At 34.4% G+C, this 72,089-nt stretch overlaps 7 protein-coding genes and 1 pseudogene across 8 annotated transcripts; 6 read left to right on the forward strand and 2 right to left on the reverse strand.

The window, feature by feature from the left end:
• Positions 1–3,084: 3,084 nt before the first annotated feature.
• Positions 3,085–4,154, forward strand: LOC125838635 (uncharacterized mitochondrial protein AtMg00810-like). Its single transcript, XM_049517682.1, has 2 exons — positions 3,085–3,850; positions 4,057–4,154. The coding sequence occupies exons 1-2, from the start codon at positions 3,085–3,087 to the stop codon at positions 4,152–4,154; spliced, it is 864 nt and encodes a 287-aa protein (XP_049373639.1).
• Positions 4,155–10,927: 6,773 nt separating this feature from the next.
• LOC125838581 (uncharacterized) lies at positions 10,928–29,974 on the reverse strand. 2 transcript variants are annotated; one of them, XM_049517637.1, is made up of 3 exons: positions 12,383–12,449; positions 12,190–12,294; positions 10,928–11,524 (listed from the first exon to the last, which is right to left on the reverse strand). In XM_049517637.1, exon 3 carries the CDS (start codon positions 11,420–11,422, stop codon positions 11,012–11,014), a length of 411 nt encoding a protein of 136 aa, XP_049373594.1. In that variant the 5' UTR covers positions 11,423–11,524; positions 12,190–12,294; positions 12,383–12,449; the 3' UTR covers positions 10,928–11,011. The 2 variants fall into 2 exon arrangements, with proteins under 2 accessions (XP_049373594.1, XP_049373595.1); XM_049517638.1 differs by lacking the exons at positions 12,190–12,294; positions 12,383–12,449 and adding an exon at positions 29,740–29,974.
• LOC125838590 (uncharacterized) lies at positions 12,494–14,054 on the reverse strand. Its single transcript, XM_049517648.1, has 3 exons — positions 13,946–14,054; positions 13,733–13,859; positions 12,494–12,665 (listed from the first exon to the last, which is right to left on the reverse strand). The coding sequence occupies exons 1-3, from the start codon at positions 14,041–14,043 to the stop codon at positions 12,501–12,503; spliced, it is 390 nt and encodes a 129-aa protein (XP_049373605.1). The 5' UTR covers positions 14,044–14,054; the 3' UTR covers positions 12,494–12,500.
• Positions 29,868–33,819, forward strand: LOC125838636 (uncharacterized). The gene is made up of 6 exons (XM_049517683.1): positions 29,868–29,940; positions 30,380–31,168; positions 31,281–32,400; positions 32,472–32,777; positions 32,875–32,962; positions 33,049–33,819. Exons 1-6 carry the CDS (start codon positions 29,868–29,870, stop codon positions 33,817–33,819), a joined length of 3,147 nt encoding a protein of 1,048 aa, XP_049373640.1.
• A 342-nt stretch (positions 33,820–34,161) lies between these two features.
• Positions 34,162–39,511, forward strand: LOC125838637 (uncharacterized; annotated as a pseudogene).
• A 5,330-nt stretch (positions 39,512–44,841) lies between these two features.
• Positions 44,842–45,207, forward strand: LOC125838595 (non-specific lipid-transfer protein 1-like). Its single transcript, XM_049517652.1, has one exon. It carries the CDS (start codon positions 44,842–44,844, stop codon positions 45,205–45,207), a length of 366 nt encoding a protein of 121 aa, XP_049373609.1.
• A 5,520-nt stretch (positions 45,208–50,727) lies between these two features.
• LOC125838638 (uncharacterized) lies at positions 50,728–55,509 on the forward strand. The gene is made up of 5 exons (XM_049517684.1): positions 50,728–50,774; positions 52,221–52,347; positions 53,327–53,620; positions 54,567–54,704; positions 55,282–55,509. The coding sequence occupies exons 1-5, from the start codon at positions 50,728–50,730 to the stop codon at positions 55,507–55,509; spliced, it is 834 nt and encodes a 277-aa protein (XP_049373641.1).
• Positions 55,510–70,467: 14,958 nt separating this feature from the next.
• On the forward strand, positions 70,468–71,009 carry LOC125838596 (non-specific lipid-transfer protein 1-like). The gene has a single exon (XM_049517654.1). It carries the CDS (start codon positions 70,483–70,485, stop codon positions 70,831–70,833), a length of 351 nt encoding a protein of 116 aa, XP_049373611.1. The 5' UTR covers positions 70,468–70,482; the 3' UTR covers positions 70,834–71,009.
• Positions 71,010–72,089: the final 1,080 nt, after the last annotated feature.

Consider the following 72,089-nt stretch of genomic DNA (forward strand, 5'->3'; position numbering starts at 1 on the left):
GTTGAACAGGATAGGAGAATTGTACATTTTCTGATGGGTTTGAATGAGATGTACACTATTGTGAGAGGAAGAATTCTCATGATGCCTGCACCTAGCATGGCACAAGCTTTTGCTATATTGTTACAAGAGGAAAGACAAAGGGAAGTTAGGCCTCACAATCACACTACTTTGGAATCCACTTCACTAAATGCCTCTGTTTCACCTAATGTTGCTACAGGATCCAGAGTTTTCAGGACCAACTATGCCTCCTCAAGAGGAGGTACTAATAGTTCAAATCCCAACACCAACACTGTCTTCAGAGGCAATTCCAGCACTGGTAATAGATCATATTTGTTTTGTGACTTCTGCAAACGTACTGGTCATACCAAGGATAGGTGCTACAAACTTCATGGTTATCCATCCAATTCTAGACCTCCTAAGGGAAGAGGCTCAGGTTCTGAAGCAAATGCATACAGTTCTGAACAAGACAAAAATCACAATGAGAAGTCTGATAAGTCAAAGAGACAAATGCCATTGAATCTGTCCAAAGGTCAATATGAGCAATTGCTTAACCTCTTGGGATCTCTGCAAGCTGGAAATAAGACTGATGGCTCAGGAAATATGCTTAGTGGAGTTGTGAACCTAGCATGTATTTTAGCTTGCTATTCTTTAATTACTGAGATAGGTAATCTATCATGTAAATGTACTAGATTAGGTGCTGATTCTTGGATCATAGACTCAAGAGCATCACATCACATGACTTACACCAAAAATGCCTTAACTAACCTTAGAACACTACCTTATCCTTCCTTGATCACCTTACCAAATGGATACAAAGTCAAGGTAACTGAAATTGGTGATGTTTGTTTGAGTTCAACATTGACGATCTGTACAAAGTTTTATTCATACCTAGTTTCAAATTTAATTTGATTTCAGTTCATTGTTTGGCACTCCAACTCAAAGGAACAGTCAGTTTTGACAACTCTTCTTGTCTATTACAGGGCCCTTCTCTGAAGAACTCTCTGGCACTTTGTAGAGCTAGGAATGGACTGTACTTTTTCTGTCCAAAATGCCACAACTGTGGTCCAACTTCTAGTGGTTTATCTCATGTCATTTGTTGTTCTACTGATAGTTTTTCCAATTACCAACATGTTCCTTCCTTAGTTCAAAGTAAACAAGTCTTAACTGGGATGACTGTCAAGCTTCACCATTATCTACTGTAAAATGTTCACATGTTTCTAATAAAAAAGCTTACACCGTGGATTTTTCTTCAAGTTCTGTCAATAATTTTCCCTTTTTTGCTGTAAATTTTGTCCACACCCATGCTCAGGATAGTAAATTTTTGTGACATACTAGACTAGGACATGTGCCTTTTGTAAAGATGAGAGGTATTTCTACCATTCCAATACATTTTTCAAACAAACAACCTTTTACTTGCACCATATGCCCTATGTCTAAACAAACCAGAATGCCCTTCCGTGACAGCCTTACCACAACCACCAAAGTGTTTGAACTACTTCACATATAGGGACCATATCATGTGCCTACTCATGATGGTTATCATTATTTCCTAATCATGGTAGATGATCATAGTAGGTCTGCTTGGACCCAATTACTCAGATGCAAAAGTAATGCATTACAAACTGTAAAAGCCTTCATAACTCTCATAGAAACCCAATTCCAAACTAAAGACTATCAGATCTGATAATGGTTTAGAGTTCACAAGTGCTGAAGCAACTTGTTTTTTCCAAGAAAAAGTCATTATACACCAAAGATCCTACCATTATACACCTCAACAGAATGGTGTAGTAGAAAGGAAATACAAATCCCTCCTTGAAACAACAATAGCACTCTTGTTCCAATCAAAACTACCTATAAGATATTGGGGAGAATGTGTCCTCACTGCCACTTATCTCATAAATAGACTACCCACAAAACTGTTACAAAACAAATCTCCATATGAACTACTGTATCAAAAAAGGCCAACCTATTCCCACCTTAGAAGTTTTGGATGCCTTTGTTTTCCAACCATTTTGAAAAATCACAAAAATAAAGTTGAACCAAGAGCCACACCACACATTTTTATTGGATACCCTTACAATACTAAAGGTTACAAGGTCCTAGACTTGGCTACCAAAAGGATTCATGTATCCAGGGATGTTCTTTTTCATGAAACTATTTTTCCCTTTGTTATTGCTCCTCCTAATTCCAGTTTTAATTCCGTCATAAATTCGCTTGTCCATCATCCTGATAAATTGTCTAGCATACCTGGTACAAATAATATTTTTGTTCATGATGAACTGTTGAACTCTCATACATCACTAGAAGTTGACATTGATCATATGCCCATTAATACTATTGAAACTACACTGAATACATATACACAACCTGAAACTGCACCTACGCCCTCATTTAGTGATGCTCCACTAGAACCTAGAAGGACAACCAGGTCCATCCACACTCCCAATTACCTAAAAGAATACAATTACACTTTGCCTAAGCTACATCTTTCCACCTCTAACACTATTACCTCTGCTCCACCACATTTCCTCACCTCATTTATATCCAATCATGACTATGTCTGTTTCACCTCCCTATGTCCCAATAGTCAGCAGCTAGTTCATACTCTTCCACATGACAATGAACCTTCCTTTTATGAAGAAGCAATTTTAAATCCTGCCTGGCAACTGGCAATGACACAAGAATTTGAGGCTTTATATGCAAATGACACATGGGAGTTGGTCCTTTTACCCAAAGGCAAGCATGCTATTGGGTGCAAATGGTTGTATAAAATTAAGTACAAAGTAGATGGAAGTATAGAGAGGTTCAAGGCAAGATTGATAGTAAAGGGGTATACACAACAGACTGATATAGATTACAATGAGACTTTCTCACTTGTAGTAAAGATGACTACTGTTAGGACCCTCATTTCTTTGCCAGTTAAAAAGGGTTGGGACTTGTATCAACTAGATGTTAATAATGCTTTTCTCCATGGTGATTTGAATGAGGAGGTCTTCATGAAAATTACCACAAGCACTTGCAATGGATGGTAAGGGCATGGTCTGCAGATTAAAAAAGTCATTATATGGCTTAAAGCAAGCCAACATGCAGTGGTATGATAAGCTAGCTAGCAGCCTCTGTTCAAAAGGGTACACTCATTCAAACAGTGACTACTCATTGTTTTACATGAAGCAGAGATACTCACTAATGTTTGTTGTTGTATATGTTGATGATATCATCTTGACTGGGACTGACTTGGAGGAAATTGCATCTTTGAAGGCCTTCTTGCATGATCAGTTTAGAATAAAGGATCTAGGGAAACTGCACTATTTTCTGGGATTGGAAATACTATATAGACCTGATGGTGTCCTCATTTCACAAAGAAAGTTCACTCTTGACCTCCTAAAGGAGTTTGATTCTATTGACTGCAAGACCACTACTTCACCACTTGATCTTGTTGAAAAACTGAAGGCCACAGAGGGCAAGTTATTATCAGATCCTATTCACTATCGAAAGTTGATTGGCAAGCTCAATTTTCTCTCCAACACAAGAATAGATATAGCATATAGTGTCCAACACCTCAGTCAGTTCTTGCAATCGCCCAGAGAACCTCATTTGAAGGCTTCTTACCATGTCGTAAGATACCTCAAACAAGACCCTACATTGGGAATATTTGTCTCTAATAAACCCCACCTCAATATCAGTGCTTTTTGTGATTCAAATTGGGCTACTTGTCCTGATTCAAGAAAGTCAATCAGTGGTTACCTGGTCATCATGGGTAATAGTCCCATTAGTTGGAAGTCTAAGAAGCAAGCCATAGTCTCCTTATCTTCTGTAGAAGCTGAGTACAGGGCTGTGAGACAAGTAGTTGGTGAGTTGATATGACTGGAAAGATTACTTGATGAGATGACAGTGCAGTGCTCTTTGCCTATATCTGTTTTCTGTGATAGCCAGGCAGCAGTTCACATAGCTAAGAATCCAGTTTTTCATGAGAGAACTAAGCACATAGAGGTGGACTGTCACTTTGTTAGAACCAAGCTCCAACAAGCATGATCACACTTCAACACATTTCCACAGGTTCTCAATTGGCAGATGTTTTCACCAAAGCCTTAACTAGTGTCAAGCATGCTACTCTTTTGGGCAAGTTGTCTGTGTTCAGCTCACCTCCAACTTGAGGGAGAGGGGGGGGGGGGGTGATGAGATTACAATTTAGTTAATCACACAGTTAGCATTAGAATTCACAAAGTTAGTTAAAGTTCACAAAGGTAGTTGGTTAAGTTGATATTCTGTCATATCAAGTTAGTTAGCTGAAATAGTGTATATATACACAATACTATATTGATTATATTTTTTAGTTTATTCTCAATAGAAATTCTTTCACTTCTCTCTCTCTGAATGCTCCTCTTGTGAAGCTTAAACCTCTATTAATGGAGGAAGCTTAATATTTTCCAGTTTATGCTGCTGTTTTTGTCAAGTTTGTTCTTATTTTTTATAGTTCTATGTGTATATTGGGCTATCTGTTAGAATAAATAAATATATATATATATATATATATATATATATTACTATATATAATAAGTGGGCATAACTATTACTTAGCACATGACAAGTGTTGGATGATATGTGCTTGATAGTGTTGTACATTTTTCTTTTATGGTTGTACTTTTAAAATTTATATTATTGGACAATTTAACACCATTAATTACCTACTACTTTATTAGCCAAAAAGTTTGACCTCATTTGGGCCCATTTATTATGAATATTTTTCAATTTTCAATATATGTTGTCTATCTAATTCTTTTTTTCAACCTTTTATTTTAAACTTCTTGAAATTTAATTACCTATTTATTACTCTCTCTATGCACTTTTAATTGTTATGATTTCCTTTTTAGAGTCAAACTAAAAGAATTTTAACTAATATTTTACAATGTGTTTTTTCATCATATTCATAGGCAAAAAATTACAATTTATAGTACTTTTTGTATAGATTTTGCATATTAATTTTTTTAAAAAAATATCGAATTAATACTATCTGATTTAACTTTAAAAATTAGTGAAATGGACTTTCAAAAAGTGCAACATGACAAATACAAGTGGACGGAGAGAGTATATTTTACCTACAAAATATATTAGAGGTACAACTTTTTAAAAAATTTAAATTTTTATTGCGTTGACTCTTGAAATCTTATCATTGTCATATGAATTTGAACAAATTATATATTATTAAAAGTTACATAAAAAATGCTATAAATCACAATAATTAACAATTAAAAATATTTTTAAATCATATAAGAAATTTGGTTGACTAATTGGAATAGAATGAGTAACATGTACTATTTGAAAATAACGTCAAAATTCTAGAATTCACAATAAATTAACAACTTAAAATATTTATGATTATTCACGTGAATTGAAACATGAGTAACCTATATTATTCAAAACTAATGCAAAAATACTATAAATCACAACAATTTAATAACTTCAAATATATTTTTAAGAAAACATATAAAAAATTGACTGATGTTCAAATTCCATTTATATCACATAAATTAAAACAAAAAAAATTAATATTTATTGGGCCCGTGCTGGCACGGGCACCAAATATCTATATATATGTGTCACAAATGGAAAAATTCCAATCAAGGAAGCAACATATATCATTTACAAATGACTTAAAAAGCATTAAAAATTACAATAATTACCAATTTAAAATATTTAAAAGCTATATAATAAAATACGTTGACTCTCAGAATTCTATCAGACTCACATATATTGGAACAGAAAAAATAACACATATCATTTTAAAATTACCAAAAAAGTATTATAAATAATAATAATTAACAACTTAAAATATCTTAAAGACATTTTAAAAGGGTTAATTTTGTAATTTTATCCATATCACATAAATTAGGACAAAGTGACCAGTAATGTACGTTATTTAAAAGTTACATAAAAATATTATAAATCACAATAATTAATAACTTAAAACATTTTTTAAAAAAATGAAAATTTGGATGACTCTCCAAATTTCATTTGTGTTATATAAATTGAGACAACAAAAATAACATATATTGGGTCCATTTTAATTTATTTGTCTTATTTTTTATTTTATATTTATATTTAAAAATTGCGTAAAAATATTATAAATCATGATAATTGACAATATAAAATATGTTTTGAAAAAAATACAAAAAATTCCACTGATTCTTGAAGTGAATCTATCGTAAAAATACTATCAATCATGATAATTGACAACATAAAATATTTCAAAAATATTGTATGTGGGTAGTCTTATTATACCTTAAATAGCGTCAAAGAAAGTACATATTTGTGATAAAAAACTTATTCCTTTATCCACGCAAACAATCGATTTAAAAACTCGGTTATTAGCCCCAAAACATATCATTTATATTATTGGGCCCGTGCATAGCACGAGCATCATTATCTAGTATATATATATATATATATATTTTAAAAACAGATGAGCCCACATTTTGTAAATCTCAAGTATTAAAATATCTGCATGCAAGAAGTATGATAAATACTTACCCACATTTTGTATTACACTCAATCAATCATCTTAACTTTAGTTAACTAAAAATTAGAGTACAAAATGCGTTGTAGTCATATAAATATTGTTGAAATTTAAACGAGAGAAGTATTAAAAACATTCTTAAATTTGGCGCGAATTATTGATTTCATTGTCAAATTATTGACAGACCTAAAAACACTCCTATACTTGACGAACTAGGCTTAAATACACCCCTCCCATTCCACACACAAAAATCGTTATTCACACGCTACACGTGGATTTTTTTTATCTGATGTGACTTATATATATAATTTTAAAAATAAAATAGAGGGATTTTGTTATTTCTTTAATTAAAAATAAATAAATTAACATAAAAGAATTTTTAAAATAAGGGGTTTTATCTCCAATCTTTTCCCGACCAAAAATTTTCAGCGTGTCTCACCTCTCTTCCGGCCAAAAGTTTTCTCCAATCTCACTACATAACCCAAATGGTTTTAAGCTTGAAAACGTTGATTAAAGTAGTGATAAGGATCTGCTTTTCTTTATTTTGTTAGCGTTTTTCTTAAGGGTTGAATTTCTTAACGCGGCCGTAAATCCACATCGACAAAAAAAAAGTAATGAACATAATAGGAGGAGAAAGAATATTATAGCATATGAAACTAAGCAATTTAAAAAGAGTGGAAATTTTTTTGAATCTTGTTTTGAGGTCAGTTTAATGGAGGAGAAGTTTAATAGGAAGAAGAAAGTATTGTGGCCGTAGGAAATTAAAAATTGAAGGAATTAATTTTTTTTAAAAAAGAAGAAGTCTGATGTGGCGCGTTTGTTACTTTTCACGCGCTTAAAAAGAGTGTAATCACTTGTTGTGCCATGTGGTATGGGATGGGTGCATTTTAGCTTAGTTTGTCAAGTATAGGGGTGTTTCTAAGTCTATCAATAGTTCGAGAATGAAACTTGTAGACATTGAAATTTTGCGAACTCTACAAGACGTGTTCAATTCGAATTGGGATTCTAGAAGATGTTCAGTTTCAATTAGAATTCTTGGAGGCTACTCAACCATAAACCTTAGTTTATGCCTATATAAAAGATACTAAATTCCCTTAAAAAACATCTCAAAATATCTCATAAACTATTGAGTATTTTTAAAGATTAGGATCTCGAATATTTCACAAAAGTCATGGAATACTCATATAGAGGTCAAATCTAAATCATCATAGTTCGAGAAATACGCCACTAACGACTCTCGAATCATGGATAAATTTTAGGAGAGTAGAATCAAGAAGGAACAAAATTGTACCTGCATATTTATGAATAAAGTTATGTTTCTTCATATATTTTTTATGATTGCAATTTATTTTCTGTCACTTAATTCAAAATTTGTTGCAAATAAAACCAATAATCCGCGCCAAGTTCAGGGGTGTTTTTAATACTTTTCTCAATTTAAATGAATAAAATAATTTGAGAAAATGCATAAGTACCCCCAGCCTATGCCCAAAATCTCTGAGACACACCTAACCTTTCCTAAGGTTCTATTACCCCCCGAACTTATTTTATATATAATTTTCTACCCCTTTTCGACCTACGTGGCACTATCTTGTGGGCCTAGTGCGTGTTGACAATTTTTTCAAGGATAGTGCCACGTAGGCCCAAAAGGGATAGAAAATTAATTAAAAAATAAGTTCGGGGGTAATAAGACCTTAGTAAAGGTTAAGTGTGTCTCAAGGATTTTGGACATAGGCTGGGGGTACTTATGCATTTTCCCAAATAATTTAGATATATTTGTCTAAATAAATAAGTGAATTATTCTAATTGGAGTGCTTATTAAAGTTCGGTCCAATTTTATTGGAGTACTCCATTGATTTATGTTACGAATAATGCGTCTATATATGTTGTTAAACCCAAGATTTGTCTTCCTAGAGGCCCAAATATAGAACACATGTCAAATGACGTGACATGTTCAGTCAAATAAAAGATTCAATAGAATCATGCTTCATGTCAAATTAAAATAACACATCATGCCTAGTCAAAATCAAAAGCCAAATAAAAATGTCACGTGTACAAGTGACATATTTCGATCAATCAAATGTCATCATGTCAACTCTAATCTGATTGGCCAAAAGAAGTTTATCCTCACCACAATTCTTCCATTCCACAACTATAAACATGAGTCTTCATAATTGAAAAAGGAATCGAAAATTGATAAAAAGAAGCAACAGAGAGCTCGTGGATCAAAAGCCGCTAATTTTCTATGTATAAGTCAAGATTGGAAGAACGTTCAAGCTGAAGATTATAGTTCGTAACATGGAATCTAAATTCATTATTTATGAAAAACATCCAAGCAGTCATAGCGAATAAGTCTAATCAAATTCAAGACAAAGCTATTTCAGCCCTTCAATCAAAATCAAATTCAAGTTTATCATAGGTTATATATATTATTATTGGAAAAATGATCAGAGAAATATCATAGAAATTGTAACACTCATTATATTTGAAATAAAATACTATGACTATTGCAGTATTTTTCTATCTTGATTGTTGTTTTCCGGACGTAAATTTTATGGTCTATAAATTCTTATACTTTCTAGTGGGACCAAAGTTACTCTTCATCTCTTCTCCACAAATCATATATGCAAATATGAAGTTAAAAAATCGTAAAGATGGAAGCTCCAGTAATTTTTATGGGTACTTTCAAGTCTTTGCCTGAGAGTTTCATCAAGATTCAAGTCTACACTCCGATAAGCATTAAAGTAGGAATATTTGTAGACAACGAAATTTTGGGAGATTCTATGAAACGAGTCAATTACATAATTAGACGTCTTCTATCTCATCGTGCTCCCTTACTCCTATAAAGATCGATGGAATAACCTATTGAATACTGTATCCGGTAAGGTATACAATTTACCTCAATAATATTAATTTTTATTTTATTTTGCATTTTTTCAACTTCATTTATATGATAAATGATCAAAATGGTCCTTGATATATAGGGGTTGAATTATTTTGGTCCTTAATTCATATATAATCACCTTATCAAAACAGTCTTTGATTTATATAAAAAAATTATTCATTTTATTCTTTAGCCCTAAAACTAGCCATAAAAGCAAAAAGTGTGGTTAGATTTAACGGTGGATCCCCCATTATTAATACATGGCAAACCTTTCTCCCCAAATCTTATCTCTTCACCCAATTCTACTTCGTTGATAAAAGAAGAAGAAGAAGAAACCAATCTTTTTACCATTATCAAAATTCCCTTTGACTCACTAATTAAAATCTTTTTAAATTTCCAAAGAACATCCTTAAAATTTCATTTTCTACGTCTGTCCCGTTCAATTTTTACCTTGTATCTGAAAAGTAGAATTAAAAAAAATCATGAAAAAATTATTAATTTCAAAAAAAGAAAAACAACAAAGCTATATCCTTTACGTATAGAGCTTCAACAAGAGAATATATATAATTAAAGCTTGAAATGATTTATGGCAATCTTCTAAGAGGAATTAATGAAGTGTTTTAGTTAGTTTATTTAGTTTGTATTTATGTCAGTGGTCTCATATTTTATTTTTATTTTTTGTATGTATGAAAGTGTGCAAGCTACTGGAATTGTTTTGTAGAGGTAGAAGGAGATAAGAAATAGGTGTAATGTATATAATTTTTCTTGTAAGAATATTGCAGGTGGGTGGATTGAAGTTGGAGAATGATCTCTAATGGTGAAAGAGAGAAGATTAAAGTTGGAGAATGATCTCAAATGGTGAAGGAGAGAAAATTGAAGAAGAAGAGGTCTGCTAGGTGTCAATATTGAGGGATCCACCATTAAATTTAACTACACTTTTTACTTTATGGTTAGTTTTAGGGTTAAAGACTAAAATGATTATTATTTTTATGACTATTTTGATAAGGTGATATATATGACTCACTATAAGAAAAATGTTGATTACCTGGGGATTTTCCTAGAGATATTACAGTAAATCCGCATGTAATTTGATTACCTGCGAATTTTCTTGCAAAATGAAATCCGATGGAAAAACCTTCGTAGGTAACTCTTACCTGCGGATTTATACAATCCCTAGGTAATTTACCTGGGGAATTTAAATCCGCAGTTGTGTTACTTGCGGATTTATTTGCATAACTAACGAAAATTCTTGCGAATTTTTTGCTAAAATTTCTTATAAAAACGAAATTTCTTGTAGATTTTCGTAGAAATTTTTCGCAAGTGATTCCCATGAAGATCCCCAAGTAAATCCATAGGAGTTTGGAGATGAAATTTTTTGAAACAAAAGGAAATTTCTTGCGGATATATATGAAAGTATTGCTCAAAATAATTCCAATGAATAGAAACCTGCAAAAAAACACAATTCACGTTATATCACTTCATTCAACAAAAAAACAGAATTCATAATTCATAATTCCTATGAAAATAAACCTGCAAGATCAATAGTATATGATTCTTAAACATACAAAAACAAAATACAACTCAAATTTGAATCCTAAAGAGTACCGTCAACTATCTCAATCCCCATTTGAAGATGAAGCGTTATAATGGGCAGAACCACTGTCATTCACGTTATCATGGGCAGAACCACTATCATTCACACTATCAGAGTCATCACCACTTTCATTCTCATAAGCTTGATTGTCTTCTTGAGATGATTGTTCATTTGAAGATGATGCGTTGTATACATGCTTCTTCAATAAATCCAATTCCCTCCTCATGCTCTTATTTTTGTGACGCTCTTTCTGCAGTTGAGCATATAAGTCAGCATTGGAAGCATTTACCTGAGCTTTAATCATCTCATCAATTTCTCGCGATAAAGTTGATGTTGATTGTTTAGACGATGACTTTACAGATCGACCCAGGGATCCAAGACCTTTAACTCTTCCTTTTTTCTTTCCTCTAACAGATTGCACCAAGATATCCATTTTTGTTAATTGAGAAGGTTGACCAGCTAAATTAGTTTCTCCTTCCGCAACTGATGCACTTTGAGAAGCTAATAATTCTTGTTTCTTTCTTTCAAAAGTATTCTGCATCAAAACAAGTTATTTGAGACAATATTTAAAGGCAAATCTCTAGCTCTCACTATTAACTGGCAACCATCAAAATCAATATACTTGTCAACATTGATATTAACAAATAAAATATGATTACATAATGCATATACTAGCATGGCATTTTTTGTAGAGTACTGCCAACTTTTTATTCTTTGTACTTGGAAGTAAAAGTGTCGAGATGTTCTTCACGTATGATTGCTTTCACTTGGAAGACAACTACATCTACCACTTGTATCAAATAATTATAGTAGAACGAGGTCACAGGGAAGATAATTCTAGTTTTCCAAACAGTTGGAAAATAAGACAATTTTTCTCATATTTATTGGTTCAAAGAACTTTAAGATTATCAGCAAGATCGTTTCATTTCTAAAATGCCTCAGTGTCTGGGCCACCTGCCGTGCACACCTTCCTAATTTCATCGGGTACTTGCTATCTCCCACCAGTTTAAGTACCAAAGAAATCACCTAGCACTTTGTCTCTGCTGGAATTTTCACCATGGTTTTCCATGGTTTTCATTCACCGCTAGGCCACAATACTAATTGGCTACAACAAGATCATTCCATCTTCTTACCAAGATATTTAACACAACTTAAGTAAAATATTTAATCTACAAAAGAATAGAGCGAACGAATACTTACATAAGCAGTTTCAGCTTTCTCATTTACCCAACTTTTATCACTTTTCTTGCGATGAGTTCAAAAATAAAATTCTGAAATTGATGGATCCTTTCCAGTAGATTCTTTCTATAATGAAGGAAGATATTTGTGTTATCAATGTTGAGTATGATGTTATTTTCTTAAAAGAAATACATCTAAAAAGATTTATGATTACCATTCTCTTATAGATCACTCGATGAGGTATACAACTACCTGTATGAAGTGATGCACCAGCATTTGAATCACAGTTTTTTTTTGTTTTGTTCGGACTTCATCTTGAATGCAGGAGACTCCTAGTGCCCCTTCATCTCCTTGAATACCGCATCCCCCATCCAATGTGGCTTCAGAGGCAAGTTTTTCTTATCATTTTGAAAAAGTTGTGTCATCCTTGCTGATGCCCTTTTCTCAAAATTACGTCTTATAACATTAGTATAGTGAGGGAGCCATTTGAATTTCTTCTGTATATAGCAAATAAAAACAACATTAATTATACAAGCTCACACCACCTGTATTAGACACTTGAGAATTGTTAAAGTGTTGCAAATGGTAGCGTTATTCCGGGAGATTCTTTAACGGATGAAATAAGCTCGCTATTTCATTTGAGTTTGGAATAATATATATGATCTCTCACTGTCGTGAATGTACCTCATCTAGTACAGTTGAGTCAAATCGAGTAGTTCGATACATCGATGCATATCACTTCACAGTTCCAGAAAGAAAGAGAGCAATAAAATTGCTTTCAGGAAAAGAAGACATTATATCCCAAATGGTTGAAACCAAGCCTAACCAGCCATATTAAATTTTTTCTAGAAAGTGTTGCTATGTCACTCTGATATACACTACTCAGAACCAAATCAATATTAAAAATAATGTAAAGTTGAGTTAGCATTTCTAGAAAACAACATTATTCACATAAAATTAAGATAAGAATCGAAGAATATATTCACATTTACTTTTGTTCAGACCTTTCAGCATTGAACTATTAACATGAATAGAGACCAGACTAACCACATTCAAAGGTCATTGCTTAAAGATAAATGCAGAGAAGACAGTAAAGAAAAAACAAAAGCAGACGTGTATGCACCCAAGTAGACTGATAGAAACATGTTTTACATAAATCTGATGCAATATTTACCATTAACCGAACTAAGACTTAACGCGGAGGACTGAAGACAGGGAAATTTTGAAATAGGAGTAGGCAGCAAGAAAAAGACCAAGAGATCGAGCAATATCGAGACTAGCATTACTATTTAGAGTCTTAAACAGGTAGCCCCAAAAACATATAAAAAATGAAAACTGAACCTAGCTGGACATGTCAAGAAGTTACAATCTAAACGACCATGAAAGGGAAACTCAACAACGCAATGAGCAAGATGAAGAATTATATAAAATAAGCAAGAGCTAAAATGACCCAAACAAAATATCATAACGAGATTGACAGAATATCAATGAAGGTAGTAAGCAGTAACTCATGTTAATATCAAAATCACATGACTTGATATAATCATGTGTATAGTGTCCTTACCTTGAATTCCTCAAACCACATATCATGAGTAGATTGTCGAAACTTCTTCCATGAGGGTCTAGCCAATTCAAATTTACTACGAATGCAACTAGCAATGCCTTCAATTACTATCTTGTGAGGATCAAACCTATATAAAATACATTAGTTATCGAAAATATAAACAGCTAAACAATTCAGCTAAGCAAATGTATTATTAAAAGTTAGTTTTATTACCCATCCTCTTCAGGTACAATCCAGATTTGATGATCATTGTCTCCATTGCCAACTGTACTAGATGAGGTGATTGGAGTCCTATTGGCTGGTGGTGACATCAATTGTTCAAATTCTTGATTTATAGGTTGGGACTGATTAGATTGAGCTTAAGATTCAGTGTTACAAGGTTGAGATCGGTTGACCTCAAGACTAGGTTGAGGCAAAGGAGGCCCATTTACATGGAGTGAACCAGTTTGAGAATAGAGGGACCGTGATGGGATTATGGGAGGTCGAGATTTAAAGTTACAAGGTAAAGATTGATTCACTTCAAGATTAGGTTGATGCATTGAAGATTCATTGACATGAAGTGAACCGATATGAGATTGGAGGGCTCCTGATGGTATTATGGTAGGCAGTTGAACTGTTTGTTGCTCTACTGTACGTATCTTTCTTTTACTTAATTTTTCTCGTTTACTGTTAGGCTGTCTTACTCTCTTAGATCTTGTACCTGACATCTGCAACAAACAAAGAACAATAAAACAATGTATTAGTAATGTAACCAATAAATAACACATGAATAAACATAGTGATAATGAAAATCAATGAAGACAAAGTAATGCAAGAAGTATTTTTGTTCAACTTAACAGCTAATAGATTATAAATGTTAACAAGATCAAGGGAGATACATGTACTTGGTAAATGGTCATAGTAATATAAAAATCACAATTCTATAAACCAGAATATAGTACTGTACTGTAAGTAAACAAAACAAATAGACAAACTAATATTCTAAATCATCATATGCATCATGTTCTTGGGTTTGAAAGTGGTCTTGTGAATCATCACTATCAAAAAATTCTTCCTCTTCACTTGTTTACCCTTCCTTATCTTCCTCTTCTTCACTTGTTGTCTCCTCATCTTCAACTTCATTTTCATTGACAACTGGTTGAAAATTACTTTCATGTATCTCTTCACCTTCAACTTGGTCATCTCGTAAGCAATCAATTAGATCATCCTCAATACTTGCACTAATATTTGATTGCTCCTCTTGGTAAGCACCTTCCAAATTATATTTGATAAGAGCTTATGCCCTTTGGTGTTTTGATGATCTCCTCACAAGTGTAGGGACCCAGTTCTCTGCAGAGTATGAATCTCGTCCAGTGTCAATATGTTGTACAACTATAAAAGTTGTCTGCATCAGAAAGTCGGTGAAGCTGCAGAGTACTTCACAAATCAGAAGAAATGAGTTTCCTTGTTCAATTAAGGGGGAAACACCAGTTATTGAATGAATGATTGTTCACTTACGTAAGGAGTTATGCAGGTTGTTTGTCATCATCAAAAAATGGGGAAATTGATAAGTGCTTATGTTCCTAGATGTTTTGATGATCTCCTCACAAGTGCAGGGACCTGGTCCTCTGCAGAGTATGAATACTTGTCCAGTGGTCAAAGTGTTGTACAGCTGGAAAGCTGTTTGCGTCAGAAAGTTGGTGAAGCTGCAGAGTACTCCACCAATCAGAAGCGACGAGGTTGTTTGTTCATTGGATAATAACTTTTCATGTCTAAATATATCCAAGGAAAAACAACAAACTAATTCATTCATTCATTCAAAAGGAGAGAGCCAACACGTATTCTCAAGAACTTACTAAGAGAAGTTTGCAAGGGGCCTGGTCCCTAGAAGACTGCGATGTGAAAGGACGATGTGGTAGGTGCACGTCTTTCCAGAGAGGCAGGCTCTCAGCCAATGGGCGGTCCCAAGGAGTTTGTGTTCATTTTGATATAACCTCTCAACACAAAACACAAACTCAAGATTTTGGCAAACAAAAACTCACAAGCTTAAAAGGAAAAAGCCATATTCAAGGTAGAACAATACTCACACTCAAAAAAAGGATCTGATAAAGGGCTGAGAGTTTGAGTTTTATGTCTATCATTATATAGGTTTTTGCATCTTGAAACTTCTCAAGTATACAAGCAAAGACCATTTTGGTGAAGTATTCTCCAGCAAGCACAACAAGAACCGGATCAAACTGTAAGCATCCGAATGTGTCTTAGGAGTTATACTTTCGTGCGTATATTGTAAATTTGTTCCTAGTTTATAAAGGATTCAGATCTTGTTTCGGTTTCTAAAAGTCTAAATCGTCTAGACTTAGGTGGTTTAGTGGGCGGTGTTGTATATGCTTAGAAAAATCTATATTGATCAATGAGGGTTAGTATAGTGGGCAGTGTTGTATCTGCTCTGGCTCAGCTAAGTGATATGAGATATTGCTTAGTGTGGAGATTAGTAGGCTAATCTCATTTTGTAAATTGGCTTTTACTTTTGCTTGGAGAAGATTAGTGAAAGCAGTTTGAAAAGTTTTGGCAGGCCAGGTCGTGGTTCTACTCCCTTGAGCAAGGAGGTTTCCACGTAAAACACTTGTGCAGATCTTACTTTCAACTGTTTATTTTCTGCACATTTTTAGTTATTATTCTTGCTGAGACAAGGGACCTGGTCCCTGACTGACAGTGGACGCATACATTCCATCAATTAGTATCAGAGCGGGTGCTCTCTAGCTTGTTAACACCAAGAGAGATTCCTATGGAAAGAATGGTTGCTCCACTGAGATGGCAAAAAGGTCGGTCTTCAACAAGGCCACCCTTGTTTGATGGTCAGTATTATTGTTGGTGGAAACATTGCATGTTTGACTTCATAATGGCTGAAAACTATGAGCTATGGGATGTTATTTGTGAGGGTCCCTATGTGTCATCTATAGAAGTAAAATATGGGGATGTCACAAGGGTTGTTGTCAAAACTCGACAGCAATACAATTAATTTGACAAACGGAAAGTTGAGAAAAATCACAAGGCTAAGAAGTTCTTAATGTGTGGAATCAGACCTAATGTATATAATCTGATTTCTTCGTTCGAATCAGCTAAAGAAATTTAGGATCTGCTGAGAACTACCTATGTGAAGCTGAGGAAACAAAGGCAGATCTGACTGGGGATGCTGATCAGAAGGGAGATGCAGAAAGGTATGAATCACTACCCTCCAAGGTGTCACAATGTGAGAAAGAAGCTCATGATAGCGCTATAAGCTCTAGTGGCATGCGTTACAAGCGCGATCAACCAGGTCACACCATGAGAGACTGTCATGTGCTTGAAATTGATCACAAGAAAGTAAAAGAACAAGAGGGGGAACCAGGTTCGTGCCTGCAGTAGTAGAAGAGAAACCTTTTTCCATATGGTAAAAAGGGAGATGACTGCATGGGAAGACTCCTCGAGTGTTTCAGATGACCTTGAGCACTCTGATGAAGCCTTTATAGCAATATCTGATGATAAGGAAGATGAAGAAGAGGTAACCCTTTCTGATCTTAAACAAAACTTACATGTTTACTGTGTTAAGAAGTTGAGAAGTCTAGCCGTTATTTTGATTGACACTTTCATTGAGTTAACAACTGAAAATGATCTGATGAACAACAACCTAGATATCCTTCGAGAAGAAAAAGTAGCCTTGGTCAACCAAATGTCTGTTGTGGAAGAACAATTGATGGTTCTAGATACTGAAAATCTAGAACTTAGGGAAAAATTAAAGATGCTGAGTGAGAAATGTGGTAGCTGTAAAGGGGAGGCCAGCAGCTTGCAAATCGAGCTAGAAACCAGTTTGAATACAGCTGAAACAAAACTTGTTATGGCCTTGGAGAGAAATAATCAGTTAGAGAGGGACCTGGTCCGTGTCAAAGAAGAACTGAACAAATCTCCCAAGTGGACCAACTCCTTAAAATTCATTGCAAATCTTACCAGAAAAGGTCAAAATGATAGGAAGGGGTTAGGAAATTCAAGCAAAAGTCCTTCTTACAATCTCCATGGCAAAGATGTGTCCATGACTGATAGTTTGCCGTGTCTCCATTGTGGTTGCGATGGTCACTTGAAGAAGGATTGTCCAACTTGGAAAATGACCTAAGATAAACTCTCAAAATATTCTAAGCAGAGGAGTAGGAAGAAGAAGGGACCTGGTCAATAGAGCAACAAGCAGAAGAAGAGACCTGGTCAACAGAAGAACTGGCAGAAGAAGGGACATGGTCGTGCTCCTGCTCCTACGTTGAAAAAAATCAATCTGCCTCACTGGACAAAGAATTCTCTTATCACTCATTTATCTGCTTACTAGGAACTCCAACTAAAGTGGGTTCCTAAGGCTAACAAGTGATATGGTATTCTTGTGAGAAGAAGTAGTAATAGTCAGCGTTGATTCATGAATTGCGGATGCTCAAGGCACGTGACTGGGAAACTGAAAACTTCTTCTTTCTCAAGGCACTTCAACGTGGAGGTGTCTCATTTGGCAATGGCAGAAAAGTCTCACTTGCCTTAGTGCTCAAAGTGAGAATGCTGAGATGACAAAGGTTGTGACGATGAGGTTGTGATGATGGTGTTGAAGAGAAGCAGATCAGACCATTCTTCAGCAATTTCAAGAAAGCTGATGCAGATGATGAACCTAATGAGGGACCTGGTCCGTGGATTACCAAAGCTGAAATTTTCAAATGATAAAGTCTGTGATGCCTGTGCAAGAGGGAAACTAACACGATCATCATTCAAGGCTAAGATGGGAGTGAGCTCAACCAGACCTTTGGAGCTTCTCCACATGGATCTATGTGGACCTGTCGGAATTCAAAGCAGAGGAGGTAAGAAGTATGTTCTTGTAGTTGTTGATGATTTCTCCAGGTACACTTGGAATATATTTCTGAAAAAAAGACGAGACTTCTGGAATTCTGATCAACTTTGCCAAAGCTATTCAACTGAAGTTCAACTCCAAAATTGCTAGTATCCGGTCTAATTATGGCACAGAGTTTGAAAACTATTATCTTGAAAGTTTTTGTGCTGAAAACAGAATCAATCACAACTTCTCTGCACCAAGAACTCTTCAGAAAAATGAAGTGGTTGATATTGCAAGAACTATGCTAATTGACTCGGGGCTTGCTATGAACTTCTGGGCAGAAGCTTTCAACACAGCATGCTATGTCACAAATTGGTGCCTTATCAAGTCTATGTTGAAGAAGACTCCTTATGAATTGTTAAACAACATAAAGCCTTCAATTGCCCACCTTAAGCCATTTGGGTGCAAATGTTTTGTACTAAATAATGGAAAGGATGATCGGGGTAAGTTTGATGTCATGAGTGATGAAGGTGTGCTTGTGGGATACTCCTTCACTTGCAAAGCATACAAAGTGTTCAACAAAAGAACTATTTGTGTTGAAGAGAGCATTCATGTGACATTTGATGAATCTAAGAAAAATAATGATCACATAGGAGAAAATTAGATTGAGGACCTGATCAAGGAAAGATAAGACAAGGACAGCCTAAACCCTGGAAACAAACATGTCACAAAAGAAATTGTTGCAGATCTCACAGGAGTACATGGTCCCTCTGATACTACCCAAAAGGTTCCATTTTAAAATCATGAAGTTGATGATGCTGAAATCGAAGAAGAGTCGATCAGAAAGTCTGAATGAAAACATCAATTCTCACATCCATTGGACAATCTCATCTCTCCAATTGACTCTGGAATTCAAACTAGATCTAGGACAAGAAATCTAGTTGCATATTCAGCCTTTATGTCATCCATAGAAGATCAAGGAAGCTTTGAAGGATGTAGAATGGGTACTTTCAATACAGGAGGAGCTTCATCAGTTTGAGAGAAGCAAAGTGTGGCACCTGGTCCCCAGACCACTCGACAGAACCATTATTGGGACCAAACAGGTCTTTAGAAACAAACTTGATGAGCATGGGATCATTACTAGAATAAGTCAAGATTGGTAGTACAGGGCTACAAACAAGAAAAAGAGATTGATTATGATGAGACCTTTGCTCCTGTAGCTAGAATGAAAGCCATCAGAATCTTGATTGCGTTTGTTGCTCACATGGAGTTCAAGCTTTTTCAAATGGATGTCAAGACTGCCTTCTTGAATGGGAATCTGAAAGAAGAAGTGTATGTCAAGCAGCCCCCACGCTTTGAAGATGCAGAACTGCCAAATCATGTGTTGAAGTTAGACAAGGCTCTGTATGGGTTGAAATAAGCTCCCAGAGTTTGGTATGAACGCTTGTCAAAATTCCCTCTTGCAAATGGGTTCAAAAGAGGTAAAATTGATAATACACTATTTTTGAAATCCAGAGGAAAGGAGTTGTTGATTGTGCAGGTTTATGTAGATGATATCATCTTTGGAGCCACTATAGATTTACTTTGCAAGGAATTCGCTGATCTGATGAGCAGTGAGTTTGAAATGAGTATGATGGGAGAACTCACTTTCTTCCTAGGCTTGCAGATCAAACAAACCTCTCAAGGCATTTAAATATGCCAAGAGAAGTATATCAAAGAGCTGCTCAAGAAATTTAATCTTTTTGAGGCAAAGGTGTTGGATACTCCTATGAGCACAAGTGTGAAACTTGATATAGATGAAGATGGTGTGGAGGTAAATCAAACCATGTATAGGGGAATCATATGATCACTTCTATACCTCACTACAAGCAGGCCAAACATAGTGTTCAGCGTAAGGATGTGTGCAAGGTTTCAAACAGCAGCAAATGAGTCTCACTTGAAGGCAGCCAAACGTTTCTTGAGATACTTGAAGGGAACTAAGGACCTGGTCCTCTTCTACCCTACTGGTGACTCTTTTGATCTTATAGGTTATGTTGATGCTGATTATGCAGGTTTTCTGGTTGATAAAAAAAGCACATCAGGCATGGCACATTTCCTGGGATCAACTTTGATTTCACAGGGAACCAAGAAGCAGAATTTCGTGGCAATTGTCTACTGCAGAGGCAGGGTATGTGGCTGCTGCATCATGTTGTGCACAACTACTATGGATTAAGCAGCAGCTGGTCGATTTTGGTGTACTCACAGACACTATTCCTATCATTTGTGATAACACTAGTGCCATGAACATGGCCAAAAATCCTATCTAGCACAAGAGGACAAAGCACATAGACGTGAGGCATCATTTTCTGAGGGACAATATTGAAAAGCAAAACGTGGTGATGAAGTACTGCAAAACTGAAGATCAGATGGCTGATATCTTTACAAATCCCTTAAGTAAAGAATGTTTCATTAAAAATAGGATGAGATTGAGGATGCACAAGATTACCTGATTCCTTAACAAGTTTGCACAAAAATCTTCTTTTTGGTTATGTTACGGAGGACAGGTATCTATACTTGTTTTAATGCTTGTCACTTAAGAATTCACTTCTGGTACCTTAAATGCAGATATACACTCATGGTGTGTTTAGCTGAAGGGAAGATCTAACCATACAGGCAGGGTCGCAAACTGAAAAGGGGACCTGGTCCTCATGAGGTTAGTATCACTTATGCTACATTGTCTGTATGTAAACATCACTGCCACGTGTCTATCGCCTATTCATCGCATCAGTTTCAGATGTCTTTTCATTTTTAAACCAAAGGTTGCTACTATTGGGGACCCGATGTCTTTTTGGTTTTATATACTACTTCTCTTAGTGAATCAAATTGCAAAATCTCTTTAAACAATTCTTGTTGAAATTCACTAATCCCCTATCCAAAGATTTTCTCTCTTTCTCTCAAAATGCCTAACTCTAATTCTTCTTCTAAGATCCCTATATCCCAAGAAGTTGAAAACCCTAGTTCATTCAACTTCTCATTTCCTACTCTAGAAGGCTGCAAAGAAATCTCATGTGAGAAAGGGCAAAATTAGAAAACAGGTGGCTCAAAAATGAAAACCCGTAAAGGGACCAGGTCCTAGGGTTCAAAAACAAAGTGAAGAAAAGGAAATGTTAAGGGAAGATTGCATAGCGGAGATGAAAAAGCAAGAGGTGCTGAATGGAAGAGTCCTTGATCCAGAAATACTCGCTGCTTCTGGTATGTCAAACCTTTCTGATGTTGTTTCCTTGCAAGAGTGGAGTCATTTGTTCGAACCACCTGCTCCGTATCTTCAGGAACCTGAAGTGCTTGAATTTAATTATAAGATGGAATTGTTAGAGGATAGGGGGGGTCAAGACTACTGTTCAGGATATTGAAATTCTTCTAGTTGTGGAGACACTTGGTATCATTCTGGGTGTGCCAGTAAAGGGGGTGAGGTCCATTGAAAGGTGTAAACCCTCTAGTGAGTTCTCTACAAGGGCCACCATGCGTGGAGATATCAAACGTGTTGGGCTTCCATACGGGTATTTGCTGAACTACGTGTTTAACCACTTTGAGGTACCGGTGGGACGAGGAGTACCTAATACCATCAAACAGATGTTCACTGCAATCACCCTGCTGGAGTGTGAGTGTGTGGAAGGTAAGACTAAGGGAAGGTCAATGGTGGCAGATGTCCTGGAACAGCAAGCATCTCTCAAACGTGAAGTGACTGATCTTACTACAATTCTGAATGATAAAGAGGTGGAAATTATAACGCTAAAGGCAAAATTGTAGAAATATGTCTCAGGAGGACCTGGTACCAGTGATGGAAATGAGAAGGTGTTACAAAAGTTGAAGAATGAAAATAAGGTTGCTGAAGGCTCATGAGGATGCAAATGAGCGTCTGTCTCTGTTTATGAGCACCCTCAATCCCTTTCCCCCTCCGTCCTAAAAGTGTCTTGTTTCCCTAGTTTCCCTCTTTGTTCTTCAATCTTGATTAAAACTCTTGTGGCTTTATGCTTTGTTGACTGACTATAGTGGTCAGTATCTGTGATCTAATGCTATTTATGTTTATGCCCTGTTCATGTGTGGCTTAATATTCTCTTTATGCTTACATACACATGTTTTGTGTGGCCCAAGGCTCTGAATTCTTTTTTATTAACATTTTAACTTGTATATGTTTACTGCTTCGCCTTTTCAATGATGTCAAAAGAGGGAAGTTTGGTGCAATTGGCCAAGGATTAAGGGGGAACTGATATTAAGTTTGGTGCAATTGGGGGAACTGGATGCTGTGAACTGACTGAACTAATATGATGGACTGACTGTTGTGTTGTTGTCTTAAGGGGGAACTGATATTGAGGGGGAACTGATATCAGTAAGGAGGAACTAATAGGATGGCCACTCTAATTAGTTGCTGATGTATGCTTCTATAACTGGCCAATTGAGCAATTGATTTTTGAATGAATGTCTACTCACTCGAGTGAGGAGTTGTTTATGCAGGTTGTCTGTTATCATCAAAAGGGGGGAAATTGATAAGAGCTTATGCCCTTTGGTGTTTTAATGATCTCCTCACAAGTGCAGAGACCTGGTCCTCTGCAGAGTATGAATCTCGTCCAGTGTCAATATGTTGTACAACTATAAAAGATATCTGCATCAGAGAGTCGGTGAAGCTGCAGAGTACTTCACAAATCAGAAGTGACGAGGTTGCTTGTTCAATTAAGGGGGAAACACCAGTTATTGAATGAATGTTTGTTCACTCATGTGAGAAGTTATACAGGTTGTTTGTCATCATCAAAAAGGGGGAAATTGATAAGTGCTTATGTTCCTAGATGTTTTGATGATCTCCTCACAAGTGTAGGGACCTCGTCCTCTGCAGAGTATGAATACTCGTCCAGTGGTCAAAGTGTTGTACAATTGGAAAGTTGTCTGCGTCAAAAAGTTGGTGAAGCTGCAGAGTACTCCACCAATCAGAAGCGACGAGGTTGTTTGTTCATTGGATAATAACTTTTCATGTCTAAATATATCCAAGGAAAAACGACAAACTAATTCATTCATTCAAAAGGAGAGACCCAACACGTATTTTCAAGAAGTTACTAAGAGAAGTTTGCAAGGGACCTGGTCCCTAGAAGACTGCGATGTGAAAGGACAACACGACAGTTGTCAGAAAAGCTGCCACTTCTGATGTGGTAGGTGCACGTCTTTCCAGAGAGACATACTCTTAGCCAATGGGCGGTCCCAAGGAGTTTGTGTTCATTTTGATATAATCTCTCAACACAAAACACAAACTCAAGATTTTGGCAAACAAAAACTCACAAGCTTAAAAGGAAAAAGCCATCTTTAAGGTAGAACAATACTCACACTCAACAAAAGGATCTGATAAAGGGCTGAAGCATCTTTGTTGAGTTTGAGTTTTGTGTCTATCATTTTATAGGTTTTTGCATCTTGAAACTTCTCAAGTATACAAGCAAAGACAATTTTGGTGAAGTATTCTCCAGCAAGCACAACAACAACTTGATCAAGCTGCAAACATCCGAGTGTGTCTTAGGAGTTATACTTTCATGTGTATATTGTAAATCTGTTCCTAGTCTATAAAGGATTCAGATCTTGTTTCGGTTTCTAAAAGTCTAAATCGTTTAGAGTTAGGTGGTTTAGTGGGCGGTGTTGTATCCACTTAGAAAAATCTATATTGATCGGTGAGGGTTAGTATAGTGGGCAGTGTTGTATCTGTTCTGGCTCAGCTAAGTGATAAGAGATATTGCTTAGTGTGGAGATTAGCAGGCTAATCTCATTTTGTAAATTGGCTTTTACTTTTGCTTGGAGAAGATTAGTGAAAGCAGTTTGAAAAATCCTGGCAGGCCAGGTCGTGGTTTTACTCCCTTGAGCAAGGAGGTTTCCACGTAAAACACTTGTGCAGATCTTACTTTCATATGTTTATTTTCTGCATAGATGAAAGGGTCAAATTTAGAATATATTCCCCTTTTTCGAACATCGACAATACAAAAATGGATATCAACTTTCATGCCGTGTTTAGAGGTATCAAACCAATCAAAGTAAAATAAAACTAACTTCATAAATGGTGCCATTGGCCATTCTAATTCGATAATTTCCTTAAGAACACCATAATATTCATTTATGGTACCATCTTGTCCAGTGCCACTGACACACACCCCACTGTTATATGTACTTTTTCCTTCACCCCAAGAAGCAGTGTAAAATTTGTTTCCATTCGTGAAATAAACAGACCAAGACCGTGCCTGTCTTAATGGTCCCATTGCTAAAATTCGCAAATAAGAATCTTGTGAGATCTCTTGTGGATTACTATTCACCTATCAAACAGAGAAATTTTATTAGATATACATTTCAAATGATATATTCTTTATTCACAACTGATTATATTAATTCATACATATTCCTTGAACCATCGTGGAAAGTCAGCTTCAATTTGCTTATCAATGATATCATAAGTAAGATCATTGTAAGTATCTCTCCAGGCTTTTTCATACAAACTGCACTCAGTTAAATTAATAAATTAATTTCAGCCTAAATATAATAATCATATGTACACTATGGTGGGTACTTACTTGAGAAAAGGCTTAACCTTATCGCAATTAATAAGAACATGCAACTGTGCTGCAACAACTTCTTTATCATCTAGCCACCGAATATTGCCTTTTTTCTTGCCATAACTTCGTCCAGAAAGATTAAAGACTGATAGAGTTGGTTGAGTAGCATTTTTTGTGATTAAATCATCATTGCGATCAACTCTATTATTGCTAGTTAGGACATGCGATTCAAAATAATGGGAAGCAAAGTATGATGCTTGCTTGGCAAATAGATCCTTCAACTCTAGATTTGTTTTTGATAGTCTTCTTTATTTTGTTTAGGAATCTGCAATCAAATTATGAAATAAATAAATTATGTAATAAAATGATGAGAAAAATAATAAATTCTTAAAATAAATTGGTATACCTTTCAAATGGATACATCCATCGGTATTGAACAGGACACAAACCCTTGCTTCATAAGGCAAATGAATCATTAAGTGCTCCATTGAATCAAAAAGACCGGGTGGAAATATACGTTGCAATTTACACAAGATTAATGGAATGTTTTCTTCCATTTGCCTTAAATGATCCTCCTACAATACTGTTGAGCACAAGTCTTTAAAGTATAGACTGAGTTCGGTTAGTGGCTTCCAAATTGGTTTTGGAAGTGCACTAAAAGCTACTGGAATAAGACATTGCATAAAAATGTGGCAGTCTTGACTTTTCATTCCAAATAACTTTAAATGTTTCTTATCAACACATTTACCCAAATTAGAAGCATATCCATCAGGCATTTTTAGCTCATGAACCCACTCACATACATCTTTCTTTTGGTCGTCATTTAAGGTAAACTTTTCTTTCGGTTTAATCCATCTCCCATCAGCATTCTGTTGCAAGTGTAAATCACTTTGACGACAATATTCTTTCAAGTCCATTCTTGCCTTCTCATTATCCTTTGTTCTCTCACTGTAATCCATGACTGTATGGAAAATATTGTCAAAGACATTCTTTTCTATATGCATTACATCAAGATTGTGGCGAACTAGATTGGTCTTCCAATATGCCAGATCCCAAAAAATACTTCTTTTGGTCCAATTATGTGATTTTCCATAACCATAAAAGTTGCAAGGACCAGTTTCTGTACTCTTAGGAAATCCTTTAATTTTTTTTCCACACTTGTTCTCTAGTTAACCTGGGAGGAGATCTAGACTTTTCCTCTCTTCCTTTATAAATATCAGTCTTGTTTCTTCTAAATTCATGATTAAGAGGCAAGAATTGCCGGTTACAATCAAACCAAGAAACTTTTCTTCCATTTTTCAAACTGAAAGTTTTTGTTTCATCCATACAAATTGGGCAAACTAATTTACCTGTTGTACTCCATCCCGACAGCGTGCCATAAGCAGGAAAATCATTAATTGTCCACATCAATACTGCTCGCATAAGAAAATTCTATTTATTGGACATGTCATAAGTGATTGCACCATCCTTCCATAACTATTGTAATTCAACTATTAACGGTTGAAGATACACATCAATTTTCTTATTGGGATTATGAGGACCTGGAATAATCAATGTTAAGAACATATATGGGGCAGTCATACAAATATCAGGAGGAAGATTGTACGGTGTAACAATCACTGGCCAACAAGAGTATGATGATCCTGATTGGCCAAAAGGAGTAAAACCATTAGAACAAAGACCAAGCCTAACATTTCTAGGCTCTACAGCAAAGTCTGGATAAGTTCGATCAAAAAATTTCCATGATTCTCCATCTTAAGGGTGGCATAACAAACCTTCTTCCCTGCGATTTTCATAGTGCCACCTCAGGTGTTCAGCAGATCTTTTTGAAGCATATAACCGTTGAAGTCTAGGAATAAGTGGTAGGTAATTGTCTTGTGTGGAATCTTTTTCTTACCCTTCTTGCCCACACGTTTTTTATAACGAGGTTCCTTACAAAACTTACATTCTGTCATCTCTTTATCAGCCTTGTAATATAGCATACATCCATTAACACAACAATCAATTTTTTGGCTAGTTACACCAAGCCCCGACGCTAACTTCTTCGCTCGGTAGTAATCAAGAGGTATCTTATTATCTGGAGAGCTTGTCTCCTTCATTAATTGAGCCATTACATTAAAACAACTATGAGACATATTGTATTCAGATTTAATACTAATCATTCTAACAACGACAGACAACTCTGAATATTCGCATCCATGCCATAAGGGATTCTGAGCTTAATTCAACATTTTGAAAAATCAGCTAGCACTTATATTCGGAGACTCTTCTACATTGGGTTCAACTTGATGACTAACTTCTACAACAGCAGCAACATCAATCATACCTACGTGTTCACAGTTTTTTTCTAGAATGTTACATTGACTGCTTGAGGGCATGTCAAAGTCACATTCTTGATGATTACTTGAATCACCAGAATAGATATGTTCATTCAAATTAATTGAATGGGTTTCCTCTCCATGTGACGTCCAATATCAATATCTTGATGTGAATCCTTTTTGAAAAACATGCACATTAACTTCATCGGGTGTCAGGTGCTTCATATTTTTACAACGCTTACAAGGACACCTTATAACTTTTTCAGATAAATACTTCTGTTGACTACAAGCAAATTTAATAAATTCATCCATTCCACTTATAAATTCATCAGTATATCCCGCTCAACCAGGGATTAGTCTATTTACCATCCATTTTCGATGCTCGGAAATTTTCATTTTCTAAACAAAAAAATAAATATGTTTGTAAACACATAAATAATGAAATTTAGATACTGTATGGTTCAACAATGGTTCAAAAAATTTAAGAATAGAGTATATGTGATCAGTGGGTCAAAACTAAACATATAGAATGACATATAAGGGCAAAGAGAAGAGTGGTATTGGCGTGTCTAGCATCACTATGATGTAGTCAGAACAAATTTTCTGTAAAATGGGATTTTACTAAAACAAAGAGGAAAGCACACATAGTAGAATATAGACTGAAACAAAATGTGATGGAAATCACTACTTAAAAGAACCAGTCGTGAATACATTACATGCCCATAAGAAAGGAAAAGAAAAAAATGAAGCATTTCATACACTTTTTAATCATCTGCAGAGAGTATATACAGCTAGCCCAAATATATTAATATCCTACCTACTGGAATAATCTCCAAAGCATTCTAATATGAGAACACAGACAACATACATATGATGTATTAACTGAAGCAGAGGTCTAAAAAGAATGAAATCATAAGCTAATTCTTATAGATGTGTCAACCGAATACTTTTGACCTTTCGCATTCTACTCATGGTCCAACAGACAATTTGGTTAGAAAATGAAATATAATCACAAAATGGTTAGGTTGAATTAACTGAATTTTGGGTTGTTCCATCAAGTAAAGGAAACAGAATGAGGAACACGATCCAACATCAAGCAATCACATCACTAACCGTTGGAATATAATCACAAAATGGCTCAACAAAACTTGATTTAAACAGAAAGAACGAAGCATCTTCGTCACGCTAAGCAAAAGCACCCACATTGAAGGTATCCTGCAGACGCTTGGATACCTCAACCATCCCAGAAAACAGAAGCCCAAACTGCTCCACTGGTTGTTTTAAGCCAGAATAAAACCAAGACTTACCAGATTTTAGTGAATCAGTTCCACATGATCTCTGCGGGGACCTTTTTCAGAAATCAAACTACAAGAACAGAAACTGAAAGGTGCAAAGCAAACATGCTCTTCCACTCTCTTTCGTACAGTTCAGAATAACTGATGAATTGAGCAAGGGGAAAAACTGATGAACATGTAAAGAAAAGATGACAACAAGTTGTACTAAGTTTCAAGATTATGAATATATTCATACTTCTAATTTTAGCTCTCTTTCAGATTGTACTTGACTCAACTACTCATTTGACGTTATCCTTAAGTGGTTAACATATAATTCATGTGTTGATTCCTCTCTAATAAAGTATGAACTATGAACAATAATAGACCAAATAAAGTATGAACTATGAATATATTTGTACTTATATGTTAAAGTATATAAGGCAAAAGTTAAAGGAGCTGAAGCCACACTTAAAATTGCTAAACAATAATAATTACAGAGGAGCCACAGAGAAGACCCAACTCATCAGACATTATTTAAACGTAGTATAGTCCAGCAACTACAAGTGACCAAATTAAAGGAGCAGCCACAAGTGACCTAATTAAAGGAGCAGTTGAGTTAAAGTAATAGTCGAGATGCTAGAACAAACATCATTTGTAGGATATTAAAATTCAATAATCTATAGAGAAGAAACATAATAAGGACATACACTCATCTTCTCCAATATTGGTGGCAAGTTTACCCACCAACCAACATCTATATGTATGGGTGTGGGTTGTAGCAATCTGTTGATGATTACCTGAAATGTGCACAGTTGATCCAAACACCGCCATCATAAACAAAAAACTAACAACATAACAAGCACCTAAGAAGAAATACAACTAATGAAAAATAAAAATGAGCTAAACTTAACACCGCAACAATCATTGGCCAAGTAATTAAGCGACATATTTGATTTGCAAGTAAATTTCACTCGATTTTCATCCAAACTAAATCAGTAAACAAAAATTTACAGATTAACTTCACAGAGATTGAAATTTATAGATTAACCTCGATTTTTGGATAGATTGACAAGCAAATCTTCCGATCTGTAGTCCTTTACTTTGGAAAAATCTGCTTGAAGAGAAGCATGAGGTCTGCTTGGAGAGTTTTGAGATGAGCTTGGAGATGAACTTTGGATGAGCTTGGAACTTGGAGCTACACCGATTGGAGCTTTGGAAAATCAGATCGTTTCCACCATTGCTTCATCATGTAAGTTTTGGAGAGAAGCTTTAGTGGGTTTTGGAGAGAAGCTTCAGTGTAAAGTGAGTTAGAGAGAAGGAAAATGAGTATAGTGGGTCTAACAATCACTTTCCAATTCCTAAAATTTTAATTGTGTTTTTAATTGGTTATTATCCAAAAATAAATAAAAATATAAGTGTAAAAAAATCTAATCATCTAAAAGATATATAACTTACTAATTATTTTTGGAATTAGTAATTTAGGAATGTCTAGGTAAATTATTTCTCATTCCTAAATTCCCAATTATTTCTCAAGGTAATAAAATGTCTAGGTAAATCCCCATAAATAATTTTTTAGACAATCTGGAATTTTCCTACAAATTAAAAGGATTTTTTAAAAAAAAAAAAAATTGGTCCATGTACCTAGGGATTTAGCTAGAGATATTGTTCCTGCGGATATATTTCCCTAGGTAATTTTGCAGGAACTAATTTAGAAAAAGATGATGCTCCTGTTTTTGAAATGTTGCATGATATATATCATGGTGTTCCCAATAATAGTTATGACTTTGATAAGACAACTGAGTCACCACACGAAGAGCCTAATGCAGAAGCTAAGAGATTCTATAAGTTAATGAAGGATGCAGAAACTCGATTGTATCCAAGTTGTGAAAAGTTCTCCAAACTCTCTTTTATAGTGCGTCTTTTTCAAATGAAGTGTATGCATGGATGGAGTAATACTTCATTTGACTCTTTGTTGAAATTACTTAGTGATGATTTACCTAAAGAAAATGTGCTCCCAAATTCTATTTATGAAGTTCAAAAGATAATTAAAGATTTGGGTTTAGATTATGTGAAGATAGATGCATGCGTTAATAATTGTATCTTATATAGAAAGGAATATGCAGATCTTGAACAATGCCCTAAATGTGGTGAAAAAAGATGGACAATGAGAAAAGGAACAGATGCCAATAGTGAGGTTGCTTCAGGTAATTTGAATAACAAAAAGAAAGGAATTTCTAGAAAGATTCTTAGATACTTTCCTATTATACCTAGATTACAACGATTGTTTATGACAAAAGGAACCGCAAAAGAAATGAGGTGGCATAAGGATGAACGAGTTGATGATGGAGTGTTACGACATCCTGCTGACTCATTGGCATGGAAAAGTTTTGATGAAAAATATCCAAATTTTGCTTCGGATCCTCGTAGTGTAAGACTTGGACTTGCTTCAGATGGTTTTAATCCTTTTGGTTCAATGAGTAATTCATATAGCATGTGGCCAGTTATCTTGATTCCATATAGTCTCCCCCCCATGGCTATGCATGAAACAATCTAATCTTTTGTTGTCTTTACTTATTCCTGGACCGAAAGGTCCTGGTATGGATATTGACGTGTATCTCCAACCTTTGATTGATGATTTGAAAATCTTATGGGGGGATGGAATTGAGACTTATGATGCTTTTATGAAACAAAATTTTCAATTACATGCTTCTTTGTTGTGGACAATCAATGATTTTCCTACTTATGGTATTTTATCTGGTTGGAGCACTAAAGGTAAATTAGCTTGTCCAGTTTGTCATGTGCATACTTGCTCTGCTTACTTGAAACATGGTCGAAAGCAATGCTATATGGGTCATCGTAGGTTCTTGGAGATAAATCATCCTTATCGTCAAAATAAAAGTTTTTTCGATAACACAAAGGAAGAAAGAATTGCACCACATGCTTTGAGTGGTGAAGATGTGCTTGTGCAACTTAATACCTCTTCACAAAGGTCCAGCGATGACAACACAAGAAAAAGAAAACGAGATACTGAAAGATATGATAATTGGAAAAAGAAAAGTATATTCTTTGAACTTCCATATTGGAAGACTTTATTGTTGAGACATAATTTGGATGTGATGCACATTGAAAAGAATATTAGTGAAAGTGTGTTAGGTACGTTGTTGGATATTGAAGGAAAAACAAAGGACACCCTGAAATCTCGATTGGACTTACAAGAAATGAAGATCAAAAAGTCCCTCCATCCCATAAAAAGTGGGGATAAATACATACTTCCTCCAGCAAGTTATACAATGTCTAAGGCGGAAAGGATTCAATTTTGTCAGCTCATCAAAGAAGTTAAGTTTCCCGATGCTTACGCTTCTAACATTAGTCGTTGTATCAAGGAAGCTAAAATTTTTGGGCTTAAAAGTCATGATCATCATGTTCTTTTTCAGCGTATTGTACCACTTATCATTAAAGAAATTTTACCAAAAGATGCACATGACCCATTAATTGAATTGTCATTGTTCTTTAATGATTTGTGTTCTAAAGAGCTATCTGTGGAGAAGCTAGATCAGCTAGATAAAAGCATACGAATGACATTATGTAAATTAGAACGTGTGTTCATGCCGACGTTCTTTGATGTTATGGTTCATTTGGCAATTCATTTGGCAAATGAGGCGAAGTTGGGTGGTCCTGTTCAATTTCGATGGATGTATTACATTGAAAGGTTGGTTTCTTACTTTTTAAATCTATTATTTTAATTTAAATTTATTAAAATATTAATATCTTTCTTCATAGATTTCTGCGAACCTTGAAAGGTTATGTACGCAACAACTATCGTGTAGAAGGATCAATTGCTGAGGGTCATATCGCAGGAGAGTGCATTACATTGTTCTCTAGATATTTGAGTGATATGGAAACGAAGCAAAATCGTCCAGATAGGAATTCTAATTCTTCTGACATTGAACACAATAGCTTATCTATATTTAATTGTCATGGTAAACCACTAGCAGGGGGTTCCTGGACAAATTTGAATACTTTAGAAATCAATCAGGCTCATTTTTACATTCTCCAAAATTGTGAGGAAGTCAGACCTTGGATTGAGTAAGATTTGTTTCACCTTTACATCATTTTCTTACAAACACTTAACAATTGTGTTCTATTTTTTTTATAATTTTTTTCAAATCTCCCCAATCTATAGGGAACATTTAGAAATTTTAACAAAGGAGAACAATAGAAATGTAGCAAAGAGACACAAGGAGGAATTTCCTTTATGGTTTGAAAAAAAGGTAAAATCTTTCATTTGATGATTTGTAAATTTATTTTTTAAAATAACATTAATATTATTTGTGATTTTGAAATTAAAATACTACAGGTGATACAATTAAAGGAAAATGGTGATAACCGAATTACTGAAGAATTACTAATTTTGGCAAGACCTCCAAACCCTCGAGTTTATTGTTATAGCGGATATGTATTGAATGGTTCTCGATTTCGAACAATGGAATCTGAGCTAGGTTTGAAAACTCAAAATAGTGGTGTGGTTGTGAAGAGTGATGAACATACAGGAAATGTTGATTATTTTGGAAGGATAAGAAGAATTTTAGAGATCCAATATATGAACAATAAATCAGTTTTGTTATTTCAATGTGATTGGTTTGAAGTTCCTCCTCAAAGTCGTAGTCAAAGTAGAGGTTACAAAAAAGATGAATATGGATTTGTCTGTGTAGATATAACACGACTTCATTACACAAGTGATCCATTCATTCTAGGCTCACAGGCTCAATCAGTGTATTATGTGAAACATGGTCAAAGTGAAAAATGGCATTCAGTGATAAGGGTAAGACCACGAAATTTGTATGATCTTCCCGAACAAAAAGATGAAATGGAACAATATCAACTGATTGACTTAGTTGAAAGAGGAGAAACAAATCAAGAAGTAAAGTTGGAGAATGATAACATTAGAATAGAAAGAGAAGATATTGATAGAGTGAGTGTTGAAGCACCTTCTCTCAATAATGAGGAAGAAGCCGACTTAGTAGTTGTAGATGAGCCTGATCATGAAAATATAGATGACTTCAGTGATTCTGCAACAGATGAAGATACTAGTGAATATGATGAAGTTGAGGATGATGATTGGTTTTGATTTTCAACTTGTCATCAAGATAAAATTTGTTTGAATCAGTTTGTCCGTAGAAGTTTTGTTTTTCACTTACCGAAATAGTTAATTTCTATTTTCTACTTTTCCCATATTTCTTTATCTTTTTGCTTAGAAGCTTTATTTGTTTCTCTCAATTTTTGAACACTATTTTATTACTTTATCATTTTGGCATTGCTTTTGTTTGTTAATTGCTATCTTTTACTTTTATGATTTGTAATTTTGACTAGTATTTATTTATATAATATTATAGTATGTTGCAGCTAATCATGTAGTGGGATATTACTCGGTTTGTTGTTGTTGTGGTTGTAGCCAATCATGATGAAAAATATGCATATTTCTAATGATAGTGAAACTGCCGATGTAAGCGCAATCCTGCCTCCAGGTAAGTTTATCCATTTGTTAAATTGTATCTCTTCAAAATCTCTAGATCATATATGTTTTATTTACATATATTTTAATATCTCTATGTATTGTTAAAGAAAAAAAGAGAAAGGGAAGAGGAAAGACAACAGGGCTTTCAACCCAAAAGAAACGCAAGGAAAATGACAATGGAAAGTTGAAGGTGATTATCCCACCAGATCGAACAGTTGCAGTAGGTCCTGGAGCTAAAGATTTTATTACCGAGCTCTCAGTGAAAGTTCTCCATAATGCTAGACATGATGTCAAGAATTGGAAAGGAGTTCCTGATCTAGCAAAGAATAGGATTGTTGCTTATATGCTGGTAATGCACTTTTCTCTTTGTCTTTTTTTGGTTGAGATAGTAAATGGTTAGTAATGATATCTCTGACTATCTAGTTCTCTGTCTCTTTTATCTTGTCGAAGAAGTTCAGCTATTTGGCTTTCTTTTGCATTATAGTTGTATTTCTGATTATCGTGATAGCTCCCTGACTTCTTTGTTGAATTGGTATACGGTCAGTACTTGGCCTTCTTATGCATTGTAATGTACAAAAATTGATCCTTCAATGTAATTTTTCTTTTTTTTCTAGCATCTGATCATTTTCTAACTGGGCTTAAAAGTCATGATCATCATGTTCTTTTTCAGCTAAACTTGTTGTTGAAATGCTAAATGTTCAGTAATGGTATTTCTGGTAATGTAGTTCTCTGTCTCTTTTATCTCATTGAAGTTCAACTATCTTTTCTTTCAATGTATTTTTTCTTTCTTTGTAGTATCTTGATCAGTTTCTAGTTGTTTTCCCAATAAGCATGTACACCAGGCAATCTAACTGTGATAAGTTGGACTATACCTGCATATGATAGGGTCTTACAATTGATGTGCGTATTTTAGCTGTGATTTTGTTGACCAATGGTTTGCATTGTAGAGTTGTTAATCTTCTGGTAGAGAGAGGGACTGCAAGATACCTAAAAGGCAACTCTCCAAATTCATACCCTAGTATTCCCAATAGCCTCTGTTGAATATGACTACTTACTCCTCCAAAATAAGCCTGACTTTTTCTTTAAGTTTGCCTGGAGTCCTAAAGCTACTGAAAATAACTCAAACTTGTTGTTGAGTATTTGCACAGATGCTTCATCTCCTCTTGCCTAGAGCCCTGTTTGAGATTAGGTTTGCCTGGAGCCCTGTCTGAGACCTCTCTTAACTTTGATAGTTTCTGATTAAGCACCATTGATATGAAATGTATTGCTGACAGTTCTTATAGCCAGTTAACCATCATACTATGAAATCCAATCTCCTATAACATTTGCTCAATGAAATGCCATTCAATTGAATTCAATCTCGTATAACATCTTCTTCACACTCTTGTTGGCTGAATCTTTTCCTTTGACCATTCTCCCAATTTAACGTTTTGGTTCATTTAAAGAATATCTCAATAGGGCATTATCTCATCGAAGAAAGTTTGGCTACTTGACCTCCATATTCATTGTAATCTGCATCAACTGATGTTTAATGTAGTTTTTCTTCTAGCATTTGATCATTTGTTTAATGTATTCCTCACTGATTTTGTACCTATGGAATATTTTTCTCTCGTGTTTATCTGCGAATCTCACCAAATGAAATTCTTTAGCTTCTTTATTACTTGTTCTTAAACTATGTCTAGAGAATATGTTGTTGGAAATCTTAAATTTTTCCAACACAAACTGTCTTGAACGAAAATAATTTATTAGTTGATCAACTGAAAATGAACTCAGGAATCATAATAGCATGAAAAAAATCTGTAATACTAAGTTAGATATCAACAGAGGATGTTCAACTATATCTCCATATTCTGGTTCAGTAGCTACCTGTTTCTTCAAAGTTAGTTCTAAGTTTTGTGAACTAATATTTTCAGTTGCTGCTGAGACCAGTAACTGTTAAAGAAGAACACTCTATGTCCAGTTCATATGTTGCAGATTACTTAGAAAATCTGTGGGGCATTACAAAAAATTAGAAACTTGTTCCAATCTCAACCCTTCTAATCTGTGACACGATAGCACCTCCCACGACTATAGCCAAAAGAACAACACCTACTCATTTCAGACACCCATGTCGATGAGATAGCCTTGTTAACAACATTTTATAGTACTTTTCTGCATCCCTGAAATGGTACTGGTGACCAGTTAGTGATTTCTCATTCTACAAGTAAAAGTGAAACAAAATAGTCATTGACTTGAATGAGTTTGGGTGTGTTGCCTCAGTTAGCATTCTCTATATGGTTACTTTACATAACATTTCTTGCCTTGTTGATGATGATAAAAATTACGATGGCCCTTCCTTGCATCTGAATAAACCTTTATTTTTTTCCTCTTTAAAGAGGCCCATGAATATGAAAGGAAAGGGAGGTGACTCTCCATGAATGTGGCCAAGGCCTCGTGAACGTGGAGGTCTTAGATCGTGGCCTCCTGCATTCAGTGTTGCACCAGCAACAACCCAAAGTCAATGGTTATAATGAATTACCATACAAAACGCTAAATGCCACAAAATCATCCTAGCTGCCTCGGGAAACGAATCAAAGGTCATTCTAGATGAAACGCGGCGTGCCAGAGCTAACCGCGCTAATGGAATTTCATTCCGAGTGTGTTTACTAAGAAAGCTGACCGAAGGAAAATGTAAAACTAGCAACTGTTGTGGAAAAGAGTCCATCAAATGCACTATGTTAACTTACTTATGAAAAGATTTGAGCGAGAAATTTGATATAGAAGATGTTGAACTTTTGAGAACTACAGTTGGCCGGGTTAGGAACTAACTAAGACACATTTTATTTAGCCTAACTAGTTATACTATTTTGATTGCAGGACACCTTTCAGCTTCCGGACATACAACACAATCGGGATACGATTCTTCAAACAGCAAAAAATTTATATCGATATCGTCGGAGTAGACATCATGATCATTTCAAGAAATTTGCTACAAAAGAGGAGAGTCTGCAAAACATACCAACAGATGTTAATGAAGTTGAATGGAAATTCTTGGTAGACTACTTCAGCTCTGATGATTTTAAGGTAGTTGAAAGTGAAAAATTTAACCTTTTATGTTGTTTGTTTTCTTTTTTGACTTCTCATATACTTAGATCAAAATAAATTTCTAAACTCAAAATCAATGCAGAAAATGAGTGAAAGAAACAAAAATAACAAGGCAAAACAAGAAGTGAATCATATTTGCGGCAGAAAAACTTTTCAAGCAGTGTCTTATGAAGCGGTGAGATATATGTCTATCTTTTGATCGATTATAGTTACAATTTAAACAATAACATAATTTCATTTGTTTTGACAGAGGGACACAACCACTGGAAAAGAGCCGAATTTTCAAAAACTTTGGGAAATAACTCACATGAAGCCAAATGGGCAATGGGTTACTAATGCTTCTGCTGAAGTGAATGTACTTTTTTTTAACCTTTATTCATAGAATGAGTTTATTTAAATAAATATGGAGAGCTAAAGCTAGTATAACCTTTTTTGTAGGATAAAGTGAAAGATGTTGTTGCTGAAAAAATTCAAGAAATTGAAGAGGGTATCGATGTGGATCCTATTATTAATACTGCATTTGTGCAAATAATGGGAGAAAAATCAAAGTGCATTCTTGGTCAAGGACCTGGAATTAAGTTAGCAAGTAGAATATCTAGAAATGAAATTCAAGAACAACTTCAAGCACAACAAAAGGAAGCAGAAGAAGAACGTCGTAAACGAGAGAGTGTAGAAAGCAAGCTAATGGAAGTTAAGAATCAACTTGAAGAGGAGCAAAAAAAACGAGAAGTAATGGAAGTTCGTTTAGTGCATGACCAAAAATTGTTAAAAGAGAGCATGATGGCGCTAGTATCTCATTTGCAGAATCCAAAGGTATTTATTTATAGTATACATCGCTAAATTAGTAGATGCTACATTACTACTTAAATTTTTTTCACTCTCACTATACATCTTTGCCTCTTCCTCGATCTATTCTTCTTTTATCGACATACTAAGTTATTAATTTGTACAGAATGGCCTTCCTGCTTCAATTTTCAATATCATTACAGCTTCAACTAGTTCAAAGGAGACAAGTTCTGCAAGTCTAATGAATGACAAATGGGTAAGTAAATGTCTCATATCTATTGTTTCTATTCTCAAGGGTAAAAATTTAGACTTGCATTGGCTGCTGTTAGGCGTGCTTGATGTGATCCTCTGAACACGACCTCTTGGATTATCCTCCGAATTACCTTACGGGGCTCAATTTTCATAGCCTTGAACACACTATTATTCCTTTCAATCCAAACATAGTAGACACCGGCAGCCAAGGTCATTTTATAGATGGCATCAACAACTCTACTTGTCTATCTATTCCCAGCCATTGTAACAGCTTGAACCATATAGTAGCAGCATATGTACATTGGAAAAATAGATGGTCTATACTCTCAGGTTGTTCAGATAGAATTTCTCTTTATGTAATAGCAGTGGACCCACTTCTTTTTTACAGCACAAATTCCATAGCAACTTGCATATAGCTATCTTGTTCCAATAGGCTACATCTAGGATGTTTAGTCCTCCTACCTCTATTGGTAAGCAAACTCTTATTACTATTATTATTACTACATGTTGAACTAGTATTGTCGAGTATTGCTCATTGATCACAAAATGTATGTTGTTAGTTTGTTCGAGCATCACATTTGGTAATTAGATGAAAATAGTATATGTTGCTGAAATTTTGTTTTTGTTTACAAGTAAATGTTGCTGGTAATTAGATGAAAACAGAGATTGTTCTTTTATGTTAACATTGACTTGCTATATTATTATTGGAATAGATTTTTCATCTCCTTGTGTGTTGTATCTCTATGCATATCCATCTGTCATTTTAATTACAACAGAAAAACACAATATGTAATAAACTTATTTTAGATATATATTTATTTCAAGCTTATAATCTTTGTATTGATAAGCAGTTGCAGGAAGATTTACAGGGAAAGCAAAACCAAGAATTACAGATGCAAAAAGAATTGGATAACTTGAAAGATATCTTGACTTTTGAGAAGCAAAACTTAGAAATGGCTATTTATGATTGTGATAAATTCAGTTCGTTGTGCAATGAAAAAGATGTAGAGCTTAAGGTATTTTTTAAATGTTATTAAATTTTTTATTTATCAAGGGGACAATCATTCATTTTATTGCTCCATTCCTTATAGGCTGCCCTATCAGAGAAGCGAAGCTTAGAAATGCGGCTTCCAAAGTTGAGTTCTCAAGGTTCAAAGAAAACTATTCCGAAAGAGTTGGTTGATGCAAATAATCAGGTAAAGCTATAAATTATTATTTGGCCTTCATATTTTGTCCAGATTAGTGTCCACAAAACACAAACTAATGTGACTTCACTTGCAGGTCTTTGAAAAGATCCATGAAGAACTGAAAGCTCGTTCTATGTTGCGTACCGCAGAAGAAACAAAGAAGAGGCTTTTGAGTGAAAAATCATCAGTTGAGGCAAAAATTGTAGAGCTGGAAATGAAGAAATCAAGTGAGGTACGTTGCCTAAATATTTCTTGTTCCGCATGGATCATATATTTGATATAAAGTGGAGTAATATTATAGTATTGAGCAAGATAGACTCTAGTAGTAATTCAATTACTTCTAAATTTAATAGTAGTACTGTGGCATCTTGAAAAGTACTCCCAACATAAACTATTTAGTTGTGATAGGAGTCTCAAACAACTCGAATCCACCTATATTATTACTATTTTTTCTTAAATGCAAATGAAATCAGGAGATTAAAGTGTGTTTGGGTGTATAAGTGAGTGCATTCATATGAATATCTGTCTTTTAGATTTATATTTGTGTATTTTATAACATACTTTGTCAAATTATAATTATATTTATCTTTTATTTGCAGGATGGACATGCATAATTGAACCATTGCTTCAATACAAGTACTATTGGAAGATCGGATTATTCAAAAGTTACTAGTAGGATTAGAATATAATTAATGACTTGCTTATTCTTTTTTCTTACAAGTACAAACATGCAAAAGTATTTAGTTCTTTGGACTATCAATCTTATATTGACCTTTGCAAGTTTATATAATTCTTAATCTAAATATTTGTGAAAAAATTCTAAAAGAAAACTGTATTGTGTATATAGCAGTTACTCACAAATTGTTGCTAAAAGTGTAGAAAATATTTGTACAAAATTTCTAAAAAGAAAATGTGTATTATGTAAGTAGCAACTACTTACAAATTGTTGCTAAAGTTGTATAATAAATATGTATTGCAATAAAAATTATTGTTGCTAAAAGCCTTCTAACAGATTATTAACTAACTTTTTGTCAATTTTTTTACAACAACTGATATTGTTGGTAAAAAAGTTAATTTGTGGCAACATTAAATTTTGTTGCAAAAAATTTTATAAGCCACAACTATATTAATGTAGGGCAACAATTATTTTGGTTGTAATAAGTTAGTTTTTGGCATCAATATATTTTGTTGTTGCAAAAACTTTTCGCATCAGCGTTTATTGCAACAACTTTTATATTGTTGCCAAAAGTACTTTTTGCAACAACATTTGATATATAGCAACAAAAAAAAATTGTTGGGAAATGCCTTTTTTCTTGTAGTGTTAGTGCAAAATGGTATCAACTTTAGTTGCGAAATTTGTTGGGAATATAAGTTTCACAAGTAATATATTCTAATATTGAAGAATATAAAATTTTCGCAAGAAAATTTGCAAGTGTTACTTGCGAAAATTTCCCCATGTAATTCACACTTTTCTAGTAGTGACGGACCAAAATAATTCAACTCCTATACATCAAGGACCATTTTGATCATTTTCTATAGGACCAACAACAACACACGGTAAATTATGAGAATAACAAGAGAACCAAAATATTAATGTGACAAATCTTTTCAACAAGAAAAAAAGAACAGGGCGCAAGATGACTAAAAAATAATATCACTAAAATAAACGAATTTTACACTTATATTTTCGAATAAAATATTCAAGAGAGTACTCCATACCAAAGAAAAAGTAATAATAATCAAGCACAACTCACTATAGTCACTACTAAAAATTATTGGAATTTCCTAAGGAGGTATATCGAAATGTCTTATTTCATTTCTTAATTGAAGAAATAATTAGAAAATAAAATAATACTCCCTCTGTTTCAATTTATGTGACTTACTTTTCTTTTTAGTCAGTTCCAAAAAGAATGACACATTTCTATATTAAGTAACAATTTAACTATAAAATGTATATTTTATCCTTAATAAAATGATTTATAGCCACATAAATTTCTATCATTCATTTTGAACCACAAATTTTAAAAGTTTTTCTTTCTTTCTTAAACTTCGTACCGACCAAAGTACCTCACATAAAATGGGACGGAGGGAGTAAGTACACAAATGAATAATAGCCTCAAGTAAAGATTTTCCTCATTACAATTTGATTATGTTTTAGCTCTAAATTTGAAAGAAAATTAATTTACTGTTAGATGAGTAATATTGTTAATATTGATCCAAAATAAAAAGACCATAAGTAAATCAGGTCGTGAATAATCAATCATCGTATTAGAAAAATTGAATATGTTCGATCTGTAATCATTAATATTGAAAATAATTTTAATTTGATGAACATGTTTCTCATCAAATTCATCGGTGGAAAATATATGTATTTCTAGCTGTGAATGTCACCCCCATTGACCAAACCCTTTGCTTTTGACGTTTCTCTCTTTCTTATAGGAGGATATCAAAATTTTCTTCCAAGAAAGGAGAAAAATTGACAAAAAAATCTGCATCACAATTTTTTCTTTTCCCAAAAGTCTTGCTGCCAAGCATTTTCATTAGTTATTTATTATATGACTCCTCAACTAACAATTCTTATCTCAGAAAGTGACTTAACTTTATTTTGTAGCATTTTTCTTTTGTTTTCCTTTTGGGAGCCACCAAGGGATATATATATTGGATGGAAATAAAATTGATCGATTGATTTGTGAACATTTTGAGTAGCTGGTAATGACTGATGGACAGTCCCCAGTGAACGTATGCCGTTAGTGGTGTTAGTCAATATGACTGATAGTTGAGTGGTGGATGTCAATGGTTGTAATAAGAAAATTAAAAGAATCATGAGACCTATAGCGCTTGAACACACAACTTTAGAAATTTTCGCAACTTCTTAACCACTAGAACAAACTTTTCGCTTGTATCAAGAGATGTTAATATTCTTATATATATTTATTGAACTAAAATTTGACCTCTATATACAATATGATTTTCTAGTGAAGGGGTGTCGCCTGACACCCATTAGCCAAGGGTGGATCCGCCCCTGTCTAAGTTCATGAGCTGACATATTTGGTTAAGATACAAATTACAAATAGATAAGTATAGGGCCCGTCCACCATCTAGTTTAAGATACAAAAATACACGTATTGCATGCGTCATATGTGAATCTTCTACGTCACATGTGCATTCCGTGCGTCACACATGTATCTCGTGTGTCACACGTGCTTCTTATGAGTCACACGTGCATCTAATGACAATAATTAATAAATAAATAAATAATATATATATATACGCTTTAATATCCTTTGTATTAAAACATGAAAACAAACTAAATGAATTCAATTGTCAAATCCTTCGAATTCCACTAGAGAGAAATTAGCATATTTTGAAGATAAATCACATACTAATTAACTTGAAATATATAACAAGAGAAAAAAAAGATAAAAGTACTTCATAATTCAAAAATATTTATTTATTTTGTATAATCTTCCAAAACTTTCACACTTAATAGTATCATGTTATTTGACATGCAGGCAGATATGGTTCATTTTGTCCTTTGCACATCACACAATGGCTCAGGTTCGTGCTACAGTTAGTTGGGCAGCGTCAACAATGCCGGCATAGGACTTCAACTTTCTGATCGGCCGATAACATGATTAAGTGTGAGTTTTGGAAGATTATACAAAATAAATAAATATTTTTTAATAATGAAGTACTTTTATCATTTTTTTTTCTCTTGTTATATATTCAAGTTAATTAGTATGTGATTTATCTTCAAAATATGCGAATTTCTCTCTAGTGGAATCCGAAGGATATGACAATTGGATTCAATTAGTTTGTTTTCATATTTTAATGCAAAGGATATTAGAGTGTGTATATTGGTGATATGAAATATATGCGGAATAATTTTATTAATACCTCACACACAAATTTTAGCAATATATATATTTTATGTGACACACGAGATACACATGTGACGCACGAAATGCACATTTCTTTCTTTCCATCCTCAGATCAGAGATGAAGTTGACAGTCAACTGTGAGTGGTGCTAGAGGAGAGTATGTTAAGACGCGTCCAAGATTCACATATGACGCATGCAATACGTGTATTTTTGTATCTTAAACTAGATGGTGGATGGGCTCTATACTTATCTATTTGTATTTTTGTATCTTAATCAAATCTGTCAGCTCATGAACTTAGACAGGGGTGGACCCATCCTGGGCCCTTTCGCCGGAAAATCACATTGTATATAGAGGTCAAATTTTGGTTCAATAAATATATATAAGAGTATTAACACCCCTTAGTCTACTGGTTAAGAGTTGTAAAAATTTCCAAGGTTGTGTGTTCAAGCCCTATAGGTCTTATTACAACCATTGACACCCCTTCGTGATAATCCTGAGCCGGCCATTGAACTTAGAGAGCTGTGGAGAAGCGGAGAAATGGAAATTGAAGCAACTATATTTTTTATTCTATTTGTCTTCCAACTTGGCCAAAGTTAAGTTTGTAACTATTCTGTCCTTTTTTGTTCCAACTTCCAACAAACGTTTAAATTGTTTATTGTAGTTAACGAGTGAAATCTAATTATTGTTCTGTCATTTGCCATTTTGAAAGAAATTACTGCATTTGCAAGATAACTAAAATGAAATATTTTTTGAATAAGATAAATTAGAAATTTTCAATGATTTTCTATTTATTTTTTTTACCTTGTTTATGTATAGCCATTTGCCATGCCTTCAGTTCTTGTCAAAGAGGAATTATTTTTGTGACTTATGGAGCACACGTTAGTAGTAGAATCTCAATTATTATTATGTTACCAGCCATTTCTATAATCATGATTTTACGAGGGCGTGATAGGATGTGTCTTGTCTTTCTTTCTTACTCCGCCTTGTGTGTGCAACTAATTAATAGGGTTAACTAGATGAATCTAACATTGTTTATCTTTCCAACACATGTCTTAAACTTAGTTGCCCAATAACAAGAATAGTCCAAGGTTCGGAGGCATCAAGGGTCACCTTTATAAACACCCGTCTCTCCCAAATAAGGGAAACATACAAAAGTAGTTGGAAAAACCAAGAAAGATGTCATTGTGAGGAATTTTCGTGCACCTATGTGATAGGTAATTTATCTCTCTCTGGAAAGAGTACTACTTTGCACTTTAGCAACATGAGAATGCATGTTACTTTTAGGACAATTATCCTCCTGTATCGAGCAATAGCTATTAATGGACAGAATGAATAGACTTTTGTTCTTCACATGTTTGCCATCCATACCTTAGGTTCATATATATACAATGTATACATCGATAAGGAAATCAATCGTACATATATCGCTGGCCATCTTCACAATATGCCAAACAAGCAACTATTTTCTTTGCTTCTCATTTGCATCGCGGTGGCTACAGCAGCATCTATAGCTGCTGAGGATGCAACTGTCGTGACGTGCAGCACGGTGTATAGTAGCCTCGAACCATGTCTTGGCTACGTATTAGGTGGTGGATTAAGCGTCCCATCAGAATGTTGCAGTGGGATTAAATCTCTCCACAGAGCTGCACATACCACAGCTGACCGCCAGCGCTTTTGCAGATGCCTTAAGAACGTTCGTTCAAACGCTACCGAAACTCGAATCAGCCGTGCTTCTAAACTCACTGGAATATGTAAGGTCAATGCCTTTTTCAAGATTAGGCCTGATTTTGATTGCTCTAAGGTCAAATAAGACACTTTCTTCTGAATTTTAATTGTTTAAATTACCTCGTAATCTTTCAATTCATAATGAGACTGAATATGTTTGTGTTTGTGTAATTTCCAAAAAGCTATTGATGTGTATGTGTTTATATATATATAAGCTCACATAGTTTCACTTTTTTGTAAGCGTTGTTACGTTTAAATAAAACAAGTACTCAAGATATATTAGTCCGAATAATTAAATAAGTAGGTTAATCGAATTTGCTTGTTTATGTTCAGTTCAATTTTATTGGACTAGTTTCATTGATTTGGGTCACGAATAATGAACTCGTGTTAATAAGTTCAAGATGTCATCTTTCTATGGGTCCAAATGTGTGACGTCAAATGACGTGTCATGCAAGTCAAATAAAAGAGCCAATAGGATAATATCTCATATCAAAATGACATAACATGCCTAGTCAAAATCAAACGTCAAATCAAAATATGTCAAGTAATACATACAAGTGATGATATATTTTGACCAATTAAATATTGTCATGTCAACTCCAATCTAATTGGCCAAAAGGAGTTTGTCCACACCACAACTCTTTCATTCTATAACTATGAAAATTGTCTTCATAATTCAAAAAAAGGGTTGGATATTGATAACAAGAAGCAAGAGAGCTCATGAAGAAAGGTCGTTAATTTTCTCTATATAAGTCAAGATTAGAAGACGTTCGAGATAAGATAATTGTTGGAATGCATGCGTCCACTGGTCTAGATGGGACCAGGTCCTCAGCACAGTTACAATAACAGAAAATAAACAACGTGCTGAAAGTAAAGATTGCACAACAACTTTACGTGGAAACCTCTTTGCTCAAGGGAGTAAAACCATGACCTGGCTTGCCAGGACTTTTCAAAAACTGCTTTCACTAATCTTCTCAAGCAAAAGTAAAAGCAAGTTTACAAACTGAGATTAGCCTACTAATCCCAACTCTAAGCAATACTTCCTATTACTTAGATGAGCTAGAGCAGATACAACACTGCCCACTAAGCTATCACCCCTAGATAACTTAGACTTTGCTAAGCGGATACCACACCGCCCACTAAATCAACTAGCTCCTAGATGACTTAGAATTTGACTAAGCAGCAAACAATGCTGCCCACTAAATCAGTTAGCCTCAACTGACTTAGACTTTTACAACGAACACAAGAATCTGAATCCTTTATAGATTAGGAACATATTTACAATATAAGCACAGAAGTAAAACTCCTAACACTACAAAAAAACCTGAAATTGCCAACATATTTTCCTAACAACTTTAGTTGGTTAGTATTTTACTAACAAATTACCAACATATTTCTAACCGAATTATTTTTGAAAACTTAACAACGAAATTCTAACAGATTACCAACCAAAATATTACCAACAAAATATTTTAGTTGGTAAATATGGCGGGAAACAATGGCACCAAATTTAGCAACTTTTTATTAATGAATTACCAACTGAAATATCACTAACGCACTTCTTTTGTTAGTAATATTACCAACGAAGTATATATCGGTTGGTAAATATGACAACAAATTTGTTTATATAATTTATTAACAAATTACCAATGAATTACTAACAAACCATTTACCAACGGCAATATTTTGTTGCTAAATTACCAACCAAATATAAATGTGTTGGTAAATTAGTAACGAAATGTGATTTGTTGGTAAACTTGCCAACAAATATCTAATTAGTTGGAAATTTTGCCGACGAATAAAGATTGTAGTTTGTAAATTACTAACATAATTAAAATAGTTGGTAATATACCAACCGATCATTAATCCATTTGGTAATATTTACCAACATATTAATTTTTAGTTGGTAATATTACACATGAATGTTTAATTGGATAGTAACTATTACCAACTGTGATAAAATTTATCAGTAAATTATTAAATTACTAACTTATATTTGAATAGTTGGTAAATTTACCAATTGAGAAGTTAGATTGTTTGGTAAATCATCATCTAGTATTGAAACAAAAGTAAATATTAGATAAATATCTTGAAGAAGCTGAACGTGAATTTTTTTCAGTGCACTAACGATGAAGAAGATGAAAAAGTGGTTAAGAATATGGACGCATGAGATGAACAAAATAATGACGATGCCTTATCTGATTATGAATCTGAGAAAATGGAGTATTTAAAGGTGTCAGTGATGATGAGAAAGCAATTGATAACCCAATGGAAAAAGTAAGGTCGTCATTTTGACCAAAAATGACTTTCCGGAGCTAGCCGCGATGACCAAAAATGACTTTGCTCAATATCTTTTAAGGTTTAGCCAAAATTTGACTTTGGTCAATATTTTTGGTAAACGTGATCGGATTAGAATTCCATAGTGTGATTAGCTTTATGGAACGTCATTTTTTATCTAATAGAATGGTTTGTTCGGGTTTTGAGGTTTTCATTTTCAGTTAGTGCCGTTAGTCATTTTAACTTTTAACTTTTGGCCAAAAATTTGATTTTGCTTGACATTTTTTATAAACGTGGTTAGATGAGAATTTCGTCGGCGTTGTTAGCTTCGGAAGGTCATTTTTTATCCAATAGGATGGTTGGTTCAGGTTTTGAGGCTTCCATTTTCAGTTTGTGCTGTTAGGCGTTTTAACTTTTAAATTTTGGCCAAAATTTAGATTTGGTCAATTTTTTTGGTAAATGTGCTAAGATTAAAATTCCATCAGCGCGGTTAGCTTTGGAAGGTCATTTTTGGTCTAGTAGGATGGTTGGTTCGGGTTTTGACGCTTCTATTTTCAGTTTGTGTTGTTAGGCGTTTTAACTTTTAAGTTTTGGCCAAAATTTAAATTTGGTCAACATTTTTGATAAACTTGCTCAAATTAAAATTTCATCAGCATCGTTAGCTACATAAGGTCATTTTTGGTCTAGTAGGATGGTTGGTTTGGGTTTTGAGGCTTTTATTTTCAGTTTGTGTCGTTAGACGTTTTAACTTTTGGCCAAAATTTGACTTTGCTTAACATTTTTTGCAAACGTGCTCAGATGAAAAATCCATCAGAGGGCTTAGCTTTGAAATTTCATTTTTGGTCTAATATGATTGTTGGTTCGGGTTTTGAGGCTTTCATTTTCAATTTGTACCGTTAGGCGTTTTAACTTTTAAGTTTTGGCAAAACTTTAACTTTGGTCAATATATTTGGTAAACTTGGTCAGATGAGAATTCTGTCAGTGTAGTTGTATCTGGAAGATTTTTTTTTCTAATAGGATTGTTCATTTGGTTTTGAGGGTTTCATTTTCAGTTTGTTCCGATAGGCGTTTTAACTTTTAACTTTTGGCCAAAATTTGACTTTGGTCAATTTTTTTGGCAAAGGTGCTCAAATGAGAAATCTGTCAGTGCGGTTGGCTTTGAAATTTCATTTTTGTTCTAATAGGATTGTTGGTTCGGGTTTTGAGGCTTTTATTTTCAGTTTGTACCGTTAGGTGTTTGTTTTAACGTTTAAGTTTTAGCCAAAATTTAGATTTGGTCAATATATTTGGTAAACGTGGTCAATTGAGAATTCCATCAGCGTAGTTGTGTCCGGAATGTCATTTTTTGTATAATAGGATGGTTTGTTCCGATTTCGAGGTTTTCATTTTCAGTTTGTGTCATTAGGCGTTTTAACTTTTAATTTTTGGCCAAAATTTGACTTTGCTTAACAGTTTTTGTAAACATGCTCAGATGAGAATTTCGTCAGTGCGGTTAGCTTCGAAAGGTCATTTTTGGTCTAGTAGGGTGGTTGGTTCGGGTTTTGAGGATTTTTTTTCAGTTTGTGTTGTTAGACGTTTTAACTTTTAAGTTTTGGCAAAAATTTAACTTCGGTCAATATATTTGGTAATGTGGTCAAATTAGAATTCCATCAGTGTAGTTGTGTCCGGAAGTTCATTTTTTTGTCTAATAGGATGTTTGGTTTTTTTTTAGGTTTTTGTTTTTCAGTTTGTGCCGGTAGGCCTTTTAACTTTTAACTTTTGGCCAAAATTTGAGTTTGGTCAATTATTTTGCTAAAGGTGCTCAAATGAGAAATCCGTCAATGGGCTTAGCTTTGAAATTTCATTTTTGGTCTAATATGATTGTTGGTTCGGGTTTTGAGGCTTTCATTTTCAGTTTGTGCCGTTTGGCGTAAATCTTTTATGTTTTGGCCAAAATTTGACTTCGGTCAACAGTTTTGGTAAACATGCTCGAATGAAAATTTTGTCAATGCGGTTACCTCGAGAAGGTCATTTTTTGTCTAATAGGATGGTTGGTTTGACTTTTGAGGCTTTCGTTTTCTGTCTGTGCCGTTAGACGTTTTATCTTTCAAAATTTTAGCCAAATATTGACTTTGTTAAAAAAAAATCATAAAGGTGCTCGAATTAGAATTTCGTTAGTGCGGTTAGCTTGGGAAGGTCATTTCTGGTCTAATAGGATGGTATGTCCGGGTTGTACGAAGAAGTAGTAGAGGCCTCTTTCTTTTGATTTAAGTCTACAATTGTGATGAACGTGTCTATTGAAATATGTGTATTACTATTACTATTAATTTAATATCATGTACGAACTTTAAAAACATTAGCTATAAATCTTTATTAGACCTAATTTGTATTTAGAGAAAAGCTCCAATATGTTATCGAACTATTAGAAATGACTCATTTAGTCGGCACAAAATATCTACAATTCATGAATACATAAATATATTTTATTGGAAAGTTAATTAACGTAGTTTATATATATATATATATATATATATATATATCATGTGAAAATAAAGATATGTCGTGTAACATGTTTACATACTACACTCTAAACAATTTTCTATTTAGTCAATACGAAAAAAATGACACATTTCTTTATATGAAAAATCTTTCAACATTATCAACATTGTATCCACGTTGGATCTCACTCATTCATGTCCAATTAAATTAACTATATCAAATAAATTAGAATAAAAAATAGTACGAAATATTTTTTATTTAAGTTTTCACCCTTATATTTTTTTAAAAAAAAACCCCACTTAACATATATTTATAACTTAGAAGAGGGAATTTTAATAAATAATATAGAAAGAAAAAGAGAAAACAAAAATTGATGTCCATAAAGAGCAACAAAAACGTAGGCATATTTTTTATTTTAGTTTTCACCCTTATATTTTTTTAAAAAAATAACCCACTTCATATATTATAACTTAATAGAGGGAATTTTATTAAGTAATATAGAAAGAAAAAAGAAAATAAAAATTGATGTCCTAATACAACAACAAAATCGCAGGCGGAATAGACAAGAACAACTATCAGCTCACTTTGTTCTTCACTAAGCTGAATGAACAAGAAAAAATTCATCAAGAATTCCCTATGCTTAGCTAGATCGAACTGGATAATCTTCTTACTCATCTGTTTTCTAAGTTCCACTACATATCAATGATAGATCTCCTCTCAAGAGTGGAACATATTCAGCTACAAATCGCCTAAATTTTCATCTCAAGCTCTAATCCCCAGCAGTGATTTCATATATGGAGTATTTCATAGAGAAAATCGGGTCTTGAATCTTTCAAGAGTATTACAACTCATGGACTGCATCTCAGATCTACAGAAAGACCCACATCGTGTTTCTGGGTATGTCTTCATCCCCATTCACCCCTTTTTTATTCAATTAATCATTGCATGTGTTGCTTGTTCTTGCTGAGAGGTATTTAGCTTGTTGTAGATTTCAGTTCTTGTTCGAATTCCTGCGTATTATTACATTTCTGTATTTTAATTTCATCACTTTAAAGATTGGATTTTGTTTTTGACTTTATTTGTGGTGAATAAAAAAGTATCTTAAAAGAATTGTACAAATACTTCAAATAAAAATTGGAAGAATTTATTAAATTTGAAAGGAAAAAAAAAGGTTGAAAAGAAGAGAAAAAAAAGCAAAAACTTTTCCTGCTAAACTCCCCACCTCCCTAAAATACGAAGACTTGCACCACTATTTAGTTTTTTTCTCTAATTTCTGCCCACGTTCAGCATTACTTTTTCTAAATCCTTTTCATTTTAATCCCATTTCACAGATTGTCTCCGACTACACTCACCCGCAATTCATCTGCCGCTCTTGGATTCTCAGTATCACAATCCTTTCCGCTAAGTGGTAAGTATTCTTTATCAAGCTTAGTTTCTCCTTTTTGTTTGATTCAATCAGTCAATTGTAGAACTTCTGATGTGCTCTATTTTCTCATTTAATATATAGCATTCATATAGTGAATATATAGACTTGTATTTTTGAATCCCCTTGATATGGAAATTTCTCTAACATGGTTGTGAATTGGGTTCACTATTCGGTACACTATTTTTGATCCCCCTACTAAAAGATAAGTTTATATTTTTTATAGATTAAGTCACATCATTCAAAACTTAACAAAGTGATTATGGAATTTAATAAAAGTACTTACTGTTTGAAAGTGCAAACAGTAAGTACTAAAAGAGAGATATTACATTTTCTAGGAGGTCAATTTCCTTTCAACTATTTCAATCACAGTATAATTATAATGTCATTTGTTACATGTTTAAAACTATAGAAGATGTAGAAGAACATAATACTTTTCATTGCCTTCATATTTTGAGTTACATGTTTTATGAAGTTTTGATTATACGAAGGTACTAAAAAAATGAAGCTTCAGTGGAAACATTTGTCTTGCTGCCTTGATTATAAATTGCACCCTTTTTAACTATTCACATATTTTATAATTATAATGTCATTTGTTAAAAAATAGTGCATCTTCTTATGTTCTCTTATATTGTTTTAACTTGTGATTGTTTTTAAGTTAATTGAGTCAAATATTTCCGTTCCCGTTATTTAGGAATGATATCATATTACTATTTATTTGAATAGGACTTTGTTGGAGTTATTTTAGGAGAAAAAGTTGTTATTTAGTTTATATATATACAACTTGCATACCTGCTGTAAAAAATAGAGATTTCCAGTTCAAAGTTAAAACAAATAACATTATTCTATATTCCATTTTCTGTTATACTGCAAATTTCTTCTTTTCAATTCTCTGTGTGCTTTTGTTATATTTATACAAGTTTGGAGCCAAGTAACGATGTATCTCGGGAGATCACAAAAATCTTTAAGGAAAAATTGGATCCCGAAGGATATGATTGGAAGTCAGTTACACCAGAGATTAAGGACTTCTACTGGGAGGAGTTTAAGGTAAACTATACTATCTGTTTTTCTTAGTAACTATTGATTTATTACGAAAGTAGAACTCTACAGATCAAACAAGAACAAAAGAAAAACATAGCTGATGAAACAGAACCACTACAACTAGCTAAAAGATAAACTTAGGTTGTCTCATCTGCTACATCTAGAAAAAAAAAGAATATTTAGGGATACAAGTTCATAGTTTCTAATAATGAAGCAAAATTTCCTATTGTTATTACTGTTATGAAACACCTCTTGGATTGCTTGCCTAACTATAACTTCAGGTTGTCTTGGTGTGCCTTTGAAAATATGTTGATTCCTTTCCATCCAAATATGGTATACACTACCAGCCAAGACAACTCTCTATATATCTGCTTTGTGACTCTTTCCTTTCATTAAATTACTTGCCCAGTCTACTTCATCCTTCCGTCCCGTAGGAGCTCTTGTTATGCCCTGCCACTATAACAACTTAGTCCATACGTTCTGGGAGGAAGTACATTGATAAAGCAAGTGCTCTATAGTATCGTTTGTATCTCCGCACATTGGACAACTCATATAATCAACAATGCCCTATCCAAGAAACCAATCTCTGGTGTATAATCGTCCCAGTATATCCAAGTACATAATGAATGTCCATTTAGGTGGACCACTGTTACTGCAGCTAACCTCCTCCATGAGACTTTTTGATAATTTCCTCTAATCGTCACATATAATTTTCTAACAGAGCATTTGGCCTTACTTCCAAGTTTAGCCATGTTCATTCGAGCTTCTTCAATATACTTTCTCTCTTACCAGACTTGTTTCAACACCCATTATACTTGTTTTGGTACATCTTTTGATACGTAATTGTGTCTCCTTCTACTATAATATTCATGTACTAATTATACCCATAAATTCCATTTTACTATCATTTTATTTATGTATTTTATTCATTTAAAATTTCTATTATATCAATTCATGTGATATTTTTCTTTCCCTTTTTAAACAGAAGCGATTCCATTGGAATATGACAACTGAAGGTTCCATAAAGGATCATTTTATAAAAAAATGTTCAATACAATACAAGGGTATGCTATGTGAAGCAAGATCCTCTGAGGAGAAACGAAAAAATATCCCAAAATCTGTTTGGGAGAGCTGGAAGCCTCACTATGATACTGACAATTTTAAGGCTAAATCTGCACAATGTTCCAAAAATCAACTAAGTGAGAAATGTGGTGAAGGATCTGGTCCCTCGCGCCATACTGGAGGCTCCCGGACTCACCGAGAGCATGCAAGAAAACTGGTACAATTATTTTCATTTTGTCAAGTTACAGTTTTTTCAACGTTATTCTTCTAGCAATAACTTTGATGGATGTGATTTCTATTTTAGGCGACTGTTCTAGGACGGCCACCTCATCCACACGAACTTTTGAAGAAGACACAACCAAAAGAAACGATGAGTTTGTGGATCTGAAGTCTAAGAGCACATATGTAAGTAACACCAAACATTGTTGATTATCTTTCTTAATTTCTGTTGAGAATTTACTTAGTCGTCATTCATCATGTTTATCCCAAATATTAAACACATGGTTATAATATTTGAAGATTATAATAAGGGAGTTTAATGTCATATTACTGCAGTTGATGTCTCTATATAATTTTCTAGTGTGGAGGAAATCTTTAACAGCTAACAAAACATCATTGTGCATCACTGGCCCTGCTTTATCAGTGCAACCGAGACTATCTATAATCTCTTGGTTGGTGACTTCAGTACATAGAATAGTTTGCTATTCTAGAGTAACTGTAGGTCCCCTTCTCATAGTCGATATGTCTACTTCTGGTAGCGTAGGAGCTGCAGAACCCATAAGACTCTTCTAAAATGTAACATTTTCGGTTTGTATGACCTCAAGAGTTGTAAGGTTGGTTCTTGATAGAGTAGTTTGCTGTTCTAGAGTAAGTGTAGGTCCCCTTCTCATAATCGATGTCTACTGCTGGTAGCGTAGAGGCTGCAGAACCCATAAGACTCTTCTAAAATGTAACATTTTCAGTTTGTATAACCTCAAGAGTTGTAAGCTTGCTTCTTGATAGAGTAGGTCCCCTTCTCATAATCGATATGTCTACTGCTGGTAGCGTAGGAGCTGCAGAACCCATAAGACTCTTCTAAAATGTAACATTTTCAGTTTGTATGACTTCACGAGTTGTAAGCTTGGTTCTTGTTAGAGTAGTTTTCTCTTCTAGAGTAAGTGTAGGTCCCCTTCTTGACTGATGAATCTGGCAGTATTGTTGTACTTCCTGTCTCTGCTGAAAGTGCAGGATTGTTGCCAAAACGTATAGCTGGAGCAAAAGGTTCTGACATTGTATTAGAAGCAATACTGGAGGCAGATGTGGCAAAGAATGCCAAAGAATTTTTCTCACAGCCACAAAACCAATTAAAAAGTGAATGATGAGGTTTACTTTTCAACTTTAAGACCAATTCTGTAATCTTATTAAAAGACAACACATTAGAGGTTTACTAAGTTTATGGTTCTTTTGAAGCCTATATGTTAGGCTTCCTCGTGTTTAGGCAATGTGAATTACATTGCATCTAAAAAGCATAGATTTGCATAGAATAACTTAGTTTTGGTAGGTTTGTACTTTTGTTTGGTGATCCTCTATATCCTTCCTTTCAAAAGTTCTTAGCATGTTTAGTTGTATGATTTTGAACTATCATAGCTTTACTAACTAATATGAAATGCTATCTTTTCAATTCTGGAAAAAAAAAACTTAGTCCCTAAAAGACTATTTTTGTACACTGAATATGAACTACAGGTGCATATGTCAAAATAAATATTAATTGCAGCTGTAGAAATGATAAGTGTGGTGGTATTGTCAATGACAAAGATGGTCGACTAATATCATTTGTCTTGTATATTTATAATCGCTAGACATTTTTTCTTAACATATTATCATTTATTTATTTTTCAGGATGCTGTAATGGCTAAGATAACATCTGCATCTCAGCTTGTAGATGAATCTGGCGAGTCTCCGACAGTAGATTTTTCAAAGATTTACATGGATGAAGTGGGTGGGGTTAAGAAGACATGTATATATGGTCTTGGTTCTCAAGTTGTTTTCTATGAGAACGTTGGTTCATCATCTGCTTCAACTTCCCAACCTCAAGATTGTAGTTTTGATGCTCGAGTGAAGGAATAAGTTCAAGAAATGAAGGAGGAGATGAAACATGAGATGAGAGAAAAGATGAGAGAAGAGTTGTATGAAGAAATGAAAAACGAAATGCAGCTAGAAATGCAAGAGCAAGTTGATAAGATTCTCCAAGAACGTTTGCCCATCCTCATAGCTGGGCTGCCTAAACCACCCCCTGGTACACTGCCCGCTGGTACACCTCCAACTGGTACACCACATTAGCTTAGACATGACCCATCATCAAATGATGATATGAGTCATTTAAAATTTCCAAACTATTGTAGGCATATCTTTCATTGTTTGTTTCTGTATTTGGATTTGTTTTGAACTCTTCATCTTAGCTTTTGCATTGTTTTAGTCAAGTTATAATTTATCAAAGGATCACTGGATTTTATTATGTTTTCAGACTTTTTAAGATTCATAAAAGCTATTGATTAATATAAATATATAAAGTGAAACTTTACTATCGAATTACCATTTAGTTAGTAATATGGCAATATACATTACCGATTCACTAACCGAATATTGACCATAAATAATATATATTACCAACAAAATCACAATAAGTTAGTAAGCTTCCTAACGAATTACTAATGAGCTTTTTGTGTTTCTAAAATACTAACCAATTAGTAACGTAAGTTACATGAGTAGATAGTCATTCTTAGTTATAGATTTAAAATTCGTTGGTAATTTACCCACGAAATATCAACACACTTTTTTCTTAACCGAAATTACAAACTGATTACCAATTTATTTTGGTGAATTTACTATCGAGCTTACCAACCAAGTTGTTATCTGTCATATAATTGCTAACCAAACACTAACAACATTTTATTTTATTTTAGTATATTTGCCAACATATCACTAACATAATTGAATAGTGAAGAACCAAATTTACTAACTCTTTTCTCTTCGTTAGTAAACTTCCCAACAATATGCCAACCGAAAATTGGTTGGTGAATTTACCAACGAAAATTTCAAGGGCACATTTCAACAATTACCAACAATTCTTTTATGTGTTTACCAACTGATCTTTAGTTGGTAATTTTACCAACTAACTGAAATGGGTTGGTAAAATTTAGTGACAAGCTTTTTAGCAACAGATTAACATTAGTTGGCATTCGGTTGGAAAAATCATTTGCCAACCAATTTAATCAATTTAGCAACGGATAGTTTTGTTGGCAATTCAGGTTTTTTTTGTAGTGTAAGACACACTCTGAAGTTTGCAGCTCGATCAGGTCGTTGTTGTGCTTGCCTGAGAATACTTCACCAAGATAGGCTTTGCTTGTATACTTGAGAATTTTCAAGATGCAAAAACCTATAAAATGATAGACACAAAACTCAAACTCAACAGAGATGCTTCAACACTTTATCAGATCCTTTTGTTGAGTGTGAGTATTGTTCTACCTTGAAGATGGATTTTTCCTTTTTAAGCTTGTGAGTTTTTATTTGCCAAAATCTTGAGTTTATGTTTTGTTGGAAGAGACTATATTAAAATGAACACAAACTACTTGGAACCGCCCATTGGCTGAGAGCCTGCTGTTTAGAAAAGTTGTGCACCTACCACATCATAAGTGGCAGCTTTTCTGACAATTGTCTTGTCGTCCTTTCACATCGCAGTCTTGCAGGGACCAGGTCCCTTTCAAACTTCTCTTAGTAAGTTCTTGAGAATACGTGTTGGCTCTCTTCTTTTGAATGAATGAATTAGTTTGTTGTTTTTCCTTGAATATATTTAGATATGAAAAGTTATTATCCAATGAACAAGCAACCTCGTCGCTTCTGATTGGTGGAGTACTCTGTAGCTTCACCAACTTTCTGACGCAGACAGTTTTCCAGCTATACAACACTTCGACCACTGGACGAGTATTCATACTCTGCAGAGGACCAGGTCCCTGCATTTGTGAGGAGATCATCAAAACATCTAGGATCATAAGCATTTATCAATTTCCCCCTTTTTGATGATGACAAACAACCTGCATAACTCCTCACGTGAGTGAACAAACATTCATTCAATAAAACTGGTATTCCCCCTTAATCAGTTCCCCCTTTGTATGTTCCCCCTTAGTTCAATGCCCCTAATTCCACAACCAACCTTTACAACAAAACTTCCCCCTTTTGACATCATTGAAAAGGTAAAGCAGTAAACATACTCAAGTTAAATGCAAGGCAATAAAGAATTCAGGGCCTTCGGCCACATAGAACATGTGTATGTAAGCATAATTAGAATATTAAACCACACATTAACAAGGCAGAAACAGAAATAGCATTAGATCACAAATACTGACCACTGTAGTCAGTCAAAACAAACACAAAGCCATAAGAGTTTTAATCAGGATTGAAGAACAAAGAGGGAAACTAGGGAAACAAGACACTTTTAGGACGGAGAGGGAAAGGGATTGAGGATTCACATAAATAGAGACAGACGCTCATTTGCATCCTCATGAGCCTTGATAAGCTTCATGTTGAGAGCCTTAACTTCCTCACTGAGTGAGGCATTTGTCTTCAGCGGCCTTTCATTTTCATCCCTCAACTTTTGCAACACCTGCTCATTTCCATTACTAGTACCAGGTCCCCTCGAAACCGCCTTCTGTAATTCAGACCTCAGTGAAGCGATTTCAATCTCCTTGTTATTCAGAATCTCAGTAAGATCAATCACTTCCCGTTTAAGAGCAGCAGGGCTGCTCTAGAACATCTTTTTGAGATTTGCCCCTAACTTTTTCTTCAACACACTCACATTCCAGCATAATGGCAAAGAGGTTGATCTCTTCAAGTTCATCAAGTTTCTCCATGAGATAAAGATCAGCAGCAAATGCCACTGTTCTCTTTTCAGTTTTGGGCACTAACACCTTGTTGATGAACTCAAAAAGCAACTGATATTCCCCTTTGAGAAACCTTTTTGGTAACCCTGCATTCTTGACATCTCCACATTTTGTGGAGTCACTATATGGTTTACAACCTTCAATCGTTAGAATTCCTTCCACAGGAACCCTTAAAATGATCCCCAATATTTCTTCATCCAAATATGTTTCAACATTCCTGACAGTAGTCGCGATTCCACCACTTTCCAGAAGTTTCATTTTGTAGAAAAATTCACGCACCTCAGGTTTGTGCAAGTACGGAACTGGTAAGAGATGGTTCCAACCTTGAATGGAGACAAAAAAGAAAGATTTGACATGCCAAATTTGGTTAAGATGTCAGGGTCAAAGACTCTGCCATTCAAAACCTTTTGGTTCTCCATTGTTGTTATCCGCTCCTCCCTTGTCATTTCCTTTTCTTCACTTTGTTCTTGAACCCTAGGACCTGGTCCCTTTATGAGTTTTAATTTTCAGCCACCTATTTTCTAACTTTCTCCCTTTTCATAGGAGATTTCTTTGCAGCCTTCTGGAGTAGGAAAGGAGAAGTTCAATGAACTAGGGTTTTCAACTTCTTGGGAGATGGAGATCTTTGAAGAAGAATTAGAGTTAGGCATTTTGAGAAAGAGAGAAGCTTTGGAAAGGGGATTAGTGAATTTCAACGAGAATTGTTTGATAAGATTTTGTAATTTGATTCACTAAGAGAAGTAGTAAATAAAACCAAAAAGACATCGGGTCCCCAAACAGTAGCGACCTTTGGTTTAAAAGCAAAAAGACGTCTGAAACTGACGCGATGAATGGGCGAGGGACACGTGGCAGTGATGTTGACATACAGATAATGTTGTATAATTGATACTAACCTCATGAGGACCAGGTCCTCCTTTCAGTTTGTAACTCTGCCTGTGTGATTGAACCTTCCTTTCAGCTAAACACACCATTAGTGTATACATGCATTAAGGTACCAGAAGTGAATTCTTTTATGACAAACATTAAAACAAGTATAGATACCTGCCCTCTGTAACACAATCAAAATAGAAGATTTTTGTGCAAACTTGTCAAGGAATCAGGTAATCTTGTGCATCCCCAGCCTCATCATGTTTTTAATGAAACATTATTTACTCAATGACTTTGTAAAGATATCAGTCAGCTGGTCTTCAGTCTTACAGAGCTTCATCACCACATTTTGCTTCTCAACATTGTCCCTCAGGAAATCAGTGATGATCCAAGAAAATGTTTCATGTCTGGTAGAAGAGGACCGAGTCCTAAGTTCCCTTCAAGTATCTCAAGATGCGTTTAGCTTCCTTTAGATGGGATTCCTTTGGTGCTGCTTGAAATCTTGCACTCATCCCTACACTGAACACTATGTCTGGCCTGCTTGCAGGGAGGTACAGAAATGACCCTATTATTCCCCTATACATAGTCTGATTTACCTCAACTCCATCTTCATCTAAGTCAAGCTTCACACTTGTGCTCATGGGAGTGTCAAGAACTTTTGCCTCAATCAAATTGAACTTTCAAAGCAGTTCCTTGATGTATTTCTCTTGACATATAGAGGTACCCTGAACAAACTGTTTGATTTGCAGGCCTAGGAAGAAAGTGAGTTTTTCCCGTCATGCTCATTTCAAACTCACTGCTCATCAGATCAGCAAATTCCTTGCAAAGTAAATATGTAGTGACTCCAAAAATGATATCATCCACATAAACCTGCATAATCAGCAACTCCTTTCCTCTGGATTTCAAGAACAGAGAATTATCAATTTTACCTCTTTTGAACCCATTTGCAAGAAAAAATATTGACAGGCGTTCATACCAAGCTTTGGGAGCTTGTTTCAACCCATACAAAGTCTTGTCTAACTTCAGCACATGATTTAGCAGTTCTATATCTTCAAAGCCTGGGGGCTGTTTAACATGCACTTCTTCATTCAGATTCTTATTCAAGAAGTCACTCTTGACATCCATTTGAAAGAGCTTAAATTCCATATGAGCAGCAAATGCTATCAGAATTCTAATGGCTTCCATTCTGGCTATAGGAGCAAAAGTTTCATCATAGTCAATCCCCTCCTCTTGGTTGTACCCCTGCACCACAAGCCTTGACTTTTTCTAGAAATGGTTTCATGCTCATCAAGTTTGTTTCTGAAGACCCATCTTGTTCCAAAAATTGTTATGTTGATAGGTCGGGGGACTAGGTGCCACACTTTGCTCCTCTCAAACTGATGGAGTTCTTCTTGCAATGATATTACCCAGTCTGCATCTTGTAGAGCCTTTTTGATGTTCCTTGGTTTAATGGATGACATAAAGGCTGAATATGCAACTAGATTTCTTGTCCTGGATCTAGTTTGAATTCCAGAGTCAAGTGGAAAGATGAGATTGTCCAATGGATGTGAAAATTGATGTTTCCATTCGGACTTTCTGATCAACTCTTCTAAGATTTCAACATCAGATTTAGCATCATCAACTTTATGATTTTGAGATGGAACCTTTTGGGAAGTATCAAAGGGACCAGGTGCTCTTGTAAGATTTGCAGCAATTTCCTTTGCAACCTGTTTGTTTCCAGGATTTAGGATATCCTTGTCTTCCTTTTCCTTGATCAGGTCCTCCATCTCATGGTCTCCCTTCATCACTCCTCCTCTGCTTTGAATTCTGACAGGTTCACACAGATCCATGTGGAGAAGTTCCAAAGGTCTGGTAGTGCTCACACCCTTCTTTGCCTTGAAAGAAGATCTTGTTTGTTTGCCTTTTGCACAGGCGTCACATACTTTGTCATTTGAGAACTTCAGCTTTGGTAGTCCGCGAACCAGGTCCCCTGCAACAAGCTTGTTAAGTAAAGAGGTACTTACATGACCCAGTCGTCTATGCCAAAGATTTGCATCATCAGTTTGAGCACTCAGATATGACAAGTTGTCTTCTTCAGTAGAATCAAGATCAACAACATACACATTCTTGACTCTTTTTGCAGACATTACAATTTTCTTAATTGCAGAGTTTGTAACCACACACCCTTCATATATGAACTTGACTTCATTTTTCCTTGTCGCAAATTTTGATACACACTTTAGAGATTAAACTTCAGACCATCCATATAGTGTACACTGTCTATGGAATGATCTGGAGTTCTTCATATCTTGCCAATATTAAGAATAAAACCTTTCTTTCCACCGCCAAATGACACACCACCACCTTGGTGTGCTTCCAAAGAGAGGAAGTGTAGAGTATTTCCAGTCATATGCCTTGAGCATCCACTATCCATGTACCAACATTGACTGCTCCCTCTCTTCTGCACAAGAATCACTTATTAGACTTGGGAACACTTCAGACGGAGTTCCCATAACTATCAAAAGGCTTAATAAGAAACCTTCATGTCCAAGGGGAGCAAAGTGCTCTTACTGAAACGATAATGGAGACCAGGTCCTTTGAGTTCCCTTTTATCATTGTTTTTAGATCTGACAAATTTCTCATACTTTTCTTTTGCTTTTCTCAGAGTCTCACACTTTTCTTTTAGATGACCATTACGCCCACAGTGAGTGCACAACAGATTGTCAGATACAGACACATATTTGCTATGAGGATTATAAGGAGGTTCTATTGGTCTGCGTCCTAACCCTTTCTTTCCATTGAAACTCTGATTAGACAGATTAGAGAGTATCTTGGAAGAGTCAGTCCATTTTAGAGAGTGACTTAACTCTTCCTTGACCTTACTCAGATCCTTTCTCAGTTGAGAATTTGTTTCAAGAGAAGCAACTAACTAGGACTCAAGGATTTTAATCTTTTCTTCCAGTTCTTCCTCAAAGATGCTAAGCTTTCTCTTTCCACCTACTGAGGTACCAGGGTCCTCTTCAGGTATAATGTTGTTCGTTTCTAGAGTCCCTATTCTTACACTCATTTCAGAAACTTGAGACATGAGAGTAGAGTTCTCACCCTCACACAAACTTATTTTTTCATTTAACATTAAGTTTTCAGTGGTTCGTTCATCAACAGAGTCAATAAGCAATGCAGCAAGTTTCCTCAAATTTTTAATGGGAAGAGTATCTAGATCATCTTTAAGATCAAAAAGAGTTACCTCATTTAGATCTTCTTCATCATCAGACTTTGCCATTAATGAGAAGATGGAATTAAAGACATTTTCATCATCTTTAATAGCCATCATTGAAACATCTTCATAACTTTCTGCATCTTCTTCTGACTCACTTGAATCATTTCCCCATACATCAAAGGCTTTTCTCACCAACTGATCAGCATGAGCCTTTCTCCGAGCACTGTCTGGGACCCGGTCCCTCTTGCGAGGTCTGAAGTCCTGAGTTTCCAGCTTCTGGCTAGGACAGTCCCTCATAAAATGACCAGGTTTGCCACATTTATGACAAAGGTCATTTGCGTTTGCTGCTCTGCTGGTCGAAGCCTTCTTTTGAAAGACGTCATTTTTCTTGATGTTTTTTTGAAACCTTTTAGTAACATAGGCCATTTCAACCTCCTCCTCAGTCGCATCATTTTGTGAGTTTTTCAGAGCAACAAATTTTTCCTTCTTTCCCTCCTTCACATTTGTCCCCTGCTTTTTGTTCAGCTCGTAGGTCTGTAGATTTCCAATCAGCTCATCCATGGAAAGTGTCTTCAGATCTTTTGCCTCTGTTATAGCATCAACTTTGCTATCCCATTACTTGGGAAGAACCTTGAGAATCTTGCGAACTTGTTTGCTTAAGGGAATGGGCTCACCTAAGCATTTTAGTTCATTGGTGATGGAAGTGAATCTTGAGTTCATTTCAAAGATAGTTTCACCTTCTTTCATACAAAAATTTTCGTATTGAGTCGTAAGCATATTGACCTTAGTCTCTTTTACTCGTTGTTTTCCCTCGTGGGTTGTTTGGAGACAGTCCCATATCTCTTTGGCTGATTCACAGGCAGAAATTTTGTTGTACTCATCGGATCCAATCCCATACACTAGAATCTTCTTTGCTTTATAGTTCTTCTCTATCTTTTTCCTATCCATCTCATTATACTCCTTACTAGTTTTGACAACTGTAGTGGTGAGCTCTCCATCTTTCACCTCCTTTGTAGGAATATATGGTCCATCAAGAATGATGTCTCACAACTCAATGTCCTCAGTGTTGATGTAGTCATGCATTCGATTCTTCCACCAGCCATAATATTGAACATTAAAAGGCGGTGGCCTAGTAGAAGACTGACCTTCTTCCATATTAGATAGAGCAGCCATTCCTTTTGGATCTTTTCTTTTCTTGGTGTTAACCAAATCGAAAAGTATTGCTCTGATACCCACTTGTTGGAATGTATGCGTCCACTAGTCTAGATGGGACCAGGTCCTCAGCACAGTTACAATAACAGAAAATAAACAACGTGCTAAAAGTAAAGATTTCACAACAACTTTAGTGGAAACCTCCTTACTTAAGGGAGTAAAACCACGACCTGGCCTGCCAGGACTTTTCAAAAACTGCTTTCACTAATCTTCTCAAGAAAAAGTAAAAGCAAGTTTACAAACTGAGATTAGCCTACTAATTCCAACTCTAAGCAATACTTCCTATTACTTAGATGAGCCAGAGCAAATACAACACTACCCACTAAGCTATCACCCCTAGATAACTTAGACTTTGCTAAGCAGATACCACGCCGCCCACTAAATCAACTAGCTCCTAGATGACTTAGAATTTGACTATGCAGCAAACAATGCTGCCCACTAAATCAGTTAGCCTCAACTGACTTAGACATTTATAACGAACACAAGAATCTGAATCTTTTATAGATTAAGAACATATTTACAATATAAGCACAGAAGTAAAACTCCTAAGACACACTCTGACGCTTGTAACTCGATCAGGTCCTTGTTGTGCTTTCCTGAGAATACTTCACCAAGATAGTCTTTGCTTGTATACTTGAGAATTTTCAAGATGCAAAAACCTATAAAATGATAGACACAAAACTCAAACTCAACAGAGATGCTTCAGCACTTTATCAGATCCTTTTGTTGAGTGTGAGTATTGTTCTACCTTAAAGATGGCTTTTTCCTTTTTAAGCTTGTGAGTTTTTATTTGCGAAAATCTTGAGTTTATGTTTTGTTGGAAGAGACTATATTAAAATGAACACAAACTACTTGGAACCACCTATTGGCTGAGAGCCTGCTGTTTAGAAAAGTTGTGCACCTACCACATCAGAAGTGACAGCTTTTCTGACAGTTGTCTTGTCGTCCTTTCACATCGCAGTCTTGCAGGGACTAGGTCCCTTGCAAACTTCTCTTAGTAAGTTCTTGAGAATACGTGTTGGCTCTCTTCTTTTGAATGAATGAATTAGTTTGTTGTTTTTCCTTAGATATATTTAGACATGAAAAGTTATTATCCAATGAACAAGCAACCTCGTCGCTTCTGATTGGTGGAGTACTCTGCAGCTTCACCAATTTTCTGACGCAGACAGCTTTCCAGCTGTACAACACTTTGACCACTGGACAAGTATTCATACTCTGCAGAGGACCAGGTCCCTACACTTGTGAGGAGATCATCAAAACATCTAGGAACATAAGCACTTATCAATAATAGTTCGTAGTGCAGAATTTAAATTAATTAGTTGTGACAAATATCCAAGTGTTCGTAGGAAATAAGTCTAGTCAAGTTCAAGACAAAAATTCATGAAGACCAAGCTATTCCACCCTTGAATCAAATCAAATTCAAGTTTATCATAATTTATATTGTTGTTGGAAGAATCAGAGGAATATCCTAAAGATTGTAATCAACACTCATTATATTTGAAAATCAAATATTATGATTATTGCTATATTTTTCCGTCTTGATTATTATTTTCTCTACACAAATTTTATTGTCTACAAATCTGACATGGCTAGTGGATCCTTCATCTCATCTCCACAAATCATATTTGCAAATCTTAAGTAAAAAAACCACAAAGATGAAAGCTCTATTTGTGGGTAATTCAAGTCTCATATTTGACTTTCATCTAATCTACACTCCAAATAGCCTAGAAGTAGGGATATTCGTAGACAATGAAATTTTGTGGGATTCATCAAGATATATATAATTTCAATATCATTTAGGGTTCTTGGAGACTACTCTATCCTGACTCTAACTAAGGCTGGCAATTGGTCAGGACCGATTTTACCGGAACCGGTCCTCGTTACCGGATTTAGTTACCGGAACCGGGTCTTACCGGAACCGGGTCTTACCGGAACCGGTTTTACCGGAAATTTCCAAAGGTTCCGTCCGGTCCCTTAGTTACCGGATAGGAACCGGTTTGGACTGGACCGGAACCGGTTCTTACCGGATCATTGTGTACCGGTAATTTTTATTTATTTTTTATTAACTTTAATTATTATATAATATTATATTATTAATTAATAAAATTATATTATTAAAAAACTTCAATTTAAAACTTTAAACTTTAAAGTTTAAAATTGACTTTAAAGTTTAAATTTTAAAGTTTATATTGAATTTAAAGTTTAAAATTGACTTTAAAGTTTATATTGAATTTAAAGTTTAAACCTTAAAATTCAATTTTATATTAAAGTTTAAACTAATATTAAAATAGTTGAAAATTAAATTTCTAAAATGACTTGGATTAAATATACTATTTTTAAAAAAAATCAAGGCTAATAGCCGTATATTTATTCAAATAAATAAATTGTACAATACAAATATTAGAAAGAGACAAAGAGTACATAATCTAGGTATTGAATATTAATTATTGTACTAACAATTGAAACTTTTTTTAAAATCTTTTCGTAACTTTTGTATCATTTCAAAAGAAACATTTTTTGGAACTTGTATTTGTCGTTCTTCTTCCATTGCTTCCATGACATCATCACTATTATCACCAAATATTTCATCTATTTCGTCTTCTATTTGGCTATTTAATTGTGGTAGTCCGGTATTTCTTCTTTCGGCATTGACTCAATCTCGAAACAACCCCGATATTTCCAAACTATCCTTTGCTAATGAATATCGATGATCTTCAATCATAAATCTCGCCGCACTAAAGGCTTGCTCCGAAGCGACCGATGATGCTTGAATCGCTAGCACATCTCGAACAATCCTAGCAAGGGTCGGAAATTGATTTTCACGATTCTTCCACCATACTAATATTGGAGCTTGAAGTTGTCCTTCTTCATGCCTAATCTTTTCCCGTGCCTGGTTGAAATATAAATCAAAATATTATTAGTAGATGATTCAAGCTCAAGATAATCATCCATCCAATCATCCGTAGCATCACTTCTAGGTTTACAAGATGGAGGTTCAACTATTGGAATATTTTTTTTCCATAGATTTATATGTATTATATAACTCTCTAGCTTTTATATACGTGCTACTTTTACAATCTTCAATACTAGGAGTTTCATCATCTTTAATTTCTAAATTGCATAAATCTTTTCAACCATTCTTTCAACACCTTTTAATTTGTAATTTGGATTGAAAGTAGTAGCAGTCAAATAGATTTGAGGAATAGGGAAAAAATATTTTTTGAATTTTTCAATCATAAAAGCAACGGAATCTTCAAATCGATCTTTTCCTTTATATTTTGCAAATTCAGATAAAATAACACAAATATTTACTAAAATAGAAGAAATAGTTCAAAAGCAGCATTTGTTGCTTTATAAAAAACACTTAAAAATTCAATAAGTTCTTTTGTATTTTCCCAATCTTCATAGCCAATTCTCAAATTCGGGTCCGCATTATGAGCATTAAAAACTAATTGTACCGGCTCTTGATAAATATAAGCAACTTGAAGCATTTCAAATAAAGAATCCCATCTAGTGCATACTTCTTTTGGAACTTTTATATATTCAAGTCCACATTCTTTACAATGATTTTTAAATTCTGTAATTCTAGCTTTTATTTTAGCTTTAAAAATCCAATTACAAGCAAGTCTAATTTTTTCACAAGAAATTCCAAATTGAGAAATACCATCTTTTACTATCAAATTATACACATGTGCGGCACACTTAATATGAAAAGAATCATTATCAATTGGACAAAGTCTACATTTCAAATAATCAATTGTTTTTAAATTATTAGAAGCATTATCTAAAGTGACACTCATTATTTTATCACATATTCCATAAAATTGTAAAATAGAGATTATTTTTGTTGCTATATAAGAATCGGTTTTAGTTTCTTCAACATATTTATATCCTAATATTCGTTTTTGCATGTTCCATTCATGGTCAATCCAATGGACAATAATTGTAAAATAATCATTACCATTAGGACTACGTCCCATATCAAAAGTAATAGCTAATGTACCATCATAATAAACAAATAAACAACGAAGAAAATGACAATATTCTTTTTGATATTTAAAAAAATCACTTTTAATTGTACTTCTTGGAATACCTTCATAATCTGGGTTATACAATTCCCGAATATACTGAATAAAACTAGGATGTGAAGGAAATGAAAGAGGCAAACCACAAACAACAACCATTTTAGCTAATTCTCTATGATCTTTTTCTTTACTATATGTGCGGTGTGTGCTTCGGCTAGCCGGGTTAGTCATATTTAATACACTTTGAACCATATTAGAACCTCTAACTCCCATAGAATTTTCAGGTATGGATATTCCATTTCTATTAGCCCTTTCTATATCATCTAGGCGAGCAAATTATTTATTACACTTTCTCAAATGTGTTCTTAGTCGTCCCGTTCCCCCTTGTGTACCCGTAGTTACATGTTTCATGATCAATTTACATTTCGTGCAAGTAACAGTAGTTTTTTCCTCATTTTGTACCAAAAATTTCCATACTAATGATCTTTTAACACGTACAACGGTCTTTGAAAAAGTAGGTAAAGAGGGGACTTCATCTTGTTCCGGTAATTCGGTAGCCGGACTAGTAGGGGTAGGGGTCTCATCATCTTCCTCATTTATTTCTACTTCCTCATCTAATTCTTCCTCAAAATTAGTAAAACATCTATTTAAAGTTTCATGATCTACTTCATTTTCGGAATTAAATTCAATAGGTCATGAGTCTCGTGTAAAAGAAGTTTCATCAACATGGGTATAATCATTAGTATTAATTCTAAATCTAGGAGGTGGCAAATTTTTAGAATTAGAACTACTTCCTCCTCCCCTATTATTTATTCTTTCCGACATTGGTCTTTTACCACTATATTTTTCCAAATTTATGTTCAAGTTTAAAATAATTAATATTATGAAAAACAAGCAAAGATAATATAACGAAAAAAATAAAATAACTTAATTAATAAACAAATAAAAAATTAAAGTTGGAACGAATGTACCGAACGTCTACGTAAAAGTAGACGTATAACCAAAGCCGGAATTGAGAGATGCCAATTGAAGCTTCCGATTTACTTCAAATAAATCTCCGAAATTCAAACTCCAAGTCAATATCACAAAATAATAATTATGAATTTATGAGAGATTGAAAATTAAGAGATTTTATAAGATATTAATGAAATAGTTTGTGAATTTGTGATTTAAATGAAAAAATATGGGTATATTTATAGTGTTAAGGGGTAGAGAGGGGCGGGGGGCTGTTTGGAGCTGTTTTGGGCCCTAGCCCAACGGCTAAAAGGGCCCAACGGCTTTATAACGTTCCTTTTAAAAATAAATAAATAAATTTAAATTGACCGTTGAACCGGACAGGAACTGGTTCTTACCGAACCGGATCAACCGGATAAAAATCCGGGTTTCGTTTCGGTACCAGTTCCGGTACCTATAAGACCGGTTCCTTACCGGTTCAATCGGTACCGGACTTACCGGTACGGGAACCGGACCGGACCGAAAAAAAACCGGTCCAATTGCCAGCCTTAACTCTAACTCAAGTCTATATAAAGGGTACATATTCCCTTAAAGAAGCATATTGAATATTTCATAAACTCTTGGGATGTTTGTAACGAGATCAAGATATAGTCATAGCTAGACTCTTCTTGAAAATCAAATACTTCAAGAAGATCCACTAAATCTTCTTTACATGGAGATCAAATCATTTTCAAGGAGGTATAAATCATCCTATGTTCGAAAATACGTTACTAACAATCCTTGATCATGGATAAAATTAGAGATAATTAAGGAAAGAACATAATTGTACTCATATTATTTTGACAATAAAATTATGCTTCTTCATATTTTATTTGTGATTGTAATTTATCCTTTATTTTTAATCACTTTAAAATTTATTGCAAATATACATATCACTAATTATGATTTTATAAAAGATAAAATACGTCTTAGATTAAATGTAAACCCCTTGTATAAATAACTTTTACCCAAAAAAAAGCTTACAGAGAATAAAAAAATAATTAACATATTTTCAAGAATAGGTATATCCTTAAAAGAATAAATAATCACATCTTTCCATAAGCGATCATATAATTTTCATTTATAATCAGAAGAGAAACCTAAAGTGACGTTTTTTGTATGATAAGAATTAACTCTTGGGTTATGTTTAGGGGAACTACAATTATGAATTATGATTTGTGATAATGCTGTAAATTTGAGAATTTTGAAGTGTTTACTATAGCTTCCTGGACGTATTTACCGTGTCTTCTAATACTCCCTCCATCCCATTTTATATGTCACATTTTTACTTTGCACTTGCATTAAAAAATTATGTAACTTTACCCTTCTACCCTTATTTAATTTTTTGGAACTCAAGTTTTCAATCAAGGAATATGAATTAATTTATTTTGATTAATTAATTTAACCAATGAACATGAATCATTTACTTAACTTTTCTAAGTTGGTCAAATGTATGTTTTCAATGCTAAAAACTCACAAGGGTAAAAAAATGAACAATATGCTAATTTATGCATTGATTTTATGAAATGACAAATATTATGGATCAACTATTTATAGAAAGGGATGACATATAAAATGAGACGGAAGGTGTATTACTTTTCCTTTTTTATAAAATTGAACATTCTAGTACAAAACTACCAACTACCTTATTTAATGTGTCTGCAATAAATATTTAACTACATGATTGATCGATATTTATTGATATGGGCTAACATAACTAATCAATTACCGTATGATATGAGGCCAAAAACCTCTGGTGTCTTGATATGGGCTAACATAACTAATCAATTATACCATACATTTTTTGGGTTTATAAATAGCTATATACATTCATAACAAAAATCACACAATCACAAGTTCCATTTCCACAATGTCAATCAAGCAACTATTTCCTCTGCTTCTCATCTGCATCGCGTTGGCCGCCACGGCCACGGATGCAGCTGTCTCGTGCAACACGGTGTATTCTAGCCTAGAACCATGTCTTGGTTTTGTGCTAAATGGTGGACCAACCGTGCCTTCAGCATGTTGCAGTGGGCTTAAATCTCTCCTCGTTGCTGCGGGTACCACAGCTGACCGCCAGAGCGCTTGCAAATGCATAAAGAGCCTTGCTTCAAGTGCTAATGGAGTTCAAATTGGCCGTGCTTCTCAACTCCCTGGAATATGTAAGGCTAATATTCCTTACCAGATTAGTCCAAATGTTGATTGCTCAAAGATCACATAAGAGGCATTTTATATGAATTTATTTACCTGTTATTTTAGTGCGAGTGGGATATTTATGTCCCTTTATTTCCAAGACACTATTAAATAAACTCGAATAATATCACATTTTGTATGCTTTGTTATTTTAGCAATTAGTTAAATTGGCATTTGAATAAATAATTTCTTCCACCCTTTTTTTTTTGGTTTATTTATCCATCTTTCAATTAAATCTGATCACTTATTTAAAAGCATTTATGCAACAACACAACATAATACAGTATGATACTATACATTGTAACAATACGTAACAACCATTTAAACAAAGTGTTAACTTGCCCATCCGATGAAACCCGATCCACTAACGTTAAATCGTGGATTGAAGGTGTCGATGCCACTGATTTTTTTGCTCTGTTTTTCTCGGTTGTTTTACGGTGGAGGAGATGGATGTTTTAGTGGTGTTTGTGGGATCTCCACCAAGTATGTCAATTAACAGTGATTAGGGATGATGGTTGAAAAGAGTTAATACTGATGAAGCTAAGATTAGAAGTTTGAGGATTCTAAATTTTAAGATAAAAGAAAAAGATATTGCAAAACATGTTTTTTTTTTAAAAGAGAAACTTTTGTTGATATAGTGGAGTTCGAAAATATTTTCACGGACATTTCCTTATCATTGAGTCGTCAATCAATTTTTATAAAGGTTAACAAGTTAATATACATATATATTAATTTAATTTTTTAAATACAAATACAGAATCAACAGAAAAACTATTGGGTCCATGCAAATACACAAACATTCACTTAGCTCCGCCTATGCTGATCACCTTTTACTATTCCATTTTTTTTATCCGTCAGAAGCGGGTTCTTTTGTGCCAAGTGGATCTTTTTGTTTCGCTAATAATTGAGATTCACGGGCATGAAATTTAACTGATTTGGGGCAAGTATAATCTCAAAGTTGGATGATAAATATAAATATATTTAAAAATATCACGAATGACAAATATAATTTTTTTAATGAAATTACATGAGCAAATATAGTGCTTTTCGATAATTTAATGTATACTCAATAAGAAGCTGCAGAATCTCTCAAATTTTATTTTATAAAAATTTAGAGTGAAATAGGAAACTAAGAGACTCGATCTCAAAATAATTGGTCATCAAAGGATGTAGTACAGTGGATGGGATAGCTCCTCCTTTAACTAAAGGTGAGCCTTGGATATGAAAAAATCTTTGGTAGAGGGCATCCTCCCCCCCCCCCCCCTAAATGGGGCCCTACACGGG

This window comes from Solanum verrucosum, unplaced genomic scaffold, assembly GCF_900185275.1.
Source record: "Solanum verrucosum unplaced genomic scaffold, falcon-dt-bn FXZP01000182.1, whole genome shotgun sequence".
In the NCBI taxonomy this organism is placed as follows: domain Eukaryota; kingdom Viridiplantae; phylum Streptophyta; class Magnoliopsida; order Solanales; family Solanaceae; genus Solanum; species Solanum verrucosum.

Coding starts and splice junctions, on each gene's coding strand:
- LOC125838638 (XM_049517684.1), top strand. CDS start 50,728: ATGGACTGCATCTCAGATCTACAGAAAGACCCACATCGTGTTTCTGG. Junction 53,621..54,566: donor GAGAGCATGCAAGAAAACTG/GTACAATTATTT, acceptor GAGTAAGTGTAG/GTCCCCTTCTTGACTGATGA. Junction 54,705..55,281: donor CAATACTGGAGGCAGATGTG/GCAAAGAATGCC, acceptor TTTATTTTTCAG/GATGCTGTAATGGCTAAGAT.
- LOC125838636 (XM_049517683.1), top strand. CDS start 29,868: ATGAGCTTGGAACTTGGAGCTACACCGATTGGAGCTTTGGAAAATCAG. Junction 31,169..31,280: donor TAATCCTTTTGGTTCAATGA/GTAATTCATATA, acceptor CTGGACCGAAAG/GTCCTGGTATGGATATTGAC. Junction 32,401..32,471: donor TGGATGTATTACATTGAAAG/GTTGGTTTCTTA, acceptor CTTTCTTCATAG/ATTTCTGCGAACCTTGAAAG.
- LOC125838581 (XM_049517638.1), bottom strand. CDS start 11,422: ATGGATATCTTGGTGCAATCTGTTAGAGGAAAGAAAAAAGGAAGAGTT.
- LOC125838595 (XM_049517652.1), top strand. CDS start 44,842: ATGCCAAACAAGCAACTATTTTCTTTGCTTCTCATTTGCATCGCGGTG.
- LOC125838596 (XM_049517654.1), top strand. CDS start 70,483: ATGTCAATCAAGCAACTATTTCCTCTGCTTCTCATCTGCATCGCGTTG.
- LOC125838590 (XM_049517648.1), bottom strand. CDS start 14,043: ATGTCACCACCAGCCAATAGGACTCCAATCACCTCATCTAGTACAGTT. Junction 13,860..13,945: donor ATTGTACCTGAAGAGGATGG/GTAATAAAACTA, acceptor TATTTTATATAG/GTTTGATCCTCACAAGATAG. Junction 12,666..13,732: donor TGTGGTTTGAGGAATTCAAG/GTAAGGACACTA, acceptor TGCTATATACAG/AAGAAATTCAAATGGCTCCC.
- LOC125838635 (XM_049517682.1), top strand. CDS start 3,085: ATGCAGTGGTATGATAAGCTAGCTAGCAGCCTCTGTTCAAAAGGGTAC. Junction 3,851..4,056: donor GGCTGTGAGACAAGTAGTTG/GTGAGTTGATAT, acceptor ACATTTCCACAG/GTTCTCAATTGGCAGATGTT.